General features: G+C 40.2%; 1 protein-coding gene and 1 pseudogene across 1 annotated transcript; both read right to left on the bottom strand.

Annotated features, from left to right (window-relative positions):
- Positions 1-657: 657 nt before the first annotated feature.
- Positions 658-9,347, bottom strand: LOC103909511 (uncharacterized). Its single transcript, XM_021469419.3, has 6 exons — positions 9,321-9,347; positions 8,489-8,643; positions 6,597-7,043; positions 5,199-5,645; positions 3,797-4,333; positions 658-2,629 (listed from the first exon to the last, which is right to left on the bottom strand). The coding sequence occupies exons 1-6, from the start codon at positions 9,323-9,325 to the stop codon at positions 2,265-2,267; spliced, it is 1,956 nt and encodes a 651-aa protein (XP_021325094.3). The 5' UTR covers positions 9,326-9,347; the 3' UTR covers positions 658-2,264.
- On the bottom strand, positions 2,267-50,128 carry LOC141380121 (uncharacterized; annotated as a pseudogene).
- Between the last annotated feature and the right edge of the window lie 392 nt (positions 50,129-50,520).

The raw sequence follows: 50,520 nt of genomic DNA, 5'->3' as shown, positions 1-50,520 counted from the left end.
CCAAATCGCCCTGCCCTAACTGCAGACACAGGGTACGGATCTGACTCAATTCAGATACATAAGATACCTTAAAGCAGACATTTCCTAATATTTATTTATCATGAAAATGATCACTGGTGGGACTTTTCTAATGGATAACACCACTGAAGATCATTGTCTCTTATTGGACATCCATTGTTGTTTGTTTTTCCCCGTCACATAAATAAAAAATGTGTCGATTTACATACTAAAGGATAAATTTACATACGCCGATTTCTGTTACATCTTCACATCATACTTCATTGCTCAAATCGTTAGAAAAACGAGCACACTAACGTTAACGTTACTCAGAAAAACACAAATACACAGATCATATTGTCCTCTCAGAGCTCCTCACCACCTGCTGTATTGTTTTGGTCAGCAGACACACAGATAGAGGTGAACTCAGTGCAGAAACTAGTCGCAGATTGTCGCTTTAATAAACTGTAAAGTGTTTTATTGTTGTGTAAACACGAGAAAAAGCGTCAACGACTCACCTCAGCTCTGAAGACTCGACGCTGAATGAACGCGTATGTGCTGACGTCATCACGGCGAGGCGGGAGCAAATAGAACCGTGAAATACGCGCCAAACTTATAACGGTTTACTAAACAATTGCTAATGTAGACAAGAGTCATCTTAAGTACACATTTTTTGTGAATTTATATCTGCATGTTTGGTTCCTGTGCCTCTTTGGTAGTGTTAAGATGATTTTACTTTATCACGTGTGAGGCGAAAAACTACCATCAATAAACAAACGAGTATAACAAAGTGTTAAAGATGATTAATGAAGAGAAACATTTATAAACGGACTACCTGAAACTAATAAATATAATCATAAACAAGTATATTATAAGTATTTGCTATCAGGTTTAAGAGACAACAAACAAGTCAAAAAAAATCTAGGTTTTCCTAAAAGTTTCTCTTTTCTGAACAGGCACAATCTGTAGTATTTTGATGAAATAGCTGAAATATCTCCCTCCAGATGCTGGGTGTGTGATAATTCAATGTGTGAATCTGCAGTAGTCACATTGCAGGATCTGCAAGGTCCAGTTGTGAGTATAATTAACCAGAAAACAGAAACACATAGTTTAATCCTAATAAGAGTGAATATTTTTAAGGCAAGAGTAGATGACACAAGCATGAGTGTTGTTGAGTAGTTTTAGGACAACTTTGATTAAAGGATTTGATCCTCTTCAGATGTTGACCACTGTAAATAATGTTATCCTACATCTGATTATTTATTTCTGTACCTCAATACTGTTAAAACTGTCCAGAAAACCCTTAATAACAGTTTATTTCATGAGTATCTTTGCTCTCTCGTGTTAATTTATGCTTGTGATTTGTTAGTATGTTATGCAGATGCACTCCTCCTGATCAATGAAGAATGAAGAACTCTTCCCAGACAGAGACGTTTAACTCGTATCACAAAACTTATCCCAGAAATACAAAATACTACAATGTCGGTTTTTTCCAGTATGGTGCAGCTCTAATAAACATGACTGAGTAATGGTGGCGTGACACACATTTTCAGGAGCGTCCTAAATTTATCCACAAACTTCTCATTTTTTAGATACAATTAAATTCATTAATTTAGCAACTTCACATGCTGATCTCTTCTCCACTGTTTCTTCACGACAGAACCGATGTTGGAATAATAGTATAAAGGCGAGTGTGTCTAATATAAAAGCCTCCACAGCTCGTGTAAATCAAGCTTAAAGAGAAAGGTATAAAATAATCACTCAATTAATGACAATTGTAGAAGACAAACGCTGAATATTGAACATTTCAGGAAATGTAGAAATCAATGCAGGTGCATTTAAATTCTCAAAAATAGACATGTCCAAGAAAAATATAGACATGTGCTAAACTATTAAATCTGATGTTTGTGAAAACACAATGGAGTTTTCCAGACATGGAAAGTAAGGAAGTACAAATACTTTACTGTGCCTAAGTAGATTTTTCTGGAATCAGTACTTTACTCTGCTATAGGTGCTCTAGTGACAGGCACTAGAGGCCATGATCTTTAGCCTTCTTGTTAGAGCAACCAACTCCCATACAAAGAGTTGCCGGTTCGTTCCCAGCTCGAAGTAGTTTGGGTGGTGTAATACATGTGGGCAAACTGTAAATGTTTAGGAGTTAGGATGCTCAAACTACTTTAAAAGCCTTAATCTGGGCACATTTGTTTAGTTGTGGGTTTGCTGGGACAGTCTTTACCCTAAATAATGCAACCTGGACCTTACATGATCTACTTACTGTGACAGTTTATTGTGTGTAATTGTAGAGAAGACGAATATGTGTAACTCTTCCCACAAGCAGTGCAGTGATACGGTTTCTCTCCAGTGTGAATCCTCAAGTGTGTCTTCAGGTTTTGTGAAAAACTGAATCTCTTGTCGCAGTGTGAACACTGGTAAGGTTTCTCTCCAGTGTGGATTCTCATGTGATGATTGAGAGTGCTTTTGCAGCTCAAAGTCTTTCCACACTGAGTGCAGGTGTGACTTTTTACAGCTGTTCCTTTCTCTGAAGTACTATCTTCAGTCTCTGATTGAGTTTTTTCTTGATGTTTCTCTTCATCTTCATTCAGTTCTTCACTCTCCTCCTTCACCATCACATCTGAAAATTAAACAAATAAGTGCAAGTTGTTAACAGTTCCTCTAGAAAGTCTTGACAGTGCAATCATTACTGACTAAAACACACGTGTGGACACTGTAAATGTTTATGAGCATGTGTCAATAAAAGGTTTTGTTGTGCTGATTGTTTTCCATTTGCTCTGTCAAAGTGTCAAAATCCAAATTCACCTTAAACTTCTGAGTGACTGTGATTAGTGTGCGCAAGTAATTAAAAATACTCCAATTACTTTAAAAGCCGACATCTGGGCTCATTTCTCTTTCTTTAAGGGACATCATTGTTAAACATTTCAATAACTTTCTCATGTATTTGTTGGCAAACCGGCGATCCTCGGCTCATCTTTGCTCCTAAAGGACTAGACCTTTCTTAGATGCTGCTTTTGTACACAATCATAATTACAATCACCTGTTGACATCACCTGTTTCCAATCACATCATTATTTCACCAATTTACCTGATCACGAGCCCTGAACTTCTCCTGTCCCAACTATTTTTTAAATGTGTTGCAGGAAAATAAATGAAGAAAAACACATGAAATAATGTTTGTTGTTTTTTCTGTAATGAAATACAAGTCACAGTAAATTTAGAAGTCACTACTTTCTGTTTTCATTTGCGTTCTCCATACTGTCACAACTTTTTCTGATTTGGGGTTGTAACTACAACTATAATAATATAGATGAAGCTTTCGCTTTTCATTTGCTCTGTCTTTTCAAACTTTGCCATCACATACTATAGTGATGTAGCCGACAGTGTGTGTAATTAAAAATGCTCCAACTACTTTAAACGCCGACATCTGGGCACATTTGTCTAGTTTTGAGTCTTTCACTGACACTGAAGGTACAACAGAACCCAAGATCTCCTGTGTCTCTGCTAAGAAGAATGAGAGGGACCTTTGTTTAACGTCTCATCTGAAAGACGGCACTCACCAACAGCATGACGTACCCTTCACTATACTGGGGCATTAGGACTCACACAGACCTCAGGTTGAGCGCCCCCTGCTGGCCTCACTAACACCACTTCCAACAGAAACCTAGTTTTCCCATGTGGTCTCCCATCTAGATACCGACTCAGCTCAGCCCTGCTTAGCTTCAGTGAGTAGCCAGTTTTGGGCTGCAGGGTGATATGGCTGTGGGTGTTTAGATGATCTACTTACTCTGACAGTTTATTGTGTGTTTTCGTAAAGTAGATGAATATGAGAATCTCGTCCCACAAGCAGTGCAGTGATACGGTTTCTCAGCAGTGTGAGTGCTCTCATGTGCTTTCATGTTTCTTGAAACACGAAATGGCTTGCCGCAGTGTGAACACTTGTAAGGTTTCTCTCCGGTGTGGATCCTCAAGTGTGATTTTAGCTGTCCCGAATGATTGAATCTCTTGCCGCAGTGTGAACACTGGTGAGGTTTCTCTCCAGTGTGGAGCGTTATGTGTGATCTGAGGTTTCGTGAAATATTAAATCTCTTGTCGCAGTGTGGACACTTGAAAGGTTTCTCTCCAGTGTGGATCCTCATGTGATCATTGAGACCGCTTTTGCGGCTGAAACTCTTTCCACACTGAGTGCAGGTCAAACTATTTACTGCTGTTCCTTTCACTGAAATACTATGTTCAGTCTCTGATTGGGTTTTTTCTTCACTTTTGACCTGATGTTTCTCCTCGTCTTCATTCATTTCTTCACTCTCCTCCTTCACCGTCACTTCTGAAAGTTAATTTTAAGAGTTTAGATTTGAACAGTTACTCTAGGTTTCAAACTTAATTCCTGAAAGGGCCGCAGCTCTGCCCAGAGTCATGAACACCTTTAGTTGGATCAGCTGTTTGATCAGGGTTGGAGCAAAACTGTGCAGAGCTGCGGCCCTCCAGGATTTGAGTTTGAGACCTACGCTCTAGAAAGCCTTGACAGTGCAATCATTACTGACTAAAACACACATGTGCAAAGTGTAAATGTTTAAGAGCATGTGTGAATAAGACAGGGTTTCTGCAGATATCATAATGTCAAATTTAAGACTTTTTAAGACCTTTTTAAGACCATTAAGCATTAAATTTAAGACCGATTTTGCAATTTTAAAAACATGCATACACAAAAAGAGTTTAATGTTAAATCACAAAACTGGTGGTAAAATAAATGTGTTCAAATTGAACAGTAAAGATGAGTTAGATGCACCATTGAACTACAGAAAAAACAAACAACCATCTTAATGCTGATTTATATTTTCGCCTGGCGCCACATCACGCACCTCACGACACGGACGAGGCTTTTATACTTGACGTGTTCGCCATTGAGATGTTTTTTTAAATGACAGAAGGTGGTCAAAAGAAACAGACAGTAAAATCAGACGGATAAACAGAAAAGTAGAACGTTTCCGGAACTATGTCATATCATTAATATCATTGAAGATTTTTTGGGGGGCCTCTTTTTTTTTGTTTTAACAAACTTATCCCTCAGGTTTTTCCAAACTTTTACAAAAACTTTCCTTTTTTCCCACTGCTGCTGCAATTTCTAACATTCTATTAACTCCACAATTATCCTAAATAATGCAACCTGGACCTTTAGATGATCTACTTACTGTGAAAGTTTTTCTTGTGTGATCGTAGAGAAGAAAAATCTCTGTAACTCTTCCCACAAGCAGTGCAGTGATACGGTTTCTCTCCAGTGTGAGTCCTCACATGTGTTTTTAGGACTCCTGAATGACTGAATCTCTTGCTGCAGTATGAACACTGGTAAGGTTTCTCTCCAGTGTGAGTCCTCATGTGTGTCTTCAGGTTTTGTGAAAAACTGAATCTCTTGTCGCAGTTTGAACACTGGTAAGGTTTCTCTCCAGTGTGGATCCTCATGTGTTGCTTGAGACCGCTTTTGCAGCTGAAACTCTTTCCACATTGAGTGCAGGTGAGACTTTTTACAGCTGTTCCTTTCACTGAAATACTATTATTGGTCTCTGATTGTTTTTTTTCTTCACTTTTAACATGATGTTTCTCCTCATCTTCATTCAGTTCTTCACTCTCCTCCTTCACATCTGAAAATTTAAAAAAGTGCAAGTTTTTAACAGTTCCTCTAGAAAGACTTGACTGCAATCATTACTGACTAAAACACACGTGTGGACACTGTAAATGTTAATGAGCATGTGTGAATACAAGGTTTTGTTGTGCTGATCACTTTTCATTTTCTCTGTGAAAGTTTCTAACTCCAAATACACCTTAAGGGCGTACTCACACTATGCTATCCGAACCATGCCTGTTTCCTGGATTGTTTGAGAAATGGAAGTGCTCTGAATCGGGCTCAGGCGCGGTTCACGTGGCCGGCCCTGGCCCGGTTGAAAGAAGTGTGCCAGAGCGCTGTTTACTTGGGCTTTGACGTGGTACGCTTGTAGTGTTAACGAAAACGCGTCTGAAAACTGAAGACGAGACGTGACTTTTAAGGGACTGTTTCATATTAATCATTCTAACTGTTCAATGAACGCAAACTGTTGTAGTTTATTAAAGACGCAAACCCATCACTGCACCACAGCTGCACCTTCAGCAGACCTCCTAATTCCTGCAGCTCGAAGACTTTATAGTTGTTTATGAGCGTCAAAAGTGGCTGATCTGTTTGGCGACATATTTGACTGCGTGTCAACCGCATATCAAATGACTAAACCGATATACCTAAAGAAATCTCCACTGTGCTGAGCGAGACCGTTTCTTACTGAACAGCGCATCATCGATGACGTAAGCGTGCCCGGGCCCAAATGTAAAGTGAGTGCGGGCCGTCAGGGGAGACAAGCGTACTTCGGCCAGGTTCAAGGCAATTGTACATAGTGTGAGTTCGACCTAAACTTCTGAACGACTGTGATTAGTGTGCACAAGAAATTAAAAATTCTCTAACTACTTTAAAAGCCGACACCTGAGCTCATTTGTCTAGTTGTGGGTTTGCTGGGACAGTCTTAATCCTAAATAATGCAACCTGGATCTTTAGATGATCTACTTACTGTGATAGTTTTTTGTGTGTAATCGTAGAGAAGACGAACATGTGAAACTCTTCCCACAATCAGTGCAGTGATACGGTTTCTCTCCGGTGTGGATCCTCACGTGTGTTTTTAGGACTCCTGAATGACTGAATCTCTTGTCGCAGTGTGAACACTTGTAAGGTTTCTCTCCAGTGTGAGTCCTCTCGTGTGATTTCAGGTTTTGTGATAAACTGAATCTCTTGTCGCAGTGCGAACACTGGTAAGGTTTCTCTCCAGTGTGGATCCTCATGTGTTTAATGAAAGTGCTTTTGCAGCTCAAAGTCTTTCCACACTGAGTGCAGGTGAAACTATTTACTGCTGTTCCATTCACTGAAATACTATCTTCAGTCTCTGATTGGATTTTTTCTTTACTTTTGACCTGATGTTTCTCCTCATCTTCATTCAGTACTTCACTCTCCACCTTCACATCTGAAAATTAAACAAATAAGTTCATTTTAAGAGGCTTTTTTTATAGTTTGTAAACAGCAGATGGCGCTCTAGCAGGGCTCAACAGTGCGTGATAAATTTTAAAAGCCTCATCTGGGCATCTGGGTCTTTCACTGACACTGAAGGTACAACAGAACTTTTGCTGATGTTTGTTGCATTCAATAAGTGTATTTTCTTTGAGCACAATTAAAGGTTTACTTCATGTATCTGACTACTTGTATTTAAAGGGCACCTATTTTACCCTTTTCAAGATTTAAGATAAGTCTTTTGTGTCTCCAGAATGTGTCTGTAAAGTTTCAGCCCAAAACGCTCATCAGATTATTTATTAGACCTTTCAGAGTTATGGAATTTTCCACTCTGAACACACTGAAGTTGTTTTTGTTGCCTGTGCCTTTAATGCAAATGAGCTAATTCTCCCCGCCCACTGTTGCCACATGTCAGAGTGTGTCTCCGCCCTGGCTGCGTCAGATAAACAGCACAGTGACAGACATGAAGCAGATCTCACATAACATTTATGAGAAATACTACAGTAAGAACTTTCCCAATGATTATTTGATGTATTAGTCATGGAGTTAATTCAAGCCTTTCTGCAATGATGAGTCACACATGATGTGTCGTTACGAAGCTCATGCACACACACAGTGAAAACAAACAAAGACACAGACAGAGCGTGTGCGTTTAACAGCAACTGTGACAGGATACACGTTAATTTCCACTGCTGTGTGGATATCCATTATGTTAATGTACAAAATAAACCTGACTTAACATCCACAATCTGGAATTGAAGCGTTTTCTTTTATAATTGTGCTGACTTAAGGCTCTGGTGATGAATTATAGTGATTTTACCATCTTTACTTCATTACAAACACGCACTGTTTTAAAAAAAGTGTTAAACTTGTAAAGCTCATTCTTGATCATATTTAATGATGACTGATGATCACAGAGAGCTGAACAGATCTTTTAATCCCGATTGCTTTACGCACCTCCTGTCTTGTTGATATGATTACACATGTTACTATGAGACTTGCTAATTCATGGCTGTCAATCAATTTGGTGTGTGGGCAAAACCACACTCCTACGTCACGTTGCGGTGGGCCTCAAATCAGGAGGAATTTGGATCCTATTTTAACATCAGGAAATTTAAAAAAAAAAGAGACTTATTGTGTTTGTATCAGCCCAATATGACTGTGGACACACTATACTACACAGTTCTGTTTAAACAACTTTAAAAAGTTGATTTTCATCATAGATGCCCTTTGATGACAAAATTTTATAAATAAAGGGAAATTAAGGATGCAGTGCATAAAAGGTAATATGAAAAATAACTAAAAAGGATGAAGTGTGTAAAGATTCATATGAAGAGCTTAAAGCTTCACAACCTCACTGTTTTTAGCCTCATTATTGAAGAGTATCGAATAAACACAAACCTATTAGTTCTTCAGTCTCTTCCTGTTTAATTCTGCAGGGTTCTGGATCACTCATCTTCTCACTGTCTTTGCAGATTTCTCTTCTTCCTGATGGTCTGATGCTCGTCTTTGTTGATGAAAATATTCCAGTATTTATAGCTGAACTCAAGGCGGAGCTGCAAAAGAATAAACAGAAAATCTGCTTAATTCACTCTAATGAAATAAATCAGTATGATAGTTATATATTATAGATAATACAACATGTGATTATGTAGTTTGCTCAAGTCTGCTGAAACAGAAAAGTCTGTTATTGGTAGATATGAAGGCATCAGCATGAAGAATGAAAGGAAAGACAGGAACTACTGACGAAGAGGATTTCAGCAGCTCTAATCATATTGATGAGCGTCAGACTACAAACTGTAAACAGCAGCAGATCAGCTCATTTTATACTGTGTTTGCAGCATGAATAATGTAGTTTAAGCCACTGACATTTTTTAAGAAATCTAGACTATACTTTATTCATACAATACATAAATTTGACCGCCAACACATACACGTGGTAAAGAAACTGACCAATCCTAAAAACCAAACACAAACTACATTCCCATTACATTCATAGTTCATATTTTGCGATACTCCAATCGTTAAAAACGAAGACACTGACAGAAAAACACAATCACTGAGCTCATATTGTCCTCTCAGAGCTCCTCTCTGCCTGCTTTATTGTTCTGGTCAGCAGACACACAGATAGAGGTGAACTCAATGCAGAAACTAGTCGCAGATTGTCGCTTTAATAAACTGTAAAGTGTGTTTTATTGTTGTGTAAACACGAGAAAAAGCGTCAACGACTCACCTCATCTCTGAAGACTCGACGCTGAATAAACGCGTAAGCGCTGACGTCATCACGGCGAGGAGGGCGCGTAACAAAACGCGCTAAACTAATAACGGTTTACAAAACAACAGCTAATCAATACACAAAGTCATCTTAAGTGCACATTTTTGTGAATTTATGCCCCGGGTTTGGTTTCGGTGTCTCCATTGCAGAGTAAAGATGTTTTACTCTATCATGTGTGAGGCAAAAAACTTCCATCAATAAACAAACAATTTTATCAAAAGATGATTAATGAAGAGTAACATTTATAAACGGACTACCTGAAACCAATAAATATAATCATAAACAAGTATATTATATGTATTTGCTATCAGGTTTAAGAGACAACAAACAAGTCAAATAAATCCAGGTTTTCCTAAAAGTTTCTCTTTTCTGAACAGGCACAATCTGTAGTATTTTGATGAAATAGCTGAAATATCTCCCTCCAGATGCTGGGTGTGTGATAATTCAATGTGTGAATCTGCAGTAGTCACATTGCAGGATCTGCAAGGTCCAGTTGTGAGTATAATTAAGCAGAAAACAGAAACACATGCTCAATTTAATCCTAATAGAGTGAATATTTTTAAGGCAAGAGTAGATGACACAAGAATGAGTGTTGTTGAGTAGTTTTAGGACAACTTTGATTAAAGGGTTTGATCCTCTTCAGATGTTGACCACTGTAAACAATGTTATCCTACATCTGATTATTTATTTCTGTACCTCAATACTGTTAAAACTGTCCAGAAAACCCTTAATAACAGTTTATTTCATGAGTATCTTTACTCTCTTGTGTTAATTTATGCTTGTGATTTGTTAGTATGTTATGCAGATGCACTCCTCCTGATCAATGAAGAATGAAGAACTCTTCCCAGACAGAGACGTTTAACTCGTATCACAAAACTTATCGCAGAAATACTAAATACTACAATGTCGGTTTTTTCCAGTATGGTGCAGCTCTAATATACATGACTGAGTAATGGTATCGTGACACACATTTTCAGGAGTGTCCTCTACATTAATCCACAAACTTTTTAATATACAATTAAATTCCTTCATTCAGCAACTTCACATGCTGATCTCTTCTCCACTGTTTCATCATGACAGAACCGATGTTGGAAATAATAGTACAAAAGCGAGTGTGTCTAATATAAAAGCCTCCACAACTCGTGTAAATCTGGCTTAAAGAGAAAAAGGTATAAAATAATCACTCAATTAATGACGATTGTAGAAAGCAAACGCTGAATATTGAACATTTCAGGAAATGTAGAAATCAATGCAGGTGCATTTAAGTCCTCAAAAATAGACATGTCCAAGAAAAATATAGACATGTGCTAAACTATTAAATCTGATATTTGTGAAAACACAATGGAGTTTTCTAGGGAGATGGGAGGTAACGAAGTACAACTGCTTCATTACTGTACTTAAGTAGATTTTTCTGGTATCAGTAATTCATTCATTCATTTTCTTGTCGGCTTAGTCCATTTAGTAATCCGGGGTCGCCACAGCGGAATGAACCGGCAACTTATCCAGCAAGTCTTTACGCAGTGGATGCCCTTTAAGCCGCAACCCATCTCTGAGAAACATCCACACACACACTCATACACTACGGACAATTTAGCCTACCCAATTCACCTGTACCGCATGTCTTTCTACTGTGGGGGAAACCGGAGCACCCGGAGGAAACCCACACGAAGGCAGAGAGAACATGCAAACTCCACACAGAAACGCCAACTGAGCCGAGGTTCGAACCAGCGACCTTCTTGCTGTGAGGCAACAGCACTAACTACTGCGCCACTGCTTCGCCCACAGTACTTTACTACACTATTTATTTTTCTGACAACTTTTACACAAATATCTGTACTTTCTGCTCGTTACATTTTTGAACCACAGTCGTTACTTTCGTTTTCATGTGTTTGGTAGTGCGATCTTTATTATTTCATGTCATTGCGCAATTTTAACGCCTGTTTGATGCAATCAATCTATTTGTTGTCATTGTGTGCCTGCGTGCTGCAGTGCGCAGCTCTTTTTCAACCAAGGCTGTCACGCATCGTTTAAAGGCATGTTTATGAAGATTACCATGAGAGAGGCAAGGATGACTCCGCAGATGAGACAGAGGGAGACAGCGAATTAAACATGACTAGCTATGTTTCCATCCAAAAATGCGAATAAACTTTATGCGCAAAACTGGATTATCACTTAAAAGTTGTGCGAATGAAGCAGCGTTTCCATCCAACGAGTCAAAGCGAACAAAATCGTCACTTCCTGATTAACTGGCGCCAAATATCAACAGTAAAAACTGCGTTTGCTGCAGTAGGAGAAGCTGCATCAATCTTTTCGAAATGAATGCGCCTCAGAAGACAATGTCAGACGCGAAGCACAGGCGCTCTTGATTCTGGAGGTCACTAATAATATAATAGCATTAATACTGAAATGGTAAGGCGTTTTATAATGACCAAAACAACATTTCAGATGTTTTATAATGTGCTCAGCCTGACGTTTCATCCATTCACACACATTTTAAGCATCACATGATATCTTTTAACAAAATCACATGACCTTTTTTAATGCGCATGCTGGAGTTTGTGCGGTAAAAAGCTGCGTCCCAAATTGCATACTTATGCACTATTCTACGCCATTTTGTAGTATAAATAGTGTGTTCACACTGAAAACGCTAAAAACATTAAGTGCACTTTAATTACCCGGATGATGCACTCATTCAGCCGCTAAAATGAAGTGTGTAATGATGGACACTTCACGCACTCAACGACCGCAGGTTTGCTTACGTAGCGGAAGGGGCGGAGCCATCGGGCGCACATGTTGAATAACTTTATTTATTTTGGATGGTGAAAGCAAAATTCTCCTACGAGAGTGATTATAGCGCCTCCCGATGGTGAATGCGGCAATACTCACGGCAGGTATTATTTGATAATTTGGTTGTTTATTTCACTGATTTAGCAACCGTCAAACGTCATCAGGGAAACGGTTTGAATTTCCGCTTAGTAAAAAAACATTAGTGAGCCATTTGGGACGACACTACATACATGTACTATCCTGTTGAGTGTGTAAGTGCATAAGTACATAGTGCATGAGTGCATAGTGTGCCATTTGGGACGCAGCTAAAGTGTTTCCATCGCAGTTTAATAAGGCACATTTTGCTGGATCTGATCACAGGTCAACAAGAGAGACACATTCCAGTTCAAAAACATGCCTTAAAAGCCTTTTGTCCACTTCCGATCATACTGCACAGGCTTTCTCTGGCCTTTCAATCTAATTTCGTGAAGAAAAATGTTTTTTTTTTGGTAAAGTTTTGTACATTTAGTACTAAAGCAGTCAAATACTTTACAAAAACATTATGCATTGAATTTTATTTCCGATGAGGTCATATATCCTTGTGCAACAGAGGCCAGCTCGGAGCAGGTTGGGGGTGTAGAACCGGCAGGGTCACATTGGTGCCGTGACCTGGATGGGAGTGAGGTTTAGGGGGCTGAGAGTAATGGAGACCAGCTAATGAAGTGCTGTGCAGGTAAACCCCACTCCTCTGACCTCTACAGATGCTTTAGCGACAGACACTAGAGGCCATGATCTTTAGCCTTCTTGTTAGAGCAACCGACTCCCATACAAAGAGTTGCCGATTTGATCCCAGCTCAAGGTAGGTTGGGTGGTGTAATACATGTGGGCAAACTGTAAATATTTAGGAGTTAGGATGCTCAAACCACTTAAAAGCCGACATCTGGGTACATTTGTCAAGTTGTGGGTTTGCTGGGACAGTCTTTATCCTAAATAATGCAACCTGGACCTTACATGATCTACTTACTGTGATAGTTTATTGTGTGTAATTGTAGAGAAGACGAATATGTGTAACTCTTCCGACAAGCAGTGCAGTGATACGGTTTCTCTCCAGTGTGAGTCCTCAAGTGTGTCTTCAGGTTTTGTGAAAAACTGAATCTCTTGTCACAGTGTGAACACTGGTAAGGTTTCTCTTCACTGTGAATCCTCTCATGTGTCTTCAGGTTTTTAGAAACACTGAATTGCTTGCCGCAGTGTGAACACTTGTAAGGTTTCTCTCCAGTGTGGATCCTCAAGTGTGCTTTTAGGACTCCTGAATGACTGAATCTCTTGCCGCAGTGTGAACACTGGTGAGGTTTCTCTCCAGTGTGAAGCTTTATGTGTGATCTGAGGTTTCGTGAAATACTAAATCTCCAGTCGCAGTGTGGACACTTAAAAGGTTTCTCTCCAGTGTGGATCCTCATGTGTTCATTGAGACCGCTTTTGCGGGTGAAACTCTTTCCACACTGAGTGCAGGTCAAACTATTTATTGCTGTTCCTTTCACTGAAATACTATCTTCAGTCTCTGATTGGGTTTTTTCTTGATGTTTTTCCTCATCTTCATTCAGTTCTTCATTCTCCTCCTTCACCCTCACTTCTGAAAGTTAAATTCAAGAGGTTAGATTTGAACAGTTCTTCTAGGTCTCAAACTTAATTCCTGGAGGGCCGCAGCTCTGCACAGAGTCATGAACACCTTTAGTTATATCAGCTGATTGATCCGGGTTGGAGCAAAACTGCAGAGCTGCAGCCCTGGACACGTGTGGACACTGTAAATGTTTATGAGCATGTGTCAATAAAAGGTTTTGTTGTGCTGATTGTTTTCCATTTGCTCTGTCAAAGTGTCAAACTCCAAATTCACTTTAAACTTCTGAGTGACTGTGATTAGTGTGCGCAAGTAATTAAAAATGCTCCAACTACTACTACAAGCCGACATCTGGGCTCATTTCTCTTTCTTTGAGAAACATCATTGTTAAATATTTCAATAACTTTCTCATGTATTTGTTGGCAAACTGGCGATCCTCGGCTCATCTTTGCTCCTAAAGGACTAGACCTTTCTTGGATGCTGCGTTTGTAGCCAATCATAATTACAATCACCTGTTGACATCACCTGTTCCCAATCACATCATTATTTCACCAATTTACCTGATCACGAGCCCTGAACTGCTCCTGTCCCAACTATTTTTTAAATGTGTTGCAGGAAAATAAATGAAGAAAAACACATGAAATAATGTTTGTTGTTTTGTCTGTAATGAAATACAAGTCACAGTAAATTTAGAAGTCACTACTTTCTGTTTTCATTTGCGTTCTCCATACTGTCCCAACCTTTTCTGATTTGGGGTTGTAACTACAACTATAATAATATAGATGACGCTTTCGCTTTTCATTTGCTCTGTCTTTTTAAACTTTGCCATCACATACTATAGTGATGTAGCCGACAGTGTGTGTAATTAAAAATGCTCCAACTACTTTAAAAGCCTCATCTGGGCACATTTGTCTAGTTTTGAGTCTTTCACTGACACTGAAGGTACAACAGAACCCAAGATCTCCTGTGTCTCTGCTAAGCAGAATAACAGCATCTGCTGTGTCCCTTATTGTTGTTTATGGAGCCGTTCACTTTGTGTCAAAAATAAGTGGAAAGTGCGACTCGCACTACTTCCTCTTTGTTAACTTGCGTTTGCAAAAGATGCAATATGTGAACAGCCTGAATGTCATGAGAGTGACGACAAAACCACATCATACTTATATCATTTAGCATTATAAACATTCTATTAACTCCACAATTATCCCAAATAATGCAACCAGAACCTTTAGATCAGGGTTCACCAAACTTGCTCCTGGAGGGCCGGTGTCCTGCAGATTTTAGCTTCAACCCTAATCAAACACACCTGAACAAGCTAATCAAGGTCTTACTATGTATACTTGAATCATCCAGGCAGGATTGTTGAGGCAAGTTGGAGCTAAACCCTGCAGGGACACCAGCCCTCCAGGACCGAGATTGGTGACCCCTGCTTTAGATGATCTACTTACTGTGAAGGTTTTTCGTGTGTGATCGTAGAGAAGAAAAATCTCTATAACTCTTCCCACAAGCAGTGCAGTGATACGGTTTCTCTCCAGTGTGAGTCCTCACGTGTGTTTTTAGGACTCCTGAATGACTGAATCTCTTGCTGCAGTATGAACACTGGTAAGGTTTCTCTCCAGTGTGAGTCCTCATGTGTGTTTTCAGGTTTTGCGAACAACTGAATCTCCAGTCGCAATGTGGACACTTGTAGGGTTTCTCTCCAGTGTGGATCCTCATGTGATCATTAAGACTGCTTTTGCAGCGGAAACTCTTTCCACACTGAGTGCAGGTGAAACGTTTTACAGCAGTTCCTTTCCCTGAAATACTATCTTCAGTCTCTGATTGTTTTTGTTTTTGACATGTTTCTTCTCATCTTCATTCAGTTCTTCACTCTTCTCCTTCACAGTCGCATCTGAAAATTAGATAAATAAGTGCAAGTTTTTAATGGTTTCTCCAGAAAGTCTTGACAGTGCAATCATTACTGACTAAAAACACACATGTGGACACTGTAAATGTTTATGAGCATGTGTGAATAAAAGGTTTTGTTGTGCTGATCACTTTCCATTTGCTCTGTCTTCCCAAACTCCAAATGTACTTTCAAGAGTTCTCACTTAGATATGCTTAGCATTTACAGCAGGTTTGGCATGCTGTCCCGGGAGAGAACCCTGAGCTTGGAGATATTTGAGCCCAGGGCTCCTGCCTGGTCAATAAGCATATCAGGAGATCTGAGATTAGTTAGGTCTCGAGAGCTCCCCCTTTAGAAAAGAGAGGAAAAGGAAGAGATGGGGTGGACGGGGGGATTCTTCCAAAAGTAAGATTAAGAGAAAATGATCCATTTATAGTAAGCTAGGATCACTCTGATTGGAGTATTACTGACTACAGATGAGCGGCCAGTAGTGCTCAATCAGATCACGTGCTCCTTTCAAAATTAGTTTGTGAAACTCCACTTAAGGATGTACTCACACTGTGCTATTTAAACCGTGCCCAGGCCCGTTTCCCGGATCGTTTTAGAAGTGTGAGTGCTCTGAATCAAGCTCAGGCGCTGTCCACGTAGCCGGCCCTGGCCCGGTTAAGGTGTGCCAGAGCGCGGTTCACTTGGGCTCAGGCTCGGTACACTTGCAGTTAGAGTGAAAGCGCGCCTGAGCCCGAAACAGAAGACAGACGTGACTTTTAAAAGGCCATGAAACTTCTGTGTCAGCAGGATGTTTTCACACCTCTAGTTTGGAAAAGTCAGGAAAGTGGGCGTATCTAGCTCTGTTTAAGTGGGAGTGTCGGGGGAGGGAAAAGAGGAAGGATTTGAATAAAAATGGGAGTTTCCATTTGGGCACGCGCTGATTTTCACAGAGGAAAAACCAACACACAGACTCAGGGGAGAAAGACAGTGACTATTTGATACCGCACGTCGTATAAGAGAAAAAACCTCTGCATTTCTCGGTAACTCAGATGCACTCGGTAGGTCAGAAAGCCATGTGTGTGCAGACTATCCAGTCACAAAATGCGGTGAAAATTAAACACGACAGTCAGCAATAGTTTGCTTGCACTGTTCACATATTTACACTTCGAGAGCAGCATTTACAGCAGATCCTTCAGCCCATAATATTGTAGTGATGTTAACGTAAACTAAGTAACTTAGAAATCATTTTGACTAAGGTCTGTCTTTAAACACTGTAAGAGTACTGCTGACCATACAAACTATAACTTTGCCATTTAAATGAACCAAGAACGGGCGCTGATCGCACACACTTACCAAATCTGTAAAGACAGGACAATCAACACATACCGGAGCTGCGTCTTTTTTAAAGAAGACACTGATCCACACGTGAGTCCAGCTGCGCTCTCATAGAGAGAAAATGAAAACATAACCTTCACTGCAGCACATTATAAAATCAACACTGACGACCCGTATCTCCAAACAATTCTTATTCTTTTCCCACTCCTTTTGGCAACACAACGTTGCATCTCTCTACTGTCTGAATACTGCTTCAGGTACAGTCTTCGAAGCTATCATGCATATTAATGAAGTTGCAGCACATACATAAGAGCGTGCTGATTGGTTTAAACCAAGTCATACTCATGAATGAATGCAACACACTCAGAGACGTAATACGGTACTCCCAGGTACAGACATCCAGTCTGCACGCTAAAATACACGCTAAGATCTCATGGCCGTGATGCAGCTTCAAAAATTAGTTTCAAACCGGAAGTACGAATTTGCTTGAAATAATGCAAAAACAATCAATTTTAGTGAGATATATGTGTCCTAATAGTTTTTATAGCAGTGTGGGATGCATATACAACTGTCAATAGCTCAAAACATGTGCTTTGGTGTTATGTGACCCTTTAAGGGACTGTTTCATATTAATCATTCTTACTGTTCAATAAACGCAAACTGTCGCAGTTTATTAAAGACGCAAACCTATCACCACACCACAGCTGCACCTTCAGCAGACCTCCTAATTCCTGCAGCAAGAGGACTTTATGGTTGTTTATGAGCGTCAAAAGTGGCTGATCTGTTTGGGGAAATATCGGACTGCGTGTCTCCGCATATCAAACAACTAAACCGATATAACTAAAGAAACCTCCACTGTGCTGAGCGAAAGCACTCGCTGAACAGCGCATCATCGATAACGTAAGCGTGCCCAGGCCTGAATTTAATGCGAGTGTGGGCCGTTGAAGAAGACGGGAGGGGGGACAAGCGTACTTCAGCCCGGTTTAAGGCAATAGTTTAAGCTATTAACACTGTACATAGTGTCAGTACACCCTTAACTTCTGAATGACTGTGATTAGCGTGCGCGAGTAATTAAAAATGCTCCAACTATTTTAAAACCGACATCTGGGCTTGTCTTGACACCTCATTTGTCTAGTTGTGAGTTTCCAGTGAGAGTATCCTAAATACTGCAACCTGGATCTTTAGATGATCTACTTACTGTGATATTTTTTTGTGTGTAATCGTAGAGAAGCTGAACGTGTGTAACTCTTCCCACAAGCAGTGCAGTGATACGGTTTCTCTCCAGTGTGGCTCCTCATGTGTTTTCTTAAGACTCCTGATTGACTGAAACTCTTGCTGCAGTATGAACACTGGTAAGGTTTCTCTCCAGTGTGAGTCCTCTCGTGTGTTTTCAGGCTTTGTGAAAAACTAAATCTCTTGTCGCAGTGTGAACACTGGTAAGGTTTCTCTCCAGTGTGGATCCTCATGTGTTTAATGAAAGTGCTTTTGCAGCTCAAAGTCTTTCCACACTGAGTGCAGGTGAAACGTTTTACAGCTGTTCCTTTCACTGACATACTTTGTTCAGTCTCTGATTCGTTTTTTTCTTCACTCTTGACATGACGTTTCTCTTTATCTTCATTCAGTTCTTCCCTCTCCTCCTTCACATCTGAAATTAAGCAAATAAGTTCATTTAAGAGGCTTTTTTTTTAAGTTTGTAAACAGCAGATGGCGCTCTAGCAGAGCTCAACAGTGCGAGAAAAATACTGAGAGAGGCGAGATCGATGCGCAAGTGATTAATAATGCTCCACATATTTAAAAAGCCTCATCTTGGCACATTTGTCTGTTTGTGAGTTTGCTGGGACAGTGTTTCACTGACACTGAAGGTACAACAGGCGCATAACCCACGGCGCATGCAACGCGCGTAGCTGTGCATTTATACTTCTGCGCGCTGTCTCTGTTGGTCTGCATTTACACTTCTGAAACGCTAGCTGGCAGTGAGGTGTAAATGTTCCTCCGTTTCGAGTTTCTTTGCTGGTGTTTTGTTTTTCCTGAACACTTCCAAACTCGCTCATTTTGAGGCAGGAACCGGCGGATGTGCAACAACTTTAACTAGAAACGACTAAAAACTCAACTATTTAGTCTCCACTTCACTTCCTAATCTGCAATTGCCTCTCTGAATATCACACTAACTGTACTCAAAAAAAAAAAAAAATACTAATACTACTAATACTGCCCATCTTAGACTTTACAGACCTGAAACTTGCCTATAGCACTTATTCATTGTTGCTCTTAGTTGTGTAAATTGCTTCCTTGTCCTCATTTGTAAGTCGCTTTGGATAAAAGCGTCTGCTAAATGACTAAATGTAAACTATGTGGTAAACACAAAACAAAACTTTCCATCCGGAGCTCCTTCACGGGAATCCACGCTTGTAAACAGGCAACAGTTTAAGCTATTAACATTGTACATAGTGTGAGTACACCCTACACTTCTCAATGACGGCGCGAGTAATTAAAAATGCTCCAACTACTTTATAACCGACATCTGGGCTTGTCTTGACACCTCATTTGTCTAGTTGTGGTTTTGCTGGGACAGTCTTTATCCTAAATAATGCAACCTGGATCTTTAGATGATCTACTTACTGTGATATTTTTTTGTGTGTTGTCGTAGAGCAGATAAACATGTGTAACTCTTCCCACAATCAGTGCAGTGATACGGTTTCTCTCCGGTGTGGATCCTCATGTGTGTTTTTAGGACTTCTGAATGACCAAATCTCTTGTCGCAGTGTGAACATTTGTAAGGTTTCTCTCCAGTGTGAGTCCTCTCGTGTGCTTTCAGGTTTTGTAAAAAACTGAATCTCTTGTCGCAGTGTGAACACTGGTAAGGTTTCTCTCCAGTGTGGATCCTCATGTGTTTTTTGAGATTGCTTTTGCAGCTCAAAGTCTTTCCACACTGAGTGCAGGTCAAACTATTTACCGCTGTTCCTTTCACTGACATACTTTGTTCAGTCTCTGATTGAGTTTCTTCTTCACTTTTGACCTGATGTTTCTCCTCATCTTCATTCAGTTCTTCACTCTCCTCCTTCACATCTGAAATTAAGGAAACAAGTTCATTTTAATAGGCTATAGGCTAGTTTAAGTCTGTAAACAGCAGATGGCTCTCTAGCAGAGTTTAACAGTGCAAGATATAGGTGAGGGAGGACAGATCGGTGCACAAGTTATTAAAAATGCACCACAGAATTTAAAAGCCTCATCTGGGCACATTTAGGTTTACTTCATGTATCTGACTACTTGTATTTAAAGGGCACCTATTTTAATCTTTTCAAGATTTAAGATAAGTGTTCTGCCCTCACTCTGGCGTCTCTCTTGTCAAAGTTAGACAGACAGATAAACTCTTTCCAACACGTGAGATTGTGGAAGAATGCTGCTTTATTCCATGCCACATTGAGTATGTTGAAACAGAGTGAAACTATGTAAAAAGATGTACATAAAATGAGCAATAGTTATCTATGTACATAACAATAATATCTAAGATAGAATATAAACACAAACAGATAATAAACTTACAGATGATTACAGGATGAGTGGATTGTAAGTGTCTTCTTGTAGGGTGTTCTTTTTAAATGAGGCAAATAACTGATTCTAACTGTCAGAAAGTTTCTATGGCAACAACAATTTAAAAGAAGCTAAATGAATAGGCATTAACTTATGGATTCTGAATACTAATATTTAGTAGATGATCCAGCACAATAAGTCTTTTGTGTCGCCAGAATGTGTCTGTAAAGTTCCAGCCCAAAACGCTCAACAGATTATTTATTAGACCTTTCAGAGTTTTGGAATTTTGCACTCTGAACACACTAGTTGTTTTTGTTGCCTGTGCCTTTAATGCAAATGAGCTAGTTCTCCCCGCCCACTGTTCCCACATGTCAGTGTGTCCCGGCTGCATCAGATAAACAGCACAGTGACAGACATGGAGGCGGCAGATCTCACATGAGATTTATGAGAAATACTACAGTAAGAACTTTCCCAATGATTATTTGATGTATTAGTCATGGAGTTAATTCAAGCCTTTCTGCAATGATGAGTCACACACAATGTCACTACTAAGTCCAAGCACACACACAGACAGATACAGACAGAACGTGTGCGTTTAACAGCAAATGTGACAGGATACACGTTAATATCCACTACTGTGTGGATATCCATGTTAATGTACAAAATAAACCTGACTTAACGTCCACAATTTGGAATTGAAGCGTTTTCTTTTATAATTGTGCTGACTTACGGCTGTGGTGATGAATTATAGTGATTTTACTGTTTTTATTACAAACACGCACTGTTTTAAAACCGTGTTAAACTTGTAAAGCTCATTCTTGATCATATTTGATGATGACTGATGATCACAGAGAGCTGAACCGATCTTTTAATTCTGATTGCTTTGCGCACCTCATGTCTTGTTGATATGATTACACATGTTACTATGAGACTTGCTAATTCGCAGCTGTCAATCAATTTGGTGGGTAGCGAATCTGCACTCCTACGTCACGTTGCGGTGGGCCTCAAATCAGGAGGAATTTGGATCCCGTTTTAACATCAGAAAATAAAAAATGTGACTTGTGTTTATATCATCCCAGTATGGCTGTGAACACACTATACCTACACACTAGTGATGCACGGATGCGGGGCATGGCAGTGGACCAGCAAAAAAGCAGAGTGGGCTTTGCAGAATAGATGAGACGCTCAAAATAATAGATGAAGTGCAAGAGTAGCTGTTCAAAGTTTCATCTACAGGAGTCATCAGAGGAAAATCTGCTATTGTTCTGGGAGAAACAAGATTGTTATTTACGCGACTGCTGCGCCTTGCGAGGAGAATCTAGTTTATTCCTACAAAAAGAGGTGCGAGTAAACGCTCATTCAGTGCAGCTGGCTGCATTTTGAGGGCGAGGCAAAATCGCCCAAATTCAGGCACAGTCGATGCTCTTCTGTTTTTGCACAGTGCGATGAAAAAGGCCAGAGTGAACACAACATAGCTGCCGTTTAGGCTGAAGTGGCAGCATTTTTGTTATCTTTTTCTGTGTATCTGTAAAAGCTAAAATGTCTTATTTTTATTTTCTATATCTATTAGAAAATGAAGAAAATGTTGTCTAAAGACAAACCTTTGTTTTTATAAATATTAATTTAAAAACGTTCACGATTAACGTATTCATTTACTATCAGAGATGTGCAGATTAAAGCACTGAATCTGCTGTTACTATCCACAGTGACCTATCATTATGCCTAAAACAAAGAATCAGAATTATTAAAGTGTCGATCGGGTGAGGATACATATATCAGATAAAAGTATATGTGAGAGCGGGTGGTGGGTGGCTGATTAGTATGAAGCCGCGGATTCGGGTGTCATTTCAGCTGATCCGCGCATCTCTACTACACACACAGTTCTGTCCAAACAGCTTAAAAAAGATGATTTTCATCATAGGTGCCCTTTAATGACAAAATTATATAAATGAAAGGAACTTTAGGATGCAGTGTATAAAGGGTAATATCAAAAAGAACGGTGAAGTGTGTTAAGATTCACAACCTCACACCTCATTATAGAAGAGTAATGAATAAACACAAACCTATTATTTCTTCAGTCTCTTCCTGTTTAATTCTGCAGGGTTCTGGATCACTCATCTTCTCACCGTCTTTGCAGATTTCTCTTCTTCCTGATGGTCTCATGCTTGTCGTCGTAGACGGGAATATTCCAGTATTTATAGCTGAACTCAAGGAGGAGCTGCAAAAGCATAAACAGAAAATCTGCTTAATTCACTCTAATGAAATAAATCAGTATGATAGTTATATATTGTAGATAATGCAACAGGTGATTATGTAATTTGCTCAAGTCTGCTGAAACAGAAAAGTCTGTTATTGGTAGATATGAAGGCATCAGCATGAAGAAGGAAAGGAAAGACAGGAACTACTGACGAAGAGGATTTCAGCAGCTCTGATCATATTGATGAGCGTCAGACTACAAACTGTAAACAGCAGCAGATCAGCTCATTTTATACTGTGTTTGCAGCATGAATAATGTAGTTTAAGCCACAGATATTTTTTAAGAAATCTAGAATATACTTTATTCATACAATACAAAAATTTGACCGCCAACACATACACGTGGTAAAGAAACTGACCAATCCTAAAAACCAAACACAAACTACATTCCCATTACATTCATAGATCATATTTTGCGATACTCCAATCGTTAAAAACAAACACACTGACAGAAAAACACAAACACTGAGCTCATATTGTCCTCTCAGAGCTCCTCACCACCTGCTGTATTGTTTTGGTCAGCAGACACACAGATAGAGGTGAACTCAATTGCAGAAACTAGTCGCAGATTGTCGCTTTAATAAACTGTAAAGTGTGTTTTATTGTTGTGTAAACACGAGAAAAAGCGTCAACGACTCACCTCAGCTCTGAAGACTCGACGCTGAATGAATGCGTCAGTGCTGACGTCATCATGGCGAGGCGGGCGCAACAAAACGCGCCAAACTAATAACGGTTTACAAAACAACTGCTAATGACTACACTAAGGTATCAGGTTTAAGAGACAACAAACAAGTAAAAAAAATCTAGGTTTTCCTAAAAGTCTCTCCTTTCTGAACAGGCACAATCTGTTTGATGAAATAGCTGAAATATCTCCCTCCAGATGCTGGGTGTGTGATATTTCAATGTGTGAATCTGCAGTAGTGGTCACATCGCAGGATCTGTAAGGTTCAGTTGTGAGTATAATTAACCTGAAAACAAAAAAAAAAAAACATGCTCAATTTAATCCTATCAGATGAATGATTTTTTAAGGCAAGAGTAGGTGAGACAAGAGTGTTGTTAAGTAGTTTTAGGACAACTTTGATTAAAGTTTTTGATCTGCTTCAGATGTTGACCACTGTAAACAATGTTATCCTACATCTGATTATTACATTTATGTACCTCACTGGGGTTTATGCCGAAGCATGCTAATAGGACTTTAAATTTGCCATTAACCTGTGTTGAGCGCTTCCGGCGAATTGAATGCCAATGCAAAATCCGGTGCGTTTAAGGTCTGTTTTCTTTAAAAATCAGCGCTCTCCACTGGCGGAGTGATATCCGATTAAAAGTGGGTCTCAGATTGTACAAGAAGCACTGCATTAAATTACATTTCCCCCGCCATATCTTTTTAATATGAGCATTTATTTTAGCTTCTAAAGAAGAGCTTCTGCGTTAGCCTGCCGATTCTGACGGGCGCGTGCGAGTAAACAGCTTTTTGTCTCGTTTTACGCTTAAGCAACTAAATAAATGCTAAAGTTTATTTAACTGAATGTATTTTAATGACATTACAACATCGATGCTGTATAAGGAACCGTATAAAATGAGAATAAGTTTACAATAACAGGTCACCGGAAGTGTATCAGCATGGGAACAGCACTAGCTCGGCATATACCCTATACTGTTAAAATCTCCAGAAAACCCTTGATAACTGTTTATTTCATGAGTATCTTTGCTCTCTTGTGTTTATTTATGCTTGTGATTTGTTTGTATGTTATGCAGATGCACTCCACCTTATCAACGACAAATGAAGAACTCTTCCCAAATAGTCTTGCTTTTGTTTATATCTCGGACAGTTTTACCTATTAAAGTTTATTAAAATATTATTGACAACAGAACATGGGTTACTCCACAAATCTTTTTTTATTATGGCAAGAGTAAAAGCAAAAAAAAGTGCACTTACTAAAAAATACAGTTGTTTTTTTTTAGATTTAGCCCGCTCCACAGTTCACACATTACTGTCTGACTAGTTTCTGTCCTCTGCTTATGCTAAAACGACAATAACAGTCCAACATTCCTGACCATTATCACCAATAAAACCTAGAGAAACAGGCCATCAGTATATTGTAAACCGATAGGTTCAAATATTCCTTTCCTCTTATCAAAAAAAATATTCTGTGACTTCATCATAGTTTTGTATTAAATTGTTATAAAATTAAAATTGTAATATTAACATCAGTGTAAAACCTATGACTGGTGGAAAAACATATTTCAGTAATTGTGTACTTGGGTCTCCACTTTTGCCATGACCTCTTTTGGTTTTAACAAACTTTTTTTCCTCAGGCTTTTCCAATCCTTTAAACAAAACATGTTCTCCTTTTTCTAGCCAAGATATATTGGTCATCAGGGCCCGGTTTTTCAAAAGGTTTAATCCGGATAAAATTGATCCGGATATAGTAATCCTGTTTTTTGCGATCCGTGATCACGTGATCCAGCTTACTTTTTGAGCCAGTTTTTCAAAGCAACATCCGATTGGAGCAATCTGATCCGGATAGGAACTTTTCAAAATCACTAAATCTGGATTACCAGTGCTCAAACACAATGTAGATAGATAGATAGATAGATAGATAGATAAATAGGCCTAAGTAAAGAGCAACAAGTAGAATAGCCAGTGTGTGCTCAATATAAGTTTATTTTTATTTGAAATGTAAACACACACATTTAAAAAAAAAAAAAAAAAAACTTAAAACAAGATAAACCCCCAGCCCATCCTCTTCCAGCAGTCCGCTCATCTGAGACCTACAACACAAACACTGTACATTGAAGATATTTATGATGAGTTTCAAATATAGATGTAAATAAAAAAAAAGACGATGTCAAAATCTGCACAAGAATTTCAGACTTCCTCATCTGATGTGGAATGACCAGCTTGACTTAGCATTGCCTTTAGGAGGCAGATCTCAAGTCTGGCCTTGGTTTGCTGCAGATTGGTCAGAGTCAGTTGTTCCTTTGCCAGATGAAGCTGTGCTTCTGCCCTTTCAGTCTCTTTTTGCAATTGATGAAAGTGATTTAAAAAAATCAGTGATGGCCATTCTTTGCATTTTATATCTATCTATCTATATATATATATATATATATTAGTGACAGAATAACATACATTGCTTTTGGCCAGTTTTGACAGCTGTTTGGGGAATTATTTTATGAGGCCAAACTCTTTCTACTTTGCTGTAGGCCTATACTGAAAGGCTGAGTACGTTGAAGCCTATAATCACTATAGCCTGACAGATGAACAAATACAGTTAAAACCTTATGAATGAATAGGATATCTCGTAAAATACAACATGATCCAAATATAGTATTATTTGATAAATTTTTAAAGTTTTCATTACATTTTGGGCATGAAATCCACGCTAAATCCACCCTTCTGATGGGCTCAGTTTAATCCAGGTTTTTTTTAATCAAAGAGATCCAAATCCTACAATAAAGGTCTGAAAAACCCAAACTAAAGGTTTGATCCGGATCAAAACCAAGAATGGATTAAGTGATCTAATCCGATTAGGTCAGGGGTGTCCAAACTTGGTCCTTTCGGGGGCGGTGTCCTGCATAATTTAGTTCCAACCCCAATTAAACACACCGTAACCAACTAATCAAGCTCTCTCTAAGTATACTAGAAACGTCCAGGCGGGTGTGTTTAGGGAAGTTGGAGCTAAACTATGCAGGACACCGGCCCTCCAGGACCGAGTTTGAACACCCCTGGATTAGGTAATCCGTTTTTTCTTTTGAAAAACCCATTTTTAAGATCTGTTCCAATCCCTTATCCAAAATCCTAGTGGATTACTTTTGAAAAACCGGGCCCTGGTTATCTCTATAATCACGGATTATAATAATAATAATAATTCCTTACATTTATATAGCGCTTTTCTGGGCACTCAAAGCGCTTTACACATTAGGGGGGATCTCCTCATCCACCACCAGTGTGCAGCTTTCACCTGGATAGCACGACGGCAACCATTTTGCACCAGACACCACAGCGCAAACCAGCTGATTGGTGGAGAGGAGACATGTGATGAAGCCAATTGGAATATGGGGATGGTTAGGAGGCCATGATGGATAGAGGCCAGTGGGCAAATTTGGCGAGGATGCCAGGGTGAAACCCCTACTCTTTTTCGAAGGACATCCTGGGATTTTTAATGACCACAGAGAGTCAAAATCTCTTCAAAGTGTTTCATATTCAACTCAAATCAAACACGCCGCCGCGCAAAAAAAAATTACTTTAATCGAATCAAGTCGTCCGCACCCAAAGCAAATCTCTGCAAACACAGCGATGACGTCACATTCGCCGCACGCACTCAAGCTAACTAGCGGACGTGTCAAGCATAAACCAGGTCTTAGCCTGCTTGTCATGACTGTGTTTGTCCACCAGATGCCACTGTAGTTCGCCAGCATCCCCCAGCGGACTACAGTGGCTTTAGAACTACATTTCCATACATTCTTTCGCACACACAGCCGGTCTGTCATCTACATTGTTTTACTACCAGTCCAGCTGCCTCCTGTCCCGCAGGCTCTAGCCCAGCTGCCTCCAGTCCCGCCGGCTCCAGACCAACTGACAAACAGAGGATGAATGACCAGAATGACCAATATATAGTCCAGGTAATCACGGAGAACGGAGACAGCTGTGGTAGTAAATCAGTGTAGATGACAGATCGGCTGTGTGTGCGAAAGAATGTATGGAAATGTAGTTCTAAAGCCACTGTAGTCCGCTGGGGGTTGCTGGCGAACTACAGTGGCATCTGGTGGACAAACACAGTCATGATACTCCTTGGTAGAGCAACTAACTCCCATACGAAGAGTTCGATCATAGCTCGGAGTGGGTTGGGTGGTGTAATACATGTGGGCAAACTGTAATTGTTTAGTAATTAGGATGCTCAAACTACTTTAAAAGCCGACATCTGGGTACATTTGTCTAGCTGTGGGTTTGCTGGGAAAGTCTTTATCCTAAATAATGCAACCTGGACCTTACATGATCTACTTACTGTGATGGGTTTTTGTGTGTAACTGTAGAGAAGACGAATATGTGTAACTCTTCCCACAATCAGTGCAGTGATACGGTTTCTCTCCAGTGTGAGTCCTCTCGTGTGCTTTCAGGTTTTTTGAAACACTGAATTGCTTGTCGCAGTGTGAACACTGGTAAGGTTTCTCTCCGGTGTGAATCCTCAAGTGTGACTTTAGCTGTCCTGAATGACTGAATCTCTTGCCGCAGTGTGAACACTGGTGAAGTTTCTCTCCAGTGTGGAGCTTTAGGTGTGATCTGAGGTTTCGTGAGATGTTAAATCTCCAGTCGCAGTGTGGACACTTGAAAGGTTTCTCTCCAGTGTGGATCCTCATGTGATCATTGAGACCGCTTTTGCGGGTGAAACTCTTTCCACACTGAGTGCAGGTCAAACTATTTACTGCTGTTGCTTTCACTGAAATACTTTGTTCAGTCTCTGATTGGGTTTTTTCTTCACTCTTGACCTGATGTTTCTCCTCATCTTCATTCAGTTCTTCACTCTCCTCCTTTACCGTCACATCTGAAAGTTAATTTTAAGAGGTTAGATTTTAACAGTTCCTCTAGAACAAGGAAAATTAAGCAAATAAGTTCATTTTAAGAGGCTAGTTATAAAGTTAGTAAACAGCACATGACTCGACAGTGCAAGATATTGGTAAGGAAGGCGAGATTAATAAGTGTAAAGCCTGGTTTATACTTCTGCGTCAAGTGACCGGTGTAATCCACGGCGCATGCAACGTGCGTAGCTGTGCATTTATACTTCTGCGCGCTGTCTCTGTTGGTCTGCATTAACACTTCCGAAACGCTAGTTGGCAGTGAGGTGTAAATGTTCCTCTGTGTCGAGTTTCTTCGCTGCTGTTTTGTTTTCCTGAACACTTCCTGAATGTACAAGTGGCTCAAACTCGCTCATTTTGAGGCAGGAACCGGCGGACGTGCAGCAACTTTAACTATGAGGTAAACACAAAACAAAAATTTCCATCCGGAGCTTCTTCACGGGAGTCCACACTTGTAAACAATCGCTACATTGGGCTTGCGCCATTCGCGCGGCTCTCGGTCCCGCCCAGACTCGTCAGCGCTACCAAGCCGACCAATCACAGAGCTTGCGCTAAGCATCATTGCGACGTGTAGTTACATTTTTTGAGAGGTGCACGTCAGTGACGGCGACGGCCACGGCGAAGGGCTATGCGTCAGTGCTGTAGCATACGCCGGCGTTTGATGCAGAAGTATAAATCAGCCCTAAGGATGGTTATATTTCTCCATAATATCAAATGCTGAAAACTGCTGTGAAATTCTCTAAGATCAGACCATGAGAACCAACATGATATAAAACAATAAACTTTCTAATCTTCGGAGAGGATCTCGAGAAAGCCATCTAGACAGTTGACCCATCACCTATCCTCAGGCCCTCTTGCCCTCCCCAGCTATACAGCCTGGGTCATTGAAAAGTTACTCAGGAATGACCAGATTTCAAGTTGTTATGGTGAAATGATATGATATGTATATTTGCAGTATTTTTGAGTGTTGACTTGTCATGCTTGGTATCATTTTAAAGGTCTCAGTGCGAGGGTAAATGTGATCTCTATTTCATATCAATATCATAGACCGAAATAGATCATCTCAGATTTGGGTAAATTTTGTCCTCTCTTATGGGAGAGGATGTCTTGGATAAGATCTTTTGTCAAGTCTTGTCTTCTTCCTCAGATGGTATTTGGCTTCCAGTGAAAAAAGTTTTTATTAATTTGAATTTATGACATTTTGGGTATTTGTATTTGTACTCTTCTGCATGTTTTGATTGTGATAGTCTTTATCCTAAATAATTGAACCTGGACCTTTACATGATCTACTTACTGTGGAAGTTTTTTCTGTGTTGTCTTAGAGAAGAAGAACATGTGAAACTCTTCCCACAAGCAGTGCAGTGATACGGTTTCTCTCCAGTGTGAATCCTCTCATGTGTTTTCAGGTTTCTTGAATCACTGAACCTCTTGTCGCAGTATAAACACTGGTAAGGTTTCTCTCCGGTATGAGTCCTCATGTGTGTTTTCAGGTTTTGTGAAAAACTGAATCTCTTGTCACAGTGCGAACACTGGTAAGGTTTCTCTCCAGTGTGGATCCTCATGTGTTTTTTTAGGTTCTCTGAGTGACTAAATCTCCTGTCGCAGTTTGAACACTGGTAAGGTTGCTCTCCAGTGTGGATCCTCATGTGTTGCTTGAGACCGCTTTTGCAGATGAAACTCTTTCCACACTGAGGGCAGGTCCAACTATTTACAGCTGTTCCTTTCACTGAAATACTATCTTCAGTCTCTGATTGGGTTTTATTTTCACTTTTGACCTGATGTTTCTTCTCATCTTCATTCAGTTCTTCACTCTCCTCCTTCACCATCACATCTGAAAATTAAACAAATAAGTGTAAGTTGTTAACAGTTCCTCTTGAAAGTCTTGACAGTGCAATCATTACTGACTAAAACACACGTGTGGACACTGTAAATGTTTATGAGCATGTGTCAATAAAAGGTTTTGTGGTGCTGATTGTTTTCCATTTTCTCTGTCAAAGTGTTAAACTCCAAATTCACTGTAAACTTCTGAATGACTGTGATTAGTGTGCGCAAGTAATAAAAAATACTCCAATTACTTTAAAAGCCGACATCTGGGCTCATTTCTCTTTCTTTGAGGAACATCATTGTTAAACATTTCAATAACTTTCTCATGTATTTGTTGGCAAACTGGTGATCCTCGGCTCATCTTTGCTCCTAAAGGACTAGACCTTTCTTGGATGCTGCTTTTGTACACAATCATGATTACAATCACCTGTTGGCATTACCTGTTTCCAATCACATCATTATTTCACCAATTTACCTGATCACGAGCCCTGAACTGCTCCTGTCCCAACTATTTTTTAAATGTGTTGCAGGAAAATAAATGAAGAAAAACACATGAAATAATGTTTGTTGTTTTGTCTGTAATGAAATACAAGTCACAGTAAATTTAGAAGTCACTACTTTCTGTTTTCATTTGCGTTCTCCATACTGTCACAACTTTTTCTGATTTAGGGTTGTAACTACAACTATAATAATATAGATGAAGCTTTCGCTTTTCATTTGCTCTGTCTTTTCAAACTTTGCCATCACATACTATAGTGATGTAGCCGACAGTGTGTGTAATTAAAAATGCTCCAACTACTTTAAAAGCCTCATCTGGGCACATTTGTCTAGTTTTGAGTCTTTCACTGACACTGAAGGTACAACAGAACCCAAGATCTCCTGTGTCTCTGCTAAGCAGAATAACAGCATCTGCTGTGTCCTTTATTGTTGTTTATGGAGCCGTTCACTTTGTGTCAAAAATATGTGGAAAGTGCGACTCGCACTACTTCCTCTTTGTTAACTTGCGTTTGCAAAAGATGCAATATGTGAACAGCCTGAATGGCTTGAGGGAATGATGAAGAAACCACATCATACTTATATCATTTAGCATTTTGTTCAATGTAATGTGTATTTATATATTGCATTTTATCATGTAAAATTCCATTAGCCATTGGTGGAGCGGAGAGACAGTGATAGAGCCAATTCAGTGGATGGGGATGATTGGGAGGTCATGATGGGTAAGAGCAGATGGACTGAATTTGGCCACGACACTGGGGTTACACCCCTACTCTTTTTACAAGAAGTGCCATAGGATTTTTAATGTCCACAGTCAAGACCTTGATTTAACGTCTCATCCGAAAGACGGCGCTCACTGTCAGCGTAACCCTTCGCTATACTGGGGCATTAGGACCCACACAGACCTCAGGTTGAGCGCCCCCTGCTGGCCTCACTAACACCACTTCCAACAGAAGCCTAGTTTCCCCATGTGGACTCCCATCCAGATACTGACCAGGCTCAGCCCTGCTTAGCTTCAGTGAGTAGCCAGTCTTGGGCTGCAGGGTGATATGGCTGTGGGTGTTTAGATGATCTACTTACTCTGACAGTTTATTGTGTGTTTTCGTAAAGTAGATGAATATGAGAATCTCGTCCCACAAGCAGTGCAGTGATACGGTTTCTCTTCAGTGTGAGTCCTCTCATGTGCTTTCATGCATGCTGAAACACTGAATCTCTTGCCGCAGTATGAACACTGGTAAGGTTTCTCTCCGGTGTGGATCCTCAAGTGTGATTTTAGGACTCCTGGATGACTGAATCTCTTGCTGCAGTGTGAACACTGGTGAGGTTTCTCTCCAGTGTGGAGCTTTATGTGTGATCTGAGGTTTCGTGAAATACTAAATCTCCAGTCGCAGTGTGGACACTTGAAAGGTTTCTCTCCAGTGTGGATCCTCATGTGTTCATCTAGACCGCTTTTGCGGGTGAAAGTCTTTCCACACTGAGTGCAGGTCAAACTATTTAATGCTGTTCCTTTCTCTGAAATACTTTGTTCAGTCTCTGATTGGGTTTTTTCTTCCCTTTTGACCTGATGTTTCTCCTCATCTTCATTCAGTTCTTCACTCTCCTCCTTCACATCTGAAATTAAGCAAATACGTTCATTTAAAGAGGCTAGTTAAGTTTATAAACAGCACATGACTCAACAGTGCAAGATATTGGTAAGGGAGGCAAGATCGATGTGTAAGTGGTTAAAAATGCTCCACATATTTGAAAAGCCTCATCTGGGCACATTTGTCTGCTTGTGAGTTTTGTCTTTCACTGACACTGAAGGTACAACAGAAGCAGAACCCTGCTAAAAGCTCAATGTGAAACTCCATCTCTCCAGCAGAACACAGCGCTGAACATGTGCTCATTATTATTATTATTATTATGTTTGAGGCATTCTAGAAGCCGGTTTTCGTTGAGCAGATGAACTTAAAGGTTCAGTTCATATAACTGAGTACTTTAATGACAAAATTGTAAAAAAGAAGGAAAATTAAGAATGCAGTGTAATATAAAGGGTAATACGAAAAAGAGCTAAAACGAGTGACGTGTGTAAAGATTCACAACCTCACTGTTCTTCAGCTTAAATATTGGAGAGTAATGAATAAACACAAACCTATTAGTTCTTCAGTCTCTTCCTGTTTAATTCTGCAGGGTTCTGGATCATATTTGGTTAGTGATATTCATATTTCTTTGTGCAACACAAGCCAGCTAGTGAAGTGCTGTGCAAATAAATCTCACTTCTCTGAACATCTACCTCTCATACGAAGAGACATGATTTGATTTCAGCTCGGAGCAGGTTGGGTGGTGTAGGACTGGCTGGGTCATATTGGTGCCGTGACCCGGATGTAAATGAGGTGAAGAGCTAGTGAAGTGCTGTGCAGATAAACCTCAATCCTCTAAATCCTCGATTCGATTACATTTTCGATTCTAAAGGCACGATTCGATTACATTTTCGATTATGAATAATTAATTAATGACCAATTAATTATTTGTAGCCTACCGTTTAAACTACCAGACCTGCATGGTCTTTGTTTTACCGATAAACAAATCATACAGTAAATGAATAAAGGCAAGATACACACATAATTACCACCTGTCAATCACCTTTTCTGCGGGACTCATGAATAGGCAGTGATCTGTGTCGTTATAATGGCGTCGGTAAAAAAGACGCACAACCATCAGGAACCAGCCAACAGTATCTGAGGTGTTCGCTAAAATGACTAAGTACAAGTGAGTGAAAGATTGAAGCAGTCCTCTGACTGCCTGGACCCGCTGTGAGTGCGTCTGTATCTGTGTGGTCACGTGATGTTTCAGAGGTAGAGAGGAAGGAGGGCTGCTCAGAAATGCTACACGCCACTGTGGATGTCAAATCGTTGTCGTTCTAAAATGCCATTTAAAAACAAAGACAGTGTAAACAGGGCCTGAGTGTGAACTTTTCGCGAGCGGATTTGCAACGGGGGCGGGCGGAGGATCGCGATGCCGGTGTTGTCTATCGGACGAACCGTACGTAATGCGTACATAGCAGAGCTTGCAAAACTGTGTATTTTGCCGACAACACGAACGTTGTCAACATAACTCACTGGAAATCCAAAATGCTTAAACACCGGCGACTTCATTGAAAGAGGAGAGGGTTTAAGCTCTGTCGACGGGTCTCCTGCTTCTGCAGTTTAACAAGCACTTCAACAAGCCTGTTATTTTCCCGCTTGGCAAGCCAAGCTGACGTGACATAGGGGCGTGGCAGCATCGACGATTCTATTTTTTGATTCGATAATCGAAATTGAGCATAAATTTCGATCGATTTCGATTAAAAATCGAAATCGTGACACCCCTAGTAGCGACAGACGCTAGAGGCCATGGTCTTTAGCCTCCTTGATAGAGTAACCAACTCCCATACAAAGAGTTGCCGGTTCAATCCCAGTTCGGAGCAGGTTGGATGGTGTAATAAATGTGTGTAAACTGTCAATGTTTAGGAGTTAGGATGCTCAAACCACTTTAAAAGCCTGGGCATTTGGACACATTTGTCTAGTTGTGGGTCTGCTGGGACAGTCTTTAATCTAAATCAGGGGTCTGAAACTCAATATACCTGAGGTCCGCTGGAGGCAGAGCCTGGGTGAAAAAATTTCAATCTTCTCAAATCTCTTTATTTTTAAACACAAAATAAGTTGAAAAATAACAAATTAAGAATTACTTAAAAAATAAATCAATCGGTAATAAATAGTAGTACTAATGATAGAAATATATGTAATGTTTATTGCGTGAGGCAAATGCAAATACAACGCAGGTAGAGCGATGCAAATGATCCACAAATGACGGTGCTACCCTATAATTCTGAGGCCATCTTCCAGCCTCCACCTCGGTGACTGCAGCTCTGCACAAGCTTTTGGCCAGCGGAGAAATTAAAATGGTCGTGCCCAACTGAGTCTGGTTCTCTCAAGGTTTTTTTTCTTCACTCCTATCAGGTGAAGTTTTTTTCCCCTCTCCGCTGTCGCCACTGGCTCGCATGGTTCAGGATTGGTAGAGCTACGCATCGATGAATTTGCTCTTCAGTGTTTGAACTCTCAGTAATGATTAAATCATACTGAACTGAGCTAAACTGAACTGAACTTAAACACTAAAAACTAAACTACACTGTTCCAGTTACTATGACCATTTATGTGAAGCTGCTTTGACACAATCTACATTGTAAAAGCGCTATACAAATAAAGCTATATTGAATATAAATTGTCCAGTTACCGGGGACTCTTATTGCTGATGGACAGGTGTCGATATGTGACTGCAGACAACATTAGGCTGCATTGAGTTCCTTACTGTTCTTTTATCCCGCCGCGTACGCATCACTTTGATTTATTTTGTAAGAGAGAGGGAGATCTCACAATAACTCTTTAAGTGGCATTTCAGTTTACATCCAAGTGAAAAACAGTAATTAAATGACTCACTATGTCTCTGTCTAATGTAACGAATATGGCCGATCAGACACATAATTAATTTACTTTTATTCAACAAATGTGTCAGCCAACAGAGCACTAACTTCTGCCCAGGGAAAGACTGCATGGTCAGTTGTGATCCGATTCCAAGGTACTTACAACACAAAGGAATGTGCTCACAGCACTGGACAGAGACCTGAAACTTCTATAAGCTCCTTGCTTAAGACTGATGTTTTAATGTAAACATTTATTCTCTCGTTATGTGTAAGCAAGTGTTTTGCAACATTTCTCTTGCTCATGTATTAATATTATGGTTTTAATACTTCTGCAATCAATGTTTAACTGTACTACAGCTAAACAAGTTCATGTTTGATGTCCCTGCAAAACTAATTTGGTGTACCGAACGATTGTTTACATTTTATCTTAATACGAGTGCAACATATCAACATTTTAAGAAACGTGAACATTTCTGCATCAGTTTACATCAAAATACCTATGCAAATCACTACACTTCTGAACAAAGAGCTATAAAACTTGCCTCAGGGAAGTTTAACTTCGGATTGGTCAACTTGGCCCTGGAGGGTGGGTACCGCCAAAAGAACAGAAACAGAGAAACCTCCAAGAACCAGAAACCCGAGACTAGAGAAGAACACCCAATCTAGAAGGCCCAGGCCAGAGAATGACTTGAACCCAGAGGACTCCAGGGAGCAGGCCGGGGCCCAGACAAAATGGGTTAATTGCACAGATTAGACATTCCCATATCGATACCTTTCTTTCTTTCTTTCTTTTCTGTCGACAGTCTAGTTAAGCTTAAGGCTGATTTATACTTCTGCGTCAAACGCCGGCGTATGCTAAGGCATTGACGCACAGCCCTTCGCTGTGGCCGTCGGCGTGACTGACGTGCACCTCTCAAAAAATTTAACTACACGTCGCAACAACGCGTAGCGCAAGCTCTGTGATTGGTCAGCTTGGAAGCGCTGACGAGTCTGGGCGGGACCGAGAGCGGCGCTAGCCCAATGGAGCGATTGTTTACAAGTGTGGAGTCCCGTGAAGGAGCTCCGGATGGAAAGTTTTGTTTTGTGTTTACCTCATAGTTAAAGTTGTTGCACGTCCGCCGGTTCCTGCCTCAAAATGAGCGAGTTTGAGTCACTTGTACATCCAGGAAAACAAAACAGCAGCGAGGAAACTCGACACAGAGGAACATTTACACCTCACTGCCAACTAGCGTTTCGGAAGTGTTAATGCAGACCGACAGAGACAGCGCGCAGAAGTATAAATGCACAGCTACGCGCGTTGCATGCGCAGTGGGTTACGCCGGTCACTTGATGCAGAAGTATAAACCAGGCTTTAGTGTGCCGCAAAACCATTAGTCAAACACGACTAGCCATTTCGCTGCTTTCAAAACTTAAAACGACCGACTCCACCCCACTCCAAGCCTTGCGAGGACAAAAGAACTGAACACCATCCAACCACATGCTCAACAGAGGGAGCTCTTCACATCACACAAGGAATGCAAGTAACACTTCTAGATTAGCACTGAACCGGTGTAAACTAAATGCAACCGTAAAGAGACTATGCAAGGGTTAAATTGATTATTATTGGTTCGCTTGGCTTGGTCTTACAAAATCTGAGATTTTCCATCATTATATTCTCTCAGACTCTTATTTTTGTTTCTTTACTCTTCTCTATACTTGTATGAATGTGTGTTTGTGTTAGTTTCGGTTAGATTAGTCAATAAAGTGTCATTTTGTATAAAGAAAGGTGCCTGTGCTTATTTATGAATCTAATGTCTTCGAACTTGCTACCCTACTTAAACATGAATGGGTTTTTACTTAGATAGCAATAGCCGTAATTAAAGTCAACTGTCCATCCGATGATTTCTGCATGATTCGTTTGTTAGGATTTAAAGAGTCGATTCTTTTGAAGCCCCGTTCAAATGAATCTTCTTCTTCTCTTTGAGCTAATTCGCTACACTAATTTTCAAGAAGAGCCCACAGTTAGCTCCTCCATCATGTTCTGTGGCAGACTTGACTTGCTTAGATTCAGTTTGCCGCTATTCTGATCCAGTGACGCAGTTTCATCTTTTCGAGATCTCTTTTGATCAGCCTCATTATCAGATTTACTCATAGTTTAAAAAATGAAAACAGGTTTGACTGCCTCTTTGCTATTTTGGAAATACAGATATTATTTAGGCAGGCTCTGCTCACTGCGCACGAAACATTAACCACCAACCAATGAGAGTGATTGTAAACGTAAGATGATTGGTTGAAAATATTGTTCATGGCCAATTGTTAAACACTGTTTGTTTGCTTGAAAATAGTGGCTACCGTCATGTGTGTGAGTGTGTATTTGTATTAAAATAAATACTAGAAAAGCAAAACACAAATATTTGACATTTCCCAGGACAGGATCCGGCTCAAACTAAGCACCGATTTGTAAACATTTATATATTTATAATGTCCTGCTGGGCAGCAACCTAAAAAACTTTTTTTGAAGTGTTGTGCATGAAGTGCACTGGGACGACTGTCCTCGTATGCCCAATAGAAGCAAGGCAGCCAGCCAGGCATGGAGGAAAACACTCCATGTCGATGCTGCTGTAACTTTCACTCAATGAGATGAGAAATGTTTCTCTGCCTGCACCAAGCCCAGCTGATGTCCCGCCCCCGATAGCCATATACCCCACCGTGATTGGTAGGTTCGTTCAGATCTGCACACAACACTGTAAAGTGCAATACATGTCAAACCTGCGGGCCGCACTAACATTAGACTTTCAAATCAAGGCGGGGGCCACAAACTAAAACAAGTTTAAGGTCACGGTCCTAAATAACACAACCTGGACCTTTAGCTGATCTACTTACTGTGACAGTTTATTGTGTGTTTTCGTAGAGAAGATGAAGATGTGAAACTCTTCCCACACGCAGTGCAGTGATACGGTTTCTCTCCAGTGTGAGTCCTCAGATGTGTCTTCAGGTTCGTTGAATCACTGAATCTCTTGCCGCAGTGTGAACACTGGTAAGGTTTCTCTCCAGTGTGAGTCCTCTCGTGTGATTTCAGGTATCTTGAATGACTGAATCTCTTGTCGCAGTGTGAACACTGGTAAGGCTTCTCTCCTGTGTGAGTCCTTGTGTGTCTTTTCAAGCTTTGTAAACACCTGAATCTCTTGTCGCAGTATGAACACTGGTAAGGTTTCTCTCCAGTGTGAATCCTCATGTGATAATTGAGAGTGCTTTTAAAGCTGAAACTCTTTCCACACTGAGTGCAGGTGAAATATTTTACTGCTGTTCCTTTCACTGAAATAATATCTTCAGTCTCTGATTGGGTTTTTTCTTCACTTTTGACCTGATGTTTCTCCTCGTCTTCATTCATTTCTTCACTCTCCTCCTTCACCGTCACTTCTGAAAGTTAATTTTAAGAGTTTAGATTTGAACAGTTCTTCTAAGTTTCAAACTCAATTCCTGGACGGCCGCAGCTCTGCACAGAGTCATGAACACCTTTAGTTGGATCAGCTGTTTGATCAGGGTTGGAGCAAAACTGTGCAAAGCTGCGGCCCTCCAGGAATTGAGTTTGAAACCTATGCTCTTGAAAGTCTTGACAGAGCAATCATTACTGACTAAAACACACATGTGCAAACCGTAAATGTTTAAGAGCTTTCCATTTGCTCTGTCTTCTCAAACTCCAAATTCACGTTAAACTTCTGAGTGACTGTGATTAGTGTGCGCAAGTAATTAAAAATGCTCCAACTACTACTAAAAGCCAACATCTGGGCTCATTTCTCTTTCTTTGAGGAACATCATTGTTAAAGATTTTAATAACTTTCTCACGTATTTGTTGGCAAACTGGCGATCCTCGGCCCATCTTTGCTCCTAAAGGACTAGACCTTTCTCTCCTAAAGAACTACTTCCTCTTTGTTAACTTGCGTTTGCAAAAGATGCAATATGTTAACAGCCTGAATGGCTTGAGGGAATGATGATGAAACCACATCATACTTATATCATTTGGCATTAAATACATTCTATCCCTGCTGAAAAATCCAGCTTAAACCAGCCTAGGATGGTTGGCTGGTTTAAGCTGGTCGACCAGGCTGGTTTTAGAGGGGTTTTGGCCATTTCCAGCCTGGTTTTAGCTGGACAGGCTGGGAGAGGACCAGATAAATTCAGCTTGACCAGCCTAGCCAGGCTGGGAGCCCAGCCAAAACCAGCTATGTCCAGCTTAAACCAGGCTGGTCAAGCTGGTTTTAGCTGGTCACTTTCCAGCCTGACCAGTTAAGACCAGGCTGGAAATGGCTGGAAACCAGCCTGGAAGTGGCCAAAACCCCTCTAAAACCAGGCTGGTCGACCAGCTAAAACCAGCCAACCATACTAGGCTGGTTTAAGCTGGATTTTTCAGCAGGGATAAACTCCACAATTATCCTAAATAATGCAACCTGGACCTTTAGCTGATCTACTTACTGTGAAAGTTTTTTGTGTGTGTTCGTAGAGAAGATGAAGATGTGTAACTCTTCTCACAAGCAGTGCAGTGATACGGTTTCTCTCCAGTGTGAGTCCTCACGTGTTTTTTTAGGACTCCTGAATGACCAAATCTCTTGCTGCAGTATGAACACTGGTAAGGTTTCTCTCCTGTGTGAGTCCTCGTGTGTGATTTCAGGTTTTGTAAACAACTGAATCTCTTGTCGCAGTGCAAACACTGGTAAGGTTTCTCTCCAGTGTGGATCCTCATGTGATAATTGAGAGCGCTTTTGCGGCTGCAACTCTTTCCACACTGAGTGCAGGTCAAACTATTTACAGCTGTTCCTTTCACTGAAATACTATGTTCAGTCTCTGATTGGGTTTTTTCTTGATGTTTCTCTTCATCTTCATTCAGTTCTTCACTCTCCTCCTTCACAATCACATCTGAAAATTAAACAAATAAGTGCAAGTTGTTAACAGTTCCTCTTGAAAGTCTTGACAGTGCAATCATTACTGACTAAAACACACGTGTGGACACTGTAAATGTTTATGAGCATGTGTCAATAAAAGGTTTTGTTGTGCCGATTGTTTTCCATTTTCTCTGTCAAAGTGTTAAACTCCAAATTCACCTTAAACTTCTGAGTGACTGTGATTAGTGTGCGCGAGTAATTAAAAATACTCCAACTACTACTAAAAGCCGACATCTGGGCTCATTTCTCTTTCTTTGAGGAACATCATTGTTAAACATTTCAATAACTTTCTCATGTATTTGTTGGCAAACTGGCGATCCTCGGCTCATCTTTGCTCCTAAAGGACTAGACCTTTTTTGGATGCTGCTTTTGTACACAATCATAATTACAATCACCTGTTGACATCACCTGTTCCCAATCACATCATTATTTCACCAATTTACCTGATCACGAGCCCTGAACTGCTCCTGTCCCAACTATTTTTTAAATGTGTTGCAGGAAAATAAATGAAGAAAAACACATGAAATAATGTTTGTTGTTTTGTCTGCAATGAAATACAAGTCACAGTAAATTTAGAAGTCACTACTTTCTGTTTTCATTTGCGTTCTCCATACTGTCACAACCTTTTCTGATTTGGGGTTGTAACTACAACTATAATAATATAGATGACGCTTTCGCTTTTCATTTGCTCTGTCTTTTTAAACTTTGCCATCACATACTATAGTGATGTAGCCGACAGTGTGTGTAATTAAAAATGCTCCAACTACTTTAAAAGCCTCATCTGGGCACATTTGTCTAGTTTTGAGTCTTTCACTGACACTGAAGGTACAACAGAACCCAAGATCTCCTGTGTCTCTGCTAAGCAGAATAACAGCATCTGCTGTGTCCTTTATTGTTGTTTATGGAGCCATTCACTTTGTGTCAAAAATGTGTGGAAAGTGCGACTCGCACTACTTCCTCTTTGTTTTTTGCATTTGAAAAGATGCAATATGTAAACAGCCTGAATGGCTTGAGGGAATGATGAAGAAACCACATCATACTTATATCATTTAGCATTAAATACGTTCTATAAACTCCACAATTATCCCAAACAGTACAACCTGGATCTTTAGCTGATCTACTTACTGTGATAACTTTTTGTGTGTGTTCGTAGAGAAGATGGATCTGTGAAACTCTTCCCACAAGCAGTGCAGTGATACGGTTTCTCTCCAGTGTGAGTCCTCAAGTGTTTTTTTAGGACTCCTGAATGTCTGAATCTCCTACTGCAGTATGAACACTGGTAAGGCTTCTCTCCTGTGTGAGTCCTCGTGTGTGATTTCAGGTTTTGTGAACAACTGAATCTCCTGTCGCAGTGTGAACACTTGTAAGGTTTCTCTCCAGTGTGGATCCTCATGTGATAATTGAGAGTGCTTTTGCGGGTGAAACTCTTTCCACACTGAGTGCAGGTCAAACTATTTACAGCTGTTCCTTTCATTGAAATACTACGTTCAGTTTCTGATTGGGTTTTTTCTTGATGTTTCTCCTCATCTTGATTCAGTTCTTCACTCTCCTCCTTCACAATCACATCTAAAACTTAAATGAATAAGTGTTAGTTTTTAACAGTTCCTCTTGAAAGTCCTGACAGTGCAATCATTACTGGCTAAAACACACGTGTGGACACTGTAAATGTTTATGAGCATGTGTCAATAAAAGGTTTTGTGGTGCCGATCACTTTCCATTTGCTCTGTCAAAGTTTCAAACTTCAAATTCACTCTAAACTTCCTCTAAAATGACTGTGATTATTGTGTGCGAGTCATTCAAAATGCTTCAACTACTACTAAAAGCTGACATCTGGGCTCGTTTCTCTGCTTGTGAGTTTGCTGGGACAGTCTTGAATGTCTTCTGTCGCCCTATATTTCTTTGAGGAACATCATTTATAAACATTTCAATAACTTTCTCACATATTTGTCAAGATGCAATATGTCAACAGCCTGAATGGCTTGAGGGAATGATGAACAAACCACATCATACTCGTATAATTTAGCATTAAATACATTCTATTAACTCCACAATTATCCTAAATAATGCAACCTGGATATTTGTTCAATGTAATGTGTATTTATTGGTGGTGGGCCGTTATCGGAGTTAACGCAGGACTCTTATCGCACAATAAAAAAATATCGCCGTTAATCTATTCTCAAAGTTGATTTAGGAGCTGCGTCTACGCAAGTTATGATGACTTTCACATTGATATTTTAGCGCGGATGTATACCTGATCGGTGAGCCGTCTGACAAAAAGTGTGAGTCAAATTAGCAGGATGCCTGACTTTAACTCTAGTTCGGCAGTTTCACTTTAACTCATGAATAAGGGCAAATGGAGGAAAATTGGCCAGCACACCATGGTTAGTTCCATGGGATTTTTAATGACCACAGACAGTCAGGACCTTGGTTTCACGTCTCATCTGAAAGACAGTGCTCACTGACAGCATAACGTACCCTTTGCTATACTGGGTTATTAGGACCAGGGCCGGCGCGTTCATAGAGGCGACCTAGGCGGTATAGAAAGGGCGGGGTCCGCAACACCCCCCTACCACCCACATCCTTAGTTATGTCCGTGACACCTCCCTCACCACCCGCGTCCTCAGTTATGTCCGTGACACCTCCCTCACCACCCGCGTCCTCAGTTATGTCCGTGACACCTCCCTCACCACCCGCGTCCTCAGTTATATCCGTGACACCTCCCTCACCACCCGCGTCCTCAGTTATGTCCGCGACACCTCCCTCACCACCAGCGTCCTGAGATATATTCGCGCATAGGCGACAGAATAGAGAGGGCAGCATCAGCGACACCTCCCTCTCTCCCTCAGCACCCGCGCGTCCTCAGTTATATCCGCGCATAGGGCGGCAGAATAGAGGTCTGCGACATCCGCGCGTCCTCAGTTATTTCCGCGCATAGGGCAGCAGAATAGAGTGAGCAGCGTCGGCGACACCTCCCTCCCTTCCTCAGCACCCGCGCGTCCTCAGTTATATCCGCGCATAGGGCGGCAGAATAGAGGTCCACGACACCTCACTTCATTTTCATAACCGGTCACTTTCGTTTTCACATTGGGGTTGATCGGCAGTTCAGCTCTGGCCCTGATTAGGACCCACAAAAACCTCAGGTTGAGCGCCCCCTGCTGGCCTCACTAACACCACTTCCAACAGAAGCCTAGTTTCCCCATGTGGACTCCCATCCAGATACTGACCAGGCTCAGCCCTGCTTAGCTTCAGTGAGTAACCGGTTTTGGGCTGCAGGGTGATATGGCTGTGGGTGTTTAGATGATCTACTTACTCTGACAGTTTTTAGCGTGTGTTCGTAGAGAAGATGAATATGAGAATCTCTTCCCACAAGCAGTGCAGTGATACGGTTTCTCAGCAGTGTGAGTCCTCTCATGTGCTTTCATGCATGCTGAAACACTGAATCTCTTGCCGCAGTGTGAACACTTGTAAGGTTTCTCTCCGGTGTGGATCCTCAAGTGTGATTTCAGGTGTCCTGAATGACTGAATCTCTTGCCGCAGTGTGAACACTGGTGAGGTTTCTCTCCAGTGTGGAGCATTAAGTGAGATTTGAGGTTTCTTGATTTATTAAATCTCCAGTCGCAGTGTGGACACTTGAAAGGTTTCTCTCCAGTGTGGATCCTCATGTGTTCATTGAGACCACATTTACGGCTGAAACTCTTTCCACACTGAGTGCAGGTCAAACTATTTACTGCTGTTCCTTTCACTGAAATACTATCTTCAGTCTCTGATTGGGTTTTTTCTTCCCTTTTGACCTGATGTTTCTCCTCATCTTCATTCAGTTCTTCACTCTCCTCCTTCACATCTGTAAATTAAGCAAATAAGTTTTAGGAGGCAAATTATTAAGTCTGTAAACAGCAGGTGGCGCTCCAGCAGAGCTCAACAGTGCAAAAAAAATGGTGAGGTAAGAGGGGGGGGGGATTAATGCGCAAGAGATTAAAAACGCTCCACATATTTGAAAAGCCTCATCTGGGCACATTTGTCTGCTTGTGAGTTTTGTCTTTCACTGACACTGAAGGTACAACAGAAGCAGAACCCTGCTAAAAGCTCACTGTGAAACTCCATCTCTCCAGCAGAACACAGCGCTGAACATGTGCTCATTATTATTATTATGTTTGATGCATTCTAGAAGCCGGTTTTCGTTGAGCAGAAGAACTAAAAGGTTCAGTTCATATATCTTGACTACTTTAATGACCAAATTGTAAACAAATAGGAAAATTAAGAATGCAGTGTAATATAAAAGGTAATATGAAAAAGGACTAAAACGAGTGACGTGTGTAAAGATTCACAACCTCACTGTTCTTCAGCTTAAATATTGAAGAGTAATGAATAAACACAAACCTATTAGTGCTTCAGTGTCTTCCTGTTTAATTCTGCAGGGTTCTGGATCACTCATCTTCTCACTGTCCTTCAATAAACTCTGTCTTTGCAGATTTCACTGATGGTGGCAGAGCTTCAAAAGAATAAACAGAAAAAAAATTGATTAATTTACACTGATAGACAAAATATATCAATATGGTAGTCAATGAGCTGAAGAAATAGAAGATTCCAGCAGCTCTGATAATATTGATGAGCCTCAGACGATTAACCCTCATTAAACGTTATACTCTGGCTTTTTTTTGCAAATACTTTACATAGATGTAATTTTTATGAAGAAAATGCCTACTAACAATTATAAAATATGTATTTAAGGGATTTACTGTTACTAGGGATGTAACGGTATTGTAAATACCGTCATACTGCAATATTAATTTTTTTCGATATTACCGTAGTCGCATGACTCGGTAAAACTATAGGTCTTCTGAGAAAATTTGCTCAGGCGAATGAAGCGAACGGGAGGTACCGGAAACTACAATTCCCATCAGCCCATGCTTGACCATCATCCCTTGCGGTCTGTTGTCGCTACAGATCCAGTAATGCGGAAATGGAGTGTGCTGCTAGAAGCGGGAATGAAAAAGAGCTGGAAAACCCTAAAGCGGGTGTTGTCGCCGCGCGCGTACTGAATAGCGGTGTTGTCGCGCGAGTTCTTATCAGCTGTGTTGTCGCGCGCGTACTGAATAGCGGTGTTGTCAGCACACTGTTCAGATTGATGCAGACATGAGATCTCTATCTCACTCATGGTTTGTCCTCTCAAGTGGGGGAAAGACAATGCACAACGTTACCCACTGCTGTCAACCTGGGCCAAGTCATATCTCTCTTGTCCCAGAAACCTCAGTCCCAAATGAGAGGGGTTTTTCTGTTGCAGGGGACATTGTAAATGCCCAGAGATACCAGCTTTTACCAGATTATATTTATATGATAATTTTCCTTTAAACCCATCTCTATCTGAGTGAGTGAGTGATTAAATGTTGAATGTGATGAGTTTTCAACAATACTAAATTGAAACTTAATTTTTTTACATGGTTTAATATTTTTTTGTTATTAAAATTGAAGTTCCTGTTTCAAAGCTTACAGATAGATGGCTAATTTGTATGTCATTGACACTTTTGGCACTTTTTTGGAGTATTTTCATAAGTTTTGTTTTTTCCTGTAAATGATTCAATAAATACCGTACCGTGACATTCATACCGAGGTATTACCGTACCGTGAAATTCTCATCCCGTTACATCCCTAACCGTTACTGTTTAGATTTTTATCTATTATTGTAAAATTAAATCTCCCTGCCGAGAAAATTTGACTTTCTTCCTCCTGTTTTTGGATAATCTATGAAGGAAAGACCAGTTCATTTTTCAGTTATCAGAAATTTGTCATATTTATCTCATGTTTTTATGATTTCATGGAGCGTTTTAAAGCCGCGTTTTCATCAGCAGACCGCTCGTATGTCAGCTTATAGACAGACAAGCTGATCTTGGCGGCTTTAAAACACTCCAGTGTGCGAGTATCTGTGGTTACACTCGGTAAACAACGGCGAGTTCAGTGAACGGGTGACCTTCACGGCCAATCACAGTCATTTTTTTGACTATGTTAAGAACGTGCTCAAATGTTCACGGGATCCGTAGTGCGGGGATATAAAAAGCATGTCAGGGAGAGCGCGAGGAGAGCGCCTTTTCCTTTGATATCGTTTTTCGTGTATTTTGCTGACATGACTGTGATTTTCGTTGTTTTTGCTTAACTTTCGTTTGGGTAAAATTATTTTGCATTACGTTTGCCGACTTTGATAAATTTTGTGAGTTTTGTACATTTTTATTTCAATTGATTTGTTTGTTATTTTTTGTCTCTTTCCCGACAATATTAAGATATACCTCCTCAAGTTCACTCTTTTCTCTGAGTAAGGTGGATAGGGAAGATGTCGTACGACTTCCATTTTGCAAACACGTAGAAAATGTATTGTTAAAGACATCAGGTAAGAGGTGAACGCCATCTTTTGTATTTATTTTATTCTACAGTTCAGTATAGGGAAGAATGCGGTGCACTGCGCTGAAGACCTTTTTTTCTTTTAATCAGTTTTTAGCGAGGTAAGGGGTTATTCATGAATTAAAATTGTTTTGTTATATTTCTTTCTTTTGCTTGGCTTCACAATCGTCCCCGTTCTCGAGTTTAACAAATTTTTGTTTGCTACTTTTGCTACTTTATGATATTATTTTTATTATTGTAAATATTTCTTTTTTGTTGTATATATTTGGGCACTATTTTGAGAGGGGTCTGGCTGCAGACCTGGTGCAGTGCAATCTGGGCTGCATCCAATGCTTTTTAATGGGCTCACCTAACCCTACCCGTCACAGTGATGTCACTCGCTCTGTTTGAGTGCATTGTGTCTGACATTGCATCGCTGAGTGATGCAGTCTCAGCTTGCATCATAAAGGCTGCATCCAGATACTGTTGACTATTTTGGTTTCACTTTTGTACATCAAATACTTTTGTTGGCAGTTCTGTTGTCTTCTGCTTACACCCATGGAAATTTCCACACTTTTTAAATGTAATTCCTTATAAGTAAGTTTCGTGAAACAGTTATGACAGATAGGCATGCGCTTTGTCTACGACACTAATTCCATTCCAGTACTCCATTGGAAAACCAAAATGTTTGGTTACTTCACTGAACCAAATGTGAGGTCAGTATTCAATTTTTTTAAATTATGAAAATTATTAATTTACATCACTTTTCTACATTGATGGATCAGTGATCGCACGGGCATTCCTGATAAAAAGCGTGTGTTTGTGTGTACAGAAATGTACTATCCACTCTCCCTGTTAAATTTAATCTAATCCGTGTCCTGAAACACAGCTCCTCTCCTGCTTTCACTTCTCATACTGACGGAGGGAGCGATTCGTTTGTGAATAAATCTCTGTTATGAACGACTCGTTCACTAGCCGACAATAATACAAGTTTCTGGCAGCGCAGCATCTCGTTGTCATATTTCTTTTGCATTGTTTGCTGATTTTATTCAACAAAACTAGCATAAGCCGAGTGTTTAGTGTGAGTTGCTGCTGCTTTGCCTTATGGTGAATGCAGTGACTGTGTTATCATCAATAGCGTTATCTGTTTAGCACAAAAGTTTATAACATACAAAAACGTAAAAAACTGAATCTTACCTATGAAATGTTCTGCCTTTGTGCTTTGTTTTCTTTGTTTGCTCGTTACTACACTCGTAGACGGCGCTAAAGTCCCGCATCTTCACTTAATAACACTATCTTGACTATAGGGTTGTAACAATATACCGGTATGACGGTCTACCACGATTTGAACGTGCACGATTATCATACCATGAACAATTGCATATCAACGGTTTTAACCCTTAAAGACCGAGACAGCCGCCCGCGGCTAAAAATAAGTATTGCTCTTAAATGTTTAATAACTTTTAATCCGCTGATCTGATTCATACAATTCAAAGATTGGCATAAAGAAGAGAATCTCAGCTTTCCAGTGCCGTATCACATAACATTCGCGGACTTTCAGAGGCTCTGGAATCAGTGCGGTTACGTCATCAAAATTTGACAACGCTGATTTGACAAAGAAACGCTCGTCACTGTGTCTCCGGACAAATCAGACATGATACATTGATGCATTGTCCCTCCTCCATGCCCAGATTGGTTCAAACTCGCTATATCACAACCAATAAGCATAGGTTTCGCTTTTGTTTGTGGACCAACAATGAGCTTTTTGAACAACACGGAATGAGAGAAAGGCATACATTTCTGCGCGGCTAAATAAAACGCAAAAAAAAAAAGTTTTGCATGAAATAATTCTCATACTAAGTACTTTTGCATGCACAGCAGCACAGAAACATGACAAAACAGTGACACAGCAAAGACGAACTGCTGCTCTTGCTGTTTTCAAAAGACGCAAATGAAGGTGCAGCTGTTTGTCTGCATTGCAGACAACCATATCCAAATCCATATCCACAGACAACCATATCCATGCTGGCACATAAAACCTAAGGATGTTCCATATTGAATCTAGTTTCGTTATGTAACTATTTATAGTATAGTAAATATTTATATCTATTTTTTACTGAGGATTTGCACCATGTTTATTTGGATTTTATTTGGACTTTGACACATTATTTATTATTTTCTTATTTTTTTATTTGTTCATTGTAAGTGGTGTTGTTTATAGTAACTAAAATAATAAATTCAAAATTTACTATAATAAATATATTATTTGGAAAAAGTCAAATTTGCTTCACTGTTCTATTATTTTGTAACATTTGTAACATACCATATACCGCGAAACCGTCAAACCGTGGTATTGTTTTAGACGATTATCATACCGTAAAAAATTCATACCATTACAACCCTACTTGACTAGTGCAGTTCAATGACACTTAAACTGGGAGCACTATACATATATGGCGGCGCTATTGACGCATGCTCAGGGTCCCTATGCGATATCTAAGCTGCGCCCCAAATGGCACACTATACACTCATGCACTATGTACTTATGCACTTACACACTCTACAGGATAGTACAAGTATGTAGTACACAAGTATGCGATTTGGGACGCAGCTCTAGTGTATAAGTTATATCTATAGCTGCGTCCCAAATCGCATACTTATGCACTATTCTACGCCATTTTGTAGTATAAATAGTGTAAGTAGTGCGTTCACACTGAAAACTCTAAAAATAATGAGTATACTTTAATAACCCGGATGATGCACTCATTCAGCCGCTAAAATTAAGTGTGTAATGATGGACACTTCACGCACTCAACGACCGCAGGTTTGCTTACGTTGCGGAAGGGGCGGAGCTATCGGGCGCACATGTTGGATAACTTATTTTGGATGGTGAAAGCAAAATTCTCCTACGAGAGTGATTATAGCGCCTCCCGATGGTGAATGCGGTTTTACTCACGGCAGGTATTATTTGATAATTCGGTCGTTTATTTCACTGATTTAGCAACCGTCAAACGTCATCAGAGAAACGGTTTGAATTTCCGCTTAGTAAAAAAACATTAGTGTGCCATTTGGGACGACACTACATACATATACTATCCTGTTGAGTGTGTAAGTGCATAAGTACATAGTGCATGAGTGCATAGTGTGCCATTTAGGACGCAGCTCAGGATCATGACTGCAGAAACTTTGAGCCCCGAAGTGTCCAACTCCGCCCCCGCCTGCGCCCGGCTAATCTCGTTGATCACCGGCTGCAGCTGTGCTTTATGTCGAACGCACCTACAGATCTGATTCATATCGGACACACAAGATACCTTACAGCAGACATATTTATCATGAAAATGATCACTGGTGTGACTTTTCTAAGCGGTAACACCATTGAAGATTATTGTCTCTTACTGGTCATCCATTGTTGTTGGTTTTTCGCCGTCATATAAATAAAAATGTGTCGATATACATATTAATTTAACGGATAAATTTACATACACCGGATTCTGTTACATCTTCACATCATACTTTGCGTTTTCAATACTCAAAAGCGTTAGAAAAACGAGCATACAACAGAAAAACACAAATACACCGATCATAATTTCTTCTCAGAGCTACTCACCGCCTCATAGTGTTGGTCAGCAGACACACAGATAGAGGGGAACTCAATGCAGAAACTAGTCGCAGATTGTCGCTTTAATAAACTGTAAAGTGTGTTTTATTGTTGTGTAAACACGAGAAAAAGCGTCAACGACTCACCTCAGCTCTGAAGACTCGACGCTGGATGAACGCGTCAGTGCTGACGTCATCACGTCAAGGCGGACACAACGGAGGATGCGTTTTTTTTTTCTTTTTATTAACCAAGAAAGAACATTACAAAGATACAATATGAACAAGGAGACAAAGGGTGACATAAATAAAATTCCAGCAAATTAAACAAGTTTAAATGATTTACACCAAGAAAGCGTTTTACATGCAATGTAATTGTTAGAGTCTTTTAAAGAGTTCACATAAATAATAAGAAAGTAAGGGTGTTTTTTTGAAAATTTACTTTTATGTATGTAAAATTTTGCTTTAAAAAAGCAATTAATTAATAATAAATGTACAACGAGGAGGATCTACATTCAGCGAGTAACCAAAGAATACAATTTTCGGGTAAATACAGAAGTTTGGAAGTA

Source organism: Danio rerio, chromosome 22 (assembly GCF_049306965.1).
Source record: "Danio rerio strain Tuebingen ecotype United States chromosome 22, GRCz12tu, whole genome shotgun sequence".
NCBI lineage: Eukaryota > Metazoa > Chordata > Actinopteri > Cypriniformes > Danionidae > Danio > Danio rerio.
Note: the sequence above shows the minus strand (reverse complement) of the source record. Positions and strands in the feature narration are given on the sequence as shown.

What these genes read in the sequence shown, in the direction of transcription:
- LOC103909511 (XM_021469419.3), bottom strand. An exon ending in AGAGACTGAAGAACTAATAG is followed by an intron (nt 7,044 to 8,488) that starts GTTTGTGTTTAT and finishes TTTAATTTTCAG; the next exon opens with ATGTGAAGGTGGAGAGTGAA. An exon ending in ACACAAGAAAAACTTTCACA is followed by an intron (nt 4,334 to 5,198) that starts GTAAGTAGATCA and finishes ATTAACTTTCAG; the next exon opens with AAGTGACGGTGAAGGAGGAG.